Source organism: Lentinus tigrinus (assembly GCF_003813185.1).
Source record: "Lentinus tigrinus ALCF2SS1-7 unplaced genomic scaffold L226scaffold_4, whole genome shotgun sequence".
Lineage (NCBI taxonomy): Eukaryota > Fungi > Basidiomycota > Agaricomycetes > Polyporales > Polyporaceae > Lentinus > Lentinus tigrinus.
Genome location: NW_027137913.1, coordinates 1,694,901 through 1,755,803, shown reverse-complemented (window position 1 = coordinate 1,755,803; position 60,903 = coordinate 1,694,901). Strand labels below are relative to the sequence as shown.

Below are 60,903 nucleotides of genomic sequence, written 5' to 3'. Positions count from 1 at the left end.
CACGTCGGCGGGGACGGCACTCCGGGAGGTGGAGTTATTTCAAGATGGGAAAGGCCGTTCATTAGGTTCATTCTGTTCCGTTCTCGGCGCGTGGTGCATGTTGATAGCGTGTGTGTGAGCTGCAGGCTAAAAGCAGGGTGAACTCGGGGGGTCTTTTCAGGGGATAGACGCTCGAGTGACACAAATCACGTGCTGTGACCTGGTCGCGCTGCGTGACGTCGCGTCAGCGCCACGAGTCCGAGTCCTCGAGGCTGTCTTCTATTTTGCGATCGCCCTCACTCCGTCGCCTCCGCCAGAACTTTCAACGATCAACCATGTTTTAGACATGTCCTATTTGACTTGGGCAGCATGTCAATATCACTAGTCCTGCGTCCGGCGGTGATCTGTTGGAAATAACGGTGGGTGGGTACTGCCACATATTGGTGGATCAGTCTCTTACGATCCCCTTTCCACTACCAGGATCGAGGAGACGTCCGGGCATTGTGGGCGTCGCGTTTCACTTCGGAGTTCATGTGGGTTCCCCTTCCGTTCTACGCCTAGGAGATGGATGTGGGTACGCTATGGGCGCACTTGAAACCCGCCCACATTGCTTCTTCGTGCACATCTCTTGGGCGCGGACGATGTTAGACCATGGTCAGCGTGGGGGATCTATTGGCAATATGAACCCTCCGTTACGGCACCGATAGGTCGATAAGGCACCGTTCAAGCAGAAGTGGAGGCTTGGTCCGTCCTCGCTCGACCTTGCAGACCTCGCAGAGTTGATTCGCCGCCGAAATAGAGTATGGATATGGCGTCTACCTGCCTGATCACTCAATTCCGACCGGCTTTTTGACGACGTTAGTGGATCCTTAACCTTGTATTTCACAGCATGCTGACGTTTTCCGCGTGTTTCAGCGGCGAATTGCGGCTTGATGCTGTATTCTCCATGTGAATCTGACCTGACACTCTTCTACTAACAAGTGGACCAGTAGAGGGAGTACTTCCAGCGCCCAGCGCTCGGCGGAGATTCCCTTCAGGAACGGCGTTGTTTCGAGGATCATCATATAAAAACCCGATGTGGTCAACGTCCACTCGCACATCTTCCTCCACCACTCACTAGGCACCATGTCTCAAAGTATCCAGGTTGAATACCGACAGCTAGGCAAGTCAGGCCTCCGCGTTTCCGTCCCTATAGTGAGTCCATATCGTAATGGCATCTAAGGTCACATATCACTAACAGAGATCCTCGTGCGCAGCTCGGTGGCATGGCTTTCGGTGACACTCGTTGGAGCGTAAGGGTTTCTCGAACCCTCCAGTTGTAGATGTCCAGACTGATCGCTACGCTTAGCCTTGGGTTCTCCCAGAAGAGAGGGTATGAAATGCATATACGGGATCGGGCGTACGCTCACCTGCAGCGAGCAACAGGCGCTCCCAATCCTCAAGGCGGCGTGGGACGCTGGCATCAATACCATCGATACCGCCAACGTGTACTCCAACGGAGAGGCCGAGCGAATCATTCGGGTGTTCATGGAGAAGGCGAGTACGACGCATGCCACTTACCTTCATGTGCTGAACTACCCATGCACAGTACTCGATCCCGAGGGAGAAGCTGGTCATAGCGACCAAGGTGTTCTTCATCGTGGCCGAAGACCCCAACATCAACACCAGTCTCGCGCACTGGTCTCTCGCCCCCACTCGAGACTACGTCAACCAAGGCGGACTATCGCGCTCGGCGATCTTCAACCAGGTCGAAGCATCGCTGAAGCGACTGGGCACGTCGTACATTGACCTCTTGCAGGTCCACCTGTTCGACCCGGAAACGCCTATTGAAGAGACGATGAAGGCCCTCCACGACCTGGTTGAGGGCGGAAAAGTTCGCTACATTGGCGCGTCGAACATGCGGGCGTGGCAGTTCGCAGAGATGAATCGTGTCGCAGAGCTGAATGGCTGGACAAAGTTTGTGAGCGTACAGGTCGAGTACTCGCTGCTCTACCGGAATGAGGTGCGTCATTGTCACTGTCTTCGAGTCATATCTCTGCGGCGGCTGACGTTCAGCAGGAATTGGAGATGATCCCGTACTGCAACTACAGGGGGATTGGCGTCATTCCCTATGCGCCGCTCATGACCGGCCATCTCGCTCGTCCGATGGGTATAGTAACGGAACGCACGAAGAGCCTCGCGGGTAGTCCGTTCGAGAAGAAGCTGCGGGAGTCGGACAAGCAGATCATTCTCCGCGTAGAAGAGCTTGCGAACAAGAAGGGTTGGACGATGAGCCAAGTAGCGCTTGCGTGGATCACGGCCAAGATCGCAAGTCCTATCGTAGGGGTGAACAAGGTAAAGCTGGTGGAATACTGCGTCGCGTTCGGGAGCTGATCATTTCTTGTCCGGACGTCTCACAGATCGAGCGTCTCCAGGACAGCATCATTACTAGGAAGACTTTGACGGCAGACGAGCTCCAGTATCTGGAGGAACTGTGAGTCACAGACAGATTGTGATTTTCATGCGATGTGTCACTGACCTAGGTTTTCGTCCATAGCTACGAAGTACAGAAGCCTCGATTCTGACCGGGATCGATGTCACCTGCCAGGTGTTTATGTAGGCTATCCACAACTGTCAGACACTGTATAACACCGCACCTGATGTAAATGAGTACTTCCCTGAACCTGGAGTGTTGACCGTAATTGCGAGAGGACAAGAGGTTCTCGGAGCGCCCGCTATGGGTGGCATCGGCGGGCGCCAAGCAGTTTCTGCCGCCTTTGCTCCTCGTTCTCGACTCACAATGTTACTCTCCCTTCCTGCCGACGTCTCTCTTCAAGTGCTTGCCTATCTCTCTCTTAACGAGCTCTCTCAAACTAGACGGGCTGCTCGTGCAATAGACCAGTTCTTTCATGCCCACGAGGACAGTATCTACCACCAAGCCGCTATCTATCACCGGTTTGTTCGCCCCCAGACTGCTTTAGCGGACGTCGTACTCGCGGATGGCTGGCTTGAAGGGGTTAGAGATTGGAAGGAACTTTGTCGACGCCGGACTGTGCTAGAGAAGAACTGGGACGGTCATGGATATGTGCACGAAGGAGGATACCAACCTGGTGATGACACCGTGATCAACTTCGTCATTGACGAGCAGCAAAGGACCGCGATCAGTTTGTCGAGGAAGGGCGGTCTTGTTGTTCGGGCGTTGGAGGATAACCGTCTCTTATGGGCTCTCAGCAAGGTACGTTCCTTCGAAGGATATGCGACCTGAAGTCAGGATGTGCAAATATCGCTCATCTTCGCAATCAGGAGTATGTCGGAATGAATAGGTTCGACTTCTCCGAGGGCTTCCTGGTCTTCAAGGCCAAGCAATCTGGTCTGGAGATATGGAGACGCGTCGTCGACGTCAAGCCAGATGCTCCTGGAATCTTCAGTCGCGGACGCCTTGTGACAACCCCACTGCAACACCCTTCTCCCTCTGCTGTACGCGACTTTCAGCTCCAGGCTGCTGCTCTCGCCCCTGTCGACAAACAGACCACTCGTGGCCAGTTCCTCCCACATGCATACATCGATACCAGCGACGTAGGCGCTGTGCGTCTCTTCGGCATCAACTTTCCCCTTCTCGCCTACGCTCCCTTCACCAATTCCAGCAAGGTTACAGTCATCGATGCCGGCTCCGGCGAGTCTCTGTGGAACGTTGACCCCGGCGACGGACGTCTCTTGGGCATGCCACCTCGCTTCATCTTCCCGGATGCGACCGATCGGGTCCCCATGGACTTTGACATCTCCAAGGAACATATATGCCTATGTATGTACACTTTCCTGGTTTTGATCAGGCTCCCCAAGCACTTCACGTCCGACTTCCCTCATGCCGGGCCCAATGAGGCAGAGAATCCTCCGGACATGCTCGTGTTGGGCGAGATGGATAGTCCGGCGGCGCGACAGACGAATGCCTGTCTACTGACGCCCGTTGTAGAGGATAACGATGCTATGACGTGGTCCAGCACCGACGATTCGAGCCCTGTTGTAACTACACTTAGCGGACGTGGCGCGTTCGAAAGGTTCCAAGTCACACCTCCATCTGAGGCTGCGCAGAAGGCGAACATGCATGCGCTCGTCCCTCTGAATAGCCCGAGAATGCGCGCGGGTTTCGTTTCTGGTATGTCTCTCTTTGTTGCACGCCAACTAAACGAAGTGCGTCGCTCACCGTGGCCAAATCAGCTCGCTTCTCACCGGATGGAAGACATCTCGTGGCAGCCACCGCTTTTGGTCTGTTATACTTTGCTTGGGATTTCGCTCGTGTCGAGGGCGGCATGATGTTCTCAGACATCACAGAGCATCTCTTCCTCGAGGAGCCCGTCCGTGAAGTTTCATGGGATTCGCACCTGCGGCGACTCGCAGTCCGGACAGTGAGTGCTTCTTGCTCTACTTACTTCGCACTGGCTAACATCGGATCGCAGGCATGGGAGGACGTCTTCATCGTCACGCTCAATCCCAATTACCACGCCTTCCACGCTGACCAACCGGAAGCCGGTCCTGTCGAGAGTCCATGTGTCCTCCGCGGCGCGTCAGTCATGCGTCTCCGAGACTTCTCGAACCACGATCAGGTCGGCTGGGCCCGTGGACGCATCACGTTCAATGGCATGCATATGACGCGTACGGCCCTTTGGCTTGTTTGGGACGTGGGGTTGCTTGCGTACGCAGTGGCGAAGAGGGAGCATGCCGCGCAAGGGCAGGGTAGAAGGGAGCAGAATGCGAATGGTAAGCCTGATTGTCCCGGTGATGTGTTGCTTTGTGCTGACGATGAATCTGTAGGGACGGGAACGGGATCGATTTGTTTCCTCGACTTTACTTACGGATTGTAGATTAGATGTGCAAAGCGACACATTCGATACATAGGACACATTCGTTGAACAAGATTCGCGATTACGCCAACCTTCGATGCGATAACCAAGGTCAAGGTCTGTGTGAAGTGGGAAGACGCCTCGGCTATCGTGCCTAAACGATTTCGGTGGTCGCCACTCCCGGCTCTTCAATCGAGTTCATTGACAGCCTATGTGCCACTGAGAGCAATCGTCGAACAATCAGCATTCTCGGCTACATCAAAGGTTGAACTAACGAGTGTCTCTGGCTTTCAGATGACAACACTCTGCTCCTCTTCACATTCTGTTCCCTTTCAGAGTTCCGGAAGGGTATTGCTCAATGGCCTTCGTTCTCCGAGGCTCTATATATGCCAGGGTCGTCTCCGCCGTCAGTCCGCAACATCCTCATCCCCGACCGTTCTCTTCGTACGGACATGACCGATCCGCCATGCACACCTCGCTCATCTTCCCATACAGTCAGAGTCCTACGGTCCAAACCTTCCTACGCACGGTACACCTTCTCGCCAGTATGCTCTATGCGCGTCCGGTCGCGCATGAGCAAATAGCGATGTTGATGTGAGCTTACTTCAGTCGTCTTGTTACCAGCGGTTCTGATTGATCTTCGCGCTGATAGGTCGCTCAATGCCTTAGAGCCATGTTGGTGGAGCATCAGCGATACAAGAACCACTGGACACCAGTGCGTATGGTTCGTCATCCATGTAGTCACGCTTCGGAGTGGAATCGCTCATCTGATGTCTGAATACTTGCAGCGCTGTAGATCACGTCGGCGTTGCGGCGCTGCTTTACCACCTATAAGTCCAGGAGAAGCACCTGGCGCTCGAGAACAGAGATCGTACTCCTGAAGTCCTTCCTCGCTCATCAGGGATGGTCGAGAGCTGTGATCTTCTCGACCGCCTCACCTCGACCATCTTCATGATCATGTCAGCCTCCCAATACATCGACTCCATTTCTTTGTAAGTCAACCTTTGTCCTCTATCCATCCTATGCCTTTCACCAACACACGCCGTAGTCTCGCAGACGTCGACCACGCCGGGGCAAACTCACCGGCCACTTACCCCCTCTGCCCCTCCCAGTACAGGACGCACCCCAGCCAGTGCCAGTCGCTCCTACCACCAAGCCGCGGCGTAGGGCTCCACGTGCCTACAAACGGTTCACCAACCCAGGCCTGAAGCCGGCAGCTCCAGGCAAGGGCAGGCGACGACTGGGGAACCCCCCCCCCCCCCCCCCGGCACAGGCGAGATGGACCCGAAGGAGGATCTGTGGGTGTCTGCGGAGGGCAAGACTTCCACCTGCAGGTTCAAGCACCTGGCGCTCAAGAACAGAGGTCGTACTCCTGAAGTCCTTCCGCGCCGAGGTGGGCTTGACGTTCGCCCAAGTGCCGTACTCGGGGTAAGCTTCAGTTTTTTTTCTCTTACTGTCTACTCTCTCTGACCACCGTAGGCGTAGTCGGTTCCCTCAACAGAGCAACAGCGACGACGACCCTCCCCGCGATGACCAGCCTCCCCACGATGACCAGCCTCCCCACGACGACGATCCTCCCCGCGACGACGATCCTCCCCGCGACGACGACCCTCCGCCGCCGCCGCCTGAACACAGCTACCGCGTCGATGGTCCTCCGCCGCCGAGGGCGCCATCAACGCCGCGAGCGGGCCCCTCAAAACCCACCCGGTTGAAGAGGTCGCGGTCTTCAAAGGAGAATGAGGGAGGCTCCTCAGAGGATGCCGCGGGTTACGAGGATGGGGAGACTCGGAGACACTGTGAGTCGAAGAAAATCAGGAAGACTGCCAGTGCGTTGGAGTGCGAGGAGTGTGGTAAGGTGTTCGAGGATCTGACGCGCCTGAAGAGGCACGTCAACAGTGTTCACATGGGGATCCTTCAAGAGACGTGCCCGCACTGCGGCAAACCTATGTCACGGAAGGACGCTCTTACGCGTCACCTGACATTGGGCCGTTGCCCTGGGTCGAACCCCTCCCCCCGGCGCATGCGAGATGAACCCGACGGATGATCTGTGGGTATCTTTGGAGGGCAAGTCCTCTACCTGCAAGTTCAGCGCGGAGAAGTGTGGCCATTCAGACGCACCTGAGAAAATGTGGAACCACATAAAGGGTAAGCACTGGGCAGAGCTGACTGGTACTACCGACGCCGAGGAGAAGGCGAGATGTCTCTGGGGCGGCTCCGGACAGCGCTTGACGGCGGAGAGCCTGAAGAACCACGTCAAGACGGTTCATCTGGGCATCCGCATGCAGTGCCTGTACTGTGGCAATTGCGAGCGGAGATATTCTTACCTGGCCCACCACGGGTTGACGAGGAATTGACCCTCAAATCCTGGCAACATCGGTTCATCGCTCCCTGCGCACCTTCCGCGATGCCGCTCCCGTCCACACTCCCGACCATGTCCATGCCATTTCCGCTCCCGGTCCTGCTTATGCCCTTGCCATTCTCACCCCCGCCCATGTCCCATTCTACACCCACCAACGCCACCCCTGCCGATTCGCATCGCGTGTCGCGCATGTCAGTTGTACCACGTACCTGCCTGGCCTCTTTAGTAGCTCCTTCGCTTCTCCCCTACACAATGTCCTTCGCCGACGCTTCCTCTTTCACATTCCTCCCGGCACCCCTCTTCGCCCCCGACCTCCGGCAGAGTCTCCGCCGAACTCGCACACCGTCCACCCAGTTCGATGTGAATACGATTCAAGAGCACGCTCCACCAGAGGAGCTAGCACAGCGAATCCCCTTCTATGAACACGGCCTTCCCTACTGTCCGGACGGGTCGTATCTGCAACAGTACGATGTGCAGGACCTGTGGAGCTGCTCGTGCTCCAGGGTCTACTTTGACCCAGCAGAAGGGGGGTTCTACCATGTCGAGCCCAAGCGGGATGGGGACGGCGAGCACCTTGTCGTCAGGCCGTTGGCATTGGTACAGCCCATCGCGATCTGCAGGCCGGGCGACAAGCCAGTATACACTTCGGCAGCCGAGTTTTCGGTCACCAAGGACGAGCCTCTGCTCGTTCTCAGTAGCTGCCTTCACGGTATCTGCGCCATCCAGGTGAGTTTTCGTTCAACATATGTATCGCGCTACTCGTAATGACGTCGCGACGTAAGGCGCAAGAAGTTCCAAGGGAGCCTCCGGTCCTCGTGACCCTGTCTTGGGTCCCAACCCTCCCCGCGTCCCAATGAACGAAGAGGAAGCGGAATCCCGAGCAGCGCGTCGAGTCCGCCGTCGCTGACGCATCTCCTGCGGCCAAGCGCAGGAGGCGTACGAGAGCCGACACGACGATGACGGCATCCTCTACTTCTTGTATGTCGTCGTCCTCTTCGGCACCGTCTCCGTCGTCGTCCTTTCCCTCTCTGCCTTCGTCCGTTCCCTCCCAGGCTCCATCCTCCATTCCCTCCCCTCAGTCCTCCCTTGCTTCTCCTCCGTCCTCCATCCCCTCTCCCCCGCGGTCCATCCCCTCTCCCCCGTCGTCCCTTCCCGCTACTTCGTCGTCCGAGCCATCTCCATCATCGTCGACCCCATCCTCCTCCTCCACTGCCCCCTCGTCAGAGCCCGAGTCGTCCGCTCCCAGCCCTTCGTCGTCGGCCGCGCCCACCCTCGCATCGTCATACTCAGCCACTCCTCCCTTCGAGCCTTTCGATTGCGACTTTGACGGCTGCAAAGAACGGGTAGAGACAGTGGAGGAGTGGGTGAATCACATGGAGGAGGTCCACGGGCTCTCCGAGAAAGGCTGGGTCGCGCACACCGCGTGTCCCAGTGGGAACTTGTGCACGACCCACTACAAGACGTGGCGGCCCTTCGTGCAGCATCACATCTCGAAACACCGAGGCAAAAAGTTGCAGTACGATTGCCCTGAACCGGGGTGCAACATTCCCCAGAGCCGTAGGGACTCCTTGTTGCGACATGTTGAGCGATACCATCCAGAGAGAGCGCCCGAACTGAACGTACAGTTGGGCAAGAAGCATCGCAGGACGAAGGCGGAGCTTGCGGCTGCCGGGGAGGGGTCGCAGCCGAAGAAGAAGGGGAAGGCGCCGTCCGAGGAGGCGCCGAAGTCGAAGAAGTCGCGCTGAGGTTTTCGTACTTTGGTGAGTCCGAGCCCGGTCTTCTGCTCCGCGTTCTTCACACTTCTGACTCGCATCGTTCTGCAGGTCTATCCTGCATTCTGTATCTCTAGCACATCTCCTCTCGCGTTGCTGTTGTACGTCGATTCGCCGGTCGCAGCTGTACCTCCTGCGGCCAAGCGCAAGGAGCCTACTGCCGAGTTGGGGATCAGCTCAGCGGCCATCCTCTGCATCTCACCGGCGCCGTCTCTGTTGTGTTTCTCTCCCGCTCCGAGTCCTCGCCTGCACCCTCCGATCCCTGTCCTTCACCGTCTTCCGCAAACCACCTCAACCTCGTCGCCGTCATCGTCATGATCAGGATTCAGGTTGAAGCGCATCTCCAGACCAGTTATTTTGGTTTGCATCACATCGAGGCAGTCAGCCATCCTGCGATTCAGACTCCTGCCTTCAAGCCGTTCAACTGCGACTTCGACGGTTGCGACGAAGGGATAGAGGCGGTGAAGGAGTGGGAAACGCACATAAAGGAGATACACCGCCTTTCCGAGAAAGGCTGCGTCGCGCACACCGCCGCGGCGTGGGCGCTGCACCTCTCCAGGACATGGCTCCCCTTCGTGCGCAACCATGTCTCGAACCATAGAGGCGAGAAGTTGAAGTACGACTGCCCTGCCCCAGGCTGCGACTGTCCCCAGAGCCGCAGGGACGCCTTGTTTCGGCATGTTCGCCCACACTTTTCACAGCTCATGCATCATGGCTCAAGTGTACGAAGCGTATGGCAAGAAGTCTCCCAAGACGAAGGGAGGGCTTAAGGCATCCCTATCGTCCGCCATACCCTTCGACTTCGGTACAGTCTCTGACGGTGGTTGGTGTTTCACGGACGCGTTTGTCGCGCGACGTTTGACGGTGGAAACGGGCAGACGCATGACATCGAAGCCAATCATGGACAACAAAGATGTTCATCAATGGACTTATGGGTTTGTGAAGATATCTCATGCGGACGTCTGTCAATGTCCTTCTGGTCGTTCATTGCAGACATCGCGTACTTCGTGGAAGATTTGCTCAAAGGAACTAACCTGGTCACATATCCATGCGCATCTTCCCCGTTACCTTCTGCCCCCTCCCCCGGGTCTTCGTCCGCCGCTTCTCCCAGCCGTTCACCCAATTGTCGTCCGCCCGAGCTCGCAGGCTTGTCGTGCAAACCTCCCCTACATCGTCTTTCACAGCATCGTCTGACACGGTCTTCTTGGGCGTCCATACCTCAAGACATCGAATGTCCATCGGTCCCCTGCCAGTGTTTCAGGTTGAGAGTGGCTATGTTTGCTCCTCCCACCGCTGGGGCGTGTACATGAGATGGCCAACGATGTCGTCATGGCAGAGTGGCCACGGCATGCATGTCGTAGCCTCGGGACTCTCGGCGTTGAATTTCCCCATCGTAGGCCTCCAACTCCCGGTCACGCCGACTATCTCAAGGCTGGTTCGCATGTTCCTACACGCCTCTTTCCCAACTTGAAAAACCGGAGCACTTTTGTGCACGCCTCGCCCGGATCCCCGAGAACTCGGAACACTTTGGTGCTCATCTGTGTGGGATCGTGCACATGACGCTCCGGTCTGGTCATGGAGCGACTGGTTTGCTCAGCTCAGCTGAGGGTTTCAGGCGAGAGCGGAGATTCCGACGACTCTGCTCATGGACTCCGCTTCCGTCCGAGGCCACCATGTCATCTCCCACTCGATGGAAAGAGGGGTTACTTGGGGGAGGGGGGGGGGGGGGCGGTCCCTGTTCGTATCTTTCAGGATTTATGGCTCTTATTCTCATGGTAGTATATCAGAATTCGACGCATGTATTCGCTCGGACTCTAGAATGTATCGTATCAATTGTTAACTTGACATATGATACAGTTTGACATGCCGCATGCCTACTTAACACCGCGCTGCTGTGGAGAAGGGAGAAGGGAGTCCGCGAGGCCCGTGTGCTCGTGCACAGTCCGTGTTCCTCGCGGTCTTGGGCTCTCGCGTGCCATAGCTCGCATCAGCGGCCTTCTAGGCGGTGGACAGTGGCACATATTGAGTAGCGGCGGGAGCCTTCCGTTCCTGAGCCCGCCACCGCTTGGCTATTGCGGACCTGTGCTCGAAAGCGATTCGCAACCGGGAGAGCGTCAGATCGACGAAACTTTGCAGGATTAGGGTGCGTGGATGGCGGCGGTCCTCGGTCTGAGGCGGGGATTAGTAACCATGTGTTGTGCAGACTCAAGAGATTAGCTCCGCGCAGTCAGAGCATGAAGCAGCCTATGCATGATGGTTAGAAACATACCTATCTTGGACGCGAGACAAGGGGTGGAATGCACGATATTGAATATCGCGTACTGGCCAGGGCGGCGATGCGAACTCGGGCCCGCACACTGCCCCATTTCGAGGCTGTTCCAGAGAGCGAGACGGGTGTTCGAGTACGATGAGCAGTGTCCCGAGAAAGAGCGGTGAGCAGAGTTCATGTTATGATATTCGCCCGAATTACTTACATGCGTGCAACCACTGTCACAAGTACCGGCGCCGGGTGTTAGTTGGGGCACAAGTTACGGCGCCGACCCGGAGCGTGCCTGATGCATATTCCGTGCGGCGGGGCGGTGTGTGGCCGGGGAGAGGGCAAGGGCGGCCTGAGGATCAGCGGCGCTGCATACCCCGAGCGGAGCCGCGCCGCGGGGGGTGGCGGTGTGACCGAGGAGGAGGAGATCGTGACAGGTCGCGTCGAGTTTCCTAAAGAGGAAGGTTGTGGAAAGAATGGACGTTGATCCTTGTTCTGCAACTCTGTCTGACGTCCACCGACGCCCCGTCCCTCTCGCGATCCCCTATGTCACCCCCAACATTAAAATATGTCACTCCAATCAGTCCCCCCCTCTTCCCAGCTGCCCCCCTCGTCGCCTCTTGACCTCTGTCCACCGCCATCGACGACGACGACGCCCTCTTTTCCGCCCTCAAACGCGACGAACGCAGCCACGACGGCCATTCGTGCGGTGCCGAGCAATGACCTTCGCCGCTCTTCGCTCTCTCTATGCGCTGATAGGCGACGCTCTCGACGACATCGAACGCATCTACCATGACGCGTCCCTCGACTCCTCTTCCCCGACGCCCACAACGCCCTACACAGTCCTCACTTCTCCCTGCACCCCCTTTCGGCCACGCGCACCTCGTCCCGTAGACGATGAAGATACCGAGGACGACGAGTACGTACCCTACTCCGCCTCCCGCACCCCCAAGACTCCCCGCCGGACAGGCAACGGCGCGTCCCTCGACTCGGATGTCACCGTGAACGTGCTCGACTTCCCCTCCCTCGACATGCCCTACTACCCAACAGAAGGACACGACCAGTCTACAGACGCCTCGGAGTCTCTGGCCTCCCATCCGGATGTCATCGCCGCTACGAACCGGATTGTGGCGGCATGCGGCCAAATTAGCGCGACGGTCCATCGTCCCTTCCTCACTCTTTGCGATGCCGCTATGGGTGTAAGTCTCTCTCATTGTGTCTTATGTCGCTCCCCTGACCGGTGTGTAGTATCACCTCCCAGCCTGTCTACGTTTCCTCGAAGCATCGCATACTGTCGAGCTCTTGAGAGCGGCGGGTCCGAATGGCATGCATGTCAGCGAGCTAAGTAGGCACGTCAACGTCGATGAGGGGAAGCTCGGTAAGCCGCCCACGGTCTCTGGTTCATCCCCCGTTCTGACGCGTCTTCCTCAGCCCATATGCTCCGTCTTCTTGCCACGCATCATATTACCCGAGAGGTCCGGCCGAATGTCTTCGCCAACAACCGCATATCTGCCATCATGGACTCTGGGAAGTCACCGGAGGACCTGTGGCGTCCGTGAGTCTCACACCGCACGTCTCCCAACGTTAGGCTCACGCCATGACATGGTCTAGATCACAAGACAAGTATGAATCCACAAACGGAATTGCCGCTTTCATCAATCTCTGGTGAGTCTGGGCACATCCATCTGTCCCGAGTCGCGCTGATTCCCCATTGACAGTACCGACGAGCTGTTCAAGTCCGCAAGTTATCTCGCGGATTGCTACCTGCCCATGCCGTCATCCCGGAAGTCGACGGACGGTACGCATGCTATGCACGCACCCTTCAACGTCGCTTTCAACACGGATGTACCCTACTTCGAGTGGCTGGAGCAACCCGGAAACGAGGCGAGGCTGAAGAGGTTCGGTCCAGCGATGACCGGTACCGCTGCATGGGAAGTGCCGGGAGCTATCATCGGTGGTCAGTTAGAGTGTACTGCGGTCTGCGGTGGCGCGACTGACTGGTATTCCAGGCTTCCCTTGGCATGATCTCAGGGAGGGATCCGTGGTCGTTGACGTGGGAGGAGGGATAGGCTCCACCGCCATGCTGTTGGCTCACACGTTCCCCCATCTCAAGTTCGTCGTACAGGACCGACCGCAGGTGGCGGAGCAAGGGGTCGCAGTAAGCTTCATCGGCAACTTTCCGTGATACCCGACGCTCATTCATCTCGCAGGCTTGGCGTGGGCGTTGTCCTGAGATGCTCGACTCAGGAAGAGCAATGTTCCTCGGCCATGACTTCTTCCTCCCGCAACCTCCGCTCAATTTCCCCGGATCGAGAGAGCCTGCTATGCCCTCGGTTTACATTCTTAGAGTCGTGACGCATGATTGGCCGGACGCATTCGTGACTAAGTGAGTGCTTATCTGCTCCCCCTCGCATTCAGTATTTACCTCGATCGTAGGATCCTACTGAATCTTCGTCGAGCGGCGACGCCCGAGACCAAGCTCCTCATCGCGGACCACATCCTACCTCATGCATGCTATGACGAGAATGAGGACCCAGCCTCAGAAGAAGAGCCTCTTCCGGGCATGGTCCGCTCCTTGGCGCCCCAAGGTTCGCCGCTACTACCGAACCTGGGGAAGGCGAATGCGAATGCATACTGGTTAGACTTGACGGTACGCATAGGCCGCGTTTGGTTTCGACACGGTTACTCAGCTGTGCCGTGTGCAGATGCGAGTTACGTTCAACGCACAAGAGCGGACGTTGCGAGAGATGGCCGCACTGGTGCAGACTGCAGGATGGAAGATCGTGGACGTCGTTCACGGCGAGAGCTCGTCGTTCGGCCATATGACTGCGGTACCGATCGAGATCCCGGAAGCGTCATCGTCCTTCTCAAGTTCAGATACCGTGAAGAACGTGAAGGCTTCAGGTGCGTATACATGTGCAACTATTCGACCTCCGTACTAACGCCACTAGTAGGTCAACAACCTGCAGGACGTCATCGCTCTGGCTCAGTCTTGAGTGCACCTGAGAGTATCCGGATGGACCATACGTTCGGTTCGCAAACAGCTCTCCCAACAGAAGACGCCATGCGCAAACCGGTCCAGAAGAGCAGGCGACCACTCCTTCCCTGGTGGCGCAGCAAGTCCGCGCCAAGCGCCCACAATGGGAAAGGGGGCAAAGTCGTCACTCCAGAAAAGCAACTACCCCCGCTTCCGCCCCAGGCCTTGCAGGTGGATACTGGGAAATCACTGAAGGCTAGGCGTCCGAAACTCTCGCTCATCACTCCGCCTATGCCGGACCTCCGTCCTCCTGCCCAGGTGTTACATACGCGCTCCGACTCGAAGGTCCGCATACTATCTCCAGGAGCCAACAGGTCTCCGGCGTGCATGCAAGATACTGTGCAGTTCCCTCAGGTTCCCGCCGGGCCGTCATCGGACGATACGCTTCTGCAGAGCCCGCTCATCTCTGCCCATGGCGAGAGCTCAATGCTCCTGCCTGCGCTTGAGCCTACCTCGCCTCTAAAAGTGCGCGCGAGGCCTAGCCGTACGTCGCTCAAGAAGAAAGCCAGTCAGATGTTCGAATTCACCAAGGCGTCCATGGCGAACCTGCGCTCGCCGACCTCGCGCGACAACAGTGGGCTGGGGCACCTCGCTGCTGCTGCGGCATCGACTCCGCGTCTACCTAACTTGGGCGCGTCCACGATGTCCATCCCGAGCCTGCCGGGCGTCGAGGAGAGCCCGCCGTCGCGGATGCGCGCGGACTCGGAGGGCGGGCGGATGAGGGAGCTGAAGAAAATGCGGTCGAAGAGCCAGCTGGGCCTCGCGCATGTCACGGTCGAGGTGCGCGAGGGACGCGCTGGGCTGCGCGAGGGCTCGCGGGTGGAGAGTAGAGATGCTGAGAGTGCGGAGGGTGGTCGGTGAGTGGTCGCGACTCGCGGATCCGCGCGCGACGTCGGTGGATGCGCCCCTGCACGGGTCATGGCCGCGCGCGTACGTCGAATGGTGACCAGAGGATGGAGAGGGATGGATACGGACCTGCACTATATCATGGAAGGAGGACGAGGACGAGAATCAAGATGCGTCGGTCTTGGTGTACGTGTGGCTCGCTGCGCTCAGGACTCGGGCTCCGGACACTTTGCGTTTTTCTGTACTTATTGCTATGCGCGCTTTGCTTTCGCTTTCGCTTTTTCGCTCGCTGCCAGTGCCGATTGTACACTTGTGTTGTACCCTATGTAGACTATTTATTCTCATAGATGCGCTCTTCTGTTGGGTGGTTGGAACGCAAGACCTGCGCGACGCGAGCGCGAACTCCGTTGTAACGGGCTGGCCCCCCCGCGCGCGCGCGTCGCCGCCGTCTCCAGGGGCTCGAGGAGCCTTGGCGTGCATGCAGTGCATTGTTGGGCTCTCTGGGAGCGTGTTATGTCTTGTGTGAGGGCATGCGCCGTCGGCATCGGAAGGACGGAAAGATCGCGAGGCGAGATAGACTTGAGATCGGCTGGCGGCTGGCGGGATATTTCATTGATTTGTCATTTGACAAATGGGGTATCGGAGGCGCTCGTGGTGAGGACTTACCGCGCGGGGATCTCGGGCGGGGCGTTCGGTGTGCGTGCGAGAGTGGGATTGATTGTGTGTGTGGCTAGGTGGTTGTGGAGATGTACAGAGACTAGTAGGGAGCAGTTGAGGTAGTGAGGAAATGATGTGCGCGAAGTGCGAGGTGCGGGAGATGCGAGGTGCTATGCGAGAGATGTGAGGTGCGAGATACAAAAGATGATGTGGTATGTAACGACGACAGAGGAGGATGCGAGTAGAGAGATAGCAAGTTAAGAGATAATGTAGCGATATGACCTGAGATGGTGGATGAACTCGAGCGCATGGGAGATGATGGAGCGACGACAACAACAGGAAAGGATGCGAGAGGGACAACAACAGAGGTAGAAAACAAACAGCACGAGCGGACGTACAACAGCAACGCGAGAGGAGATGTGCTAAAAATACAGAATGCAGGATAGACCTACAGAACGATGCGAGTCAGAAGTGTGAAGAACGCGGAGCGGAAGACCGGGCTCGGACTCACAATCATAACAAAGCCTCAGCGTGGCTTCTTCCCCTTCTTAGACTTCGGCGCCGACTTGGATGCCGCCTTCCCTTTCTTCTTGGGTTGCGACCCCTCTCCTGCAGCCGCAAGCTCCGCCTTTGTCCTGCGATACTTCTTGCCCAACTGTACGTTCAGTTCGGGCGCTCTCTCTGGATGGTATCGCTTAACATGTCGCAACAAGGAGTCCCTACGGCTCTGGGGAATGTTGCACCCCGGTTCAGGGCAATCGTACTGCAACTTTTGGCCTCGGTGTTTCGAGAAGTGATGCCGCACGAAGAGCCCCCACGTTTTGTAGTGGGTCTTGCACTGCCCACTAGGACACGCGGTGTGCTCGACCCAGCCTTTCTCGGAGAGCCCGTGGACCTCCTCCATGTGCTTCACCCACTCCTTCGCCGTCTCTATCCCTTCGTTGCAGCCGGCGAAGTCGCAGTTGAAAGGCTTGAAGGGAGGAGTGGCTGAGTATGACGATGCGAGGGTGGGCGCGGCCGACGACGAAGGGCTGGGGCCAGACGACTCGGGCTCTGACGAGGGAGTGGACAAGGAGGAGGATGGGGTCGATGATGATGAAGATGAAGCGGACGAGGAAGTAGAGGGAACGGACGATGGGGGAGAGGGGATGGACCGCGGGGGAGAGGGGAAGGAGGACGGAGGAGAGGGAACGGAGGACGGAGGGGAGGGAACGGAGGACGGAGGGGAGGGAACGGAGGACGGAGGGGAGGGAACGGACGAAGGCAGAGAGGGAAACGACGACGACGGAGACGGTGCCGAAGAGGACGACGACATACAAGAAGTAGAGGATGCCGTCTGCTTGGTGTCGGCTCTCGTACGCCTCCTGCGCTTGGCCGAAGGAGGTAGGGCGGCAACGGTGGACTCGACGCGCTGCTCGGAGTCCCGCTTCCTCTTCGTTGACTGAGATGCGGGTACAGTTGGGACCCAAGGCAGGGTCACGAGGACCGGAGGCTCCCTTGGAACCTCTTGCGCCTAACGTCGCGACGTCATTACGAGTAGCGCGATACGCATGTTGAATGAAAACTCACCTGGATGGCGCAGATACCGTGAAGGCAGCTACTAAGAACGAGCAGGGGCTCGTCCTTGGTGACCGAGAACTCGGTCGCCGAAGTGTGTACCAGCTGATCGCCCAGCTGGCAGATGGCTATTGGCGGCACCAGTGCCAACGGCCCCACTGCAAGGTGCTCGCCGTCCCCATCCCGCTTGGGCTCGACATGGTAGAACCCCCCTTCTGCTGGGTCAAAGTAGACCCTGGAGCACGAGCAGCTCCACAGGTCCTGCACATCGTACTGTTGCAGATACGACCCGTCCGGACAGTAGGGAAGGCCGTGGTCATGGAAGGGAAGTCGGTGTGCTAGCTCCTCTGGTGGAACATGCTCTTGAATATCCGCATCGAACTGAGCGGAGGGTGTGCGAGATGGGCGGAGACTCTGCCGAAGGTCGACGGCGGAGAGGGGTGCCGGGAGGAAAGTGAAAGGAGATACGTCGGCGAGGGACATTATGTGAAGGAGGAGCGAAGGAGCTACAGATCGGGGACTTGAGAGCAATCTGGGTTGAAGGGTGAGGAGGGGTCAGGGCATTATATGTGCGGACACGGCGGGCAGGTGAATGTGGGTGGCCTGGGCGATGGATCTTGGGCGGCAAGAGGGTGAACAAACACGATTGTACGGTGCATGCCGCGCTGATTCGCGACGGCTGTGTTGGTGTTAGGGGGGTGGGGGGGTGGGAAGGCTGGCTGGCCCAGACAGAACTCTGCTATTTCATTTAACATAGCGCCGAACGATTGTAGTGCATGGCTGCGGTAGGCCTTCCAGACGTCCTTTGTCCCTTTTGAACTCCGCAATAGGTGGGCGGGCAGAGCAAAGCGTTGCACGCGACTCGGGCAGACCGGTCCATGGCCTCCGGTCGTGCAATCGCCTAGAGAGTCCCGGTAGGCCTCTGAGGGTAAGCCCTAGAATGGCATAATGCGATTATCGGCGGAAAGCAGGGGCGGGGCTTGACTGATGGGACGGCTTCGGTGGAAGACTCGATGGAGGTGAGCGCCTGTTCCGAAACCATAGCTTGCCCGGAAAAAGCGCGTAAGCGATGAATCGATGTCGGATTGTTGTCAAGGCCATTATTGGCTGGGTGAGGCGCAGCTGACTGTACCCCACCCTGAATCGGGGCACTCCCCCCAAGGTTTACACGTGTCGCCCAACAAGCGGGTCGGAGGGTGTCGAAAATAGAATGATTAGGGTACAGTTTGTGAGGGCTGAACCTCACGCTGAAACCAGGAGGAGCGTGAGTGCTCATCGGATGATTCCTTCCACCCGTTGTTCGACTCTCTTCCGCCGATCGATGTGTCCTTGAAGTGCGCCTTGCAATCCCGCGCCGCGAAAGTGGAGAACGGTGGCAGCGTAGTGTCTTGAGAGGCCAGTACACTCCAGTGTCTGCCTAGATGATGCTCCGTATGGGTCCTTGTGGATGAAACATAGTCAGTAATACTTACGCTCGGGTGCGACATGACCGTAAGCTCGATCAAGCTGGATTGACCCGCTTAGGTAATCAGGTGTACTTACTCGACGCTTTCCCACGCTTTGAGAAGTCAAGGATGAAAGACGTGAATACAATCGGAGTAGACACTACATGGATCTCAGGAAGGAATACAGAGTGGTAGCAACATATCAGAGGCATGCATAGGACGAGTACTAGTACGACAACAACAGGGGAGATCAGAGGCTTGCCGACTCAGTAGGGCCGGTCGACCGGCCACACGCCGTAGTGGCAAGCTTGGGTAGGCGGGAGGTTGTGTCCCGGAACTGAGGCGGCAGGGTCAGTTGCTGTCTGAAGCTGCATCTGACCAGCAGCGGCAGTCTGAGGGACGTAGTACGGAGCGAATCGTTGTTGAGGAGCGTGGTCGCCGCCCGTCGTGGTTGGACGGCGAACGGTTGAGGTCGTTCCAGAACGTCTGGGCGCTCTAGCGGAGGTGCCCTTCCTCGGACGACCCCTCTTGGCGGGCTGGTTGAACGAAGCTGGGGGAGGGGGCGGCGGCGGGATGTACCCACTATGTCAAGAATGCTGATGAGACGGATGGATCGCCGCCCCCGCCTGATGAAGCTGCACTTACCCGACGTTATGGTGGTAAAACGGCGCGGCGTGCGGGGGCATTGATGCGCTGACGGAGCAGACAGCAGCTTGGTCTTGTGGTCTGCCCCATGTGTCAGTATGAGCAGCGAAAGACTGAAAGAACGTATCGTACGGGACACACGACGAGGGGCACAAGGGCAAAGCCAGAGAGAACAGGGCTTCGCGAAGCTCCTTCTCGTACGCCGGGTCGTTATCTAGGAATATGAGTTGGTTCTCCTGTAAGAGGTAGTGTATCGCGCTGATGCCGAGATACTTGGCATCCTCGTCTTCTGTATCGCTGGGGTGGCCTAGGATGTCAACGCCGAACGGCACTTGCTTGCTACGAGATGAATACTGCGACACATACCTGACGGTTGCCTGCAGGTGTCTCACGGTCTCAGGTTGCGAATAAACCTCTGCGGTCGAGATAGGTTCCTGTGGCTGGGAAGACATGGTCGTGTAGGGCGGAACGAGAGCTCAGTAGTGCGGGGAAGTGTGGTAGTGCAGGGGAGTGTGGATGAGAGGACGTTTGGATGACGGAGTCATATATGCCGAAGTGGCTGCATTTAAATTGCAACCCGCACGCGGTGTCGTGTGAAACCAAACCATAGGGGCGCGACCAGGCTGCAAAGCGGTGGCGAGTCCCAAGAGACCTCGGCGCCAAACCGGACAATCGCATTGACGCTGACAATAAACAAACACCTTTGTCCGCGCAGGGAAAAAACCAAAGCGCATACGTACGTACGTAGATGTGGCTTCGACAACCTCGCCGTAGTGGTATGGAGGCTGGAGTCCCCAGCTCCTCAACTTGAATGTCGCGAAGGCGCCTGGCCGGGTCGAATCAGCGGCTCAGTCCACTGCGCTCGCGAGCTGCAGGATATGCAGTGCGTGCGCAACGCTCGAAACAGCGAAAGGCCTTTGGGGTCGCGCGCCGTTGCTCCGTCGGTTGTTCCCCTTCGAGCGACCTCGTGAGCGAAATGCATCACGCAAGCGATGTCAAGATGACATTATCTGATCTGTGCTTACAATTCTTGCATACACCATGCGCCCCACCGAACACAACGTACAAGTCCGGGGGGCGAGGAGGGCCTCGGAGGCTGGGCCTCGCGAATTGTCGAGCTTAGCCCGTACTGCGAACGGAAGCCAAATGAGGCTAGCATCAAATGGGGCGGTGGTCGGATTCCGACAGACGCCGGAGACACATGGTGATCCGATAGGTGGGGTTAGGTGGTTGTCTCGAGATTTCTGAGAAAGGTGCTGATATCGTAGCCAGAGATCCTCGTTACCATGGCGCTGAATACCGTATATGGCAGTGCACAACACCGCACAGTGGCAGCCAACCCGTATTGAGAGATTTGAGCGTCGACCTGCGTGCCGTAAGACATACTGAGCTGGGAGGCCAGAAAACACCCGCATCCTGCATATCTCTAGTGAAGCTCTCTCTAGAGACTGGGCAGAGACGATGACACGCTGCGGATGCGGCAGGAGAGTCGGGGGCCCGCTAGTGGCCCGCGCAGTCCGCGCGCGAGCCATTTGCGAGCAAGCCCGGGCGGGACTGTGCCGGGCTGCTCTGCAATCGTGCCGAACGATATATTTGACCATGATCTAGACCTCGAATGTGTTTGGCTCGCTTTGGGTGCCGGACTTGAGGCGGGGTGCTCGGAATGTTGATGAGGCGGCGCGTACTATTGCTCCCGAGTATCAATGCCCAAGAGAGTAAAGCACAGTTCGGGACCCAAACGGGTAGCACAATGGGGCAGCTCGAGTCATCCTTCATCCACGGGTCCTCCTGCAATTACGATTGTTCGTCTCTCGGTTTCGTGTGGTGTGAGAGGACCGGGAGGGATGAGGGGAGGGGAGGTGCGGCGGCACTCGCGAGCCCCTAACCAAGTAAGCGCGCACATGGAACAATAGCTTTCAAGCATGGCGGGTGGGTAAATTTCCAGTCCTGCCACGTCAGCACCTAACAAAGGATGTCTGCAAATATCTGCGTGAAATGGGGATCTAGGATGAGTGAAGGGACTCACAGAAGCTCTCGTCCGGCCGTGCCAGCGCATGATCATCATACGGGTCGTGACCTGGAGACAGATGTGATGCATCAGCGTCCCCGAGTCACTTGTGAGGCGACAGTGGCCGATGGCTTCTGTTGTGTCGGGACTATGGTCGTCCTGCGACTAGCAGCTCTAAGTATTGACTCGGACTCGGTACCGTTCCCTCCTCGAGACAGCAAGGGTGCACAGAAGCATTGATACCTCTTGGATGCACTGAAAATTGTGGCAGCATCCGCGAGGGAGAGCAGTCTTAGAGGTTGCAGTGGACCGCAGACCTTGCCAGGTGGCTGAACTTGAATATTGTCGCTACGAAGGTTTGACGAAGGCGATAGCGAGCCTCGTGTCTTTTCCGGATCATCCCGAGCGGGCGCCCGGCGTCGGGCCGCTCATTGAGCGTCTAAGAGCGCCTTGCACGCCGCCGCCACCTCCATCCACTCGACCTTGGCAATATCTGCAGCTTGTAAAGGCGACCTCTTCTCGGAATATGCGCTAGTAGACGCAGTATTTTATTGCGCGAGTACGGATACCATGTGGTGTGAAGTCAAGAAGTCGCAATTGCTTCCAGCTATGGATCCATGCCTCCGAAGGATATCCAATCCGAAACAATCCGTCTCGCGATATGTGAGTCTATGGTTGCGATCTTAAGAATTCGCGATGTCTTCAGCACCTTGGTGTTTTAGTAGGTTCTCATCGTGAACAGACCATCATGAGGAACTGGTTGTTCCGTGTCATGTTGCTGGGGCAGCCTCTGGCTAAGCCCGCCCATCCGTAGTCTTTATACTGTAGCAAGAAGACGGAAAAATACTACCAATAGTGGTATGAGCCTGAGTTACTTATTTTACGGTGGTCGCAGAGTATACATCGGCGGCCCGGGCCTACACTGGGGCCATGACGGCGACACCGACCACCGAACCCTTCAATATGCAGTTCCATTCGCCGCCGCTACTAATTCCTCTCGTGGAATCCATAATACTTCTTCCCAAGCCGACGGCACTCCGGACGACATGGAATATCTAGGAACCGTTAAGGTCAAAGAAGGTATTCTTCCATACGTTCATGTCCGAGTCGGCGTCCTGACACACAACCGCACAGGGTTCAGTCACCTGTCTCCTACATACCTCTCCGAAAGCACAACCGCATATGGCTTACGCTTTCTCCGAGCATTCGGAGATTATGAGAAGTCTCCCAGACTAGAAGGCCTCGGACGTACTCCGTAACGATCTGTGTTCCATCACAGCCATACCCCCGGGCTCTCGCTAGCCCAGCTACTGGATGCGCGTGGGTGTCGCTAGCGCTGCAGTTGTCATGGAGGGCGAGATTCAGGTGAGCTTCGCTTCATCGATCACCCATACTGAGAGCGAATATGGTCCTGCGTGCCTGCTTCGGACGCATAGCACGAGACGTGGCTCTGGCCACCACGCTGATCTCTCACAGATACTACTAGACCTTGGCCTACGTCAGAGAGGTTGTCTGGCAGCAAGCAAAATCACCCTACGGCCTATCTGACAGACAATCCCTGCGAGAAAGAACCAAGCACAGGTCATAGGCCTTTCCGGTTCAAGGTACACGCCCCGGAAATGAGCTAACGTGAGTACCGAGTGACGCGCATTCGGAACCTCGCTGTTGTCTAACCTCGACGTCTACCCCTGTGGCGCTGCAAGCTCAGCAGCCAGCACCCAGACGGACAGCTCACAGCCCGGCCGGGGAATCAAGAACGAGCGACGCGGACGGCTCGCGGACGCGTACCGGGGGTTTGGACACACGAGTCCACGCTGCGCACGCCCTGGCCACGAGAGCCTGACAGCCAGCACCCTCTATCAGACAGCTCGCAGCACACCTGCAGATCTCGCCACTTGGCCCGTGGTGCAGTATTGGGCCCGAACCCGAATGCCAAGGTTGTGCATGACGCGGGCGCCGCGCCTTCCGTCCACTGAGCCTGAGTGCACTTCTCGGATCGGCCGGAGTCGCACACGATATCCCCGCCGCGCCCCGCGCTGGCGATCCCGTGCTGGACCCCCACTGCTGCCGCGCAATGCTCCCGAGTTGCCCATGGTGGACCCTGCGTCCTTCCCTGGGGTTCGGGTCTTCGACGTCGGCGCCTCCGAAGCAATCACATTGACATGTTGGCGTCCCGCACAACCCACGCTGCCCCTGCTAGTCAAAAACTCAACTCTCCAGGGCTCCAATTACTCCCGCGTGTCATGCCGAGCGTGCGCTCACGGTGCCGAAGGCTTTATATATGTAAGCTCTCGCAGGACTGAATGTGGAGGCTGGCGCGGCGTGTGCACCGCTCGATGGGCATGGTGAATGATGAGTCTATATGTTTGATGTGTCTAAGGTACATGTACTCATACTAGGCACACAGAACACGATTGTATACACCGGTACTCGGTACTCGGGATGGTGGTAATTATTGCATGACGGCCATAGCGCGTCGCGGATGTAAGATACTTGAGGGTCTGTCTATATGTACAGTACAGCAGTCGATGCCGACGCCGACGCCGTCACGGTTGCGGTCGCCCATTGGCCGAGCGCGGCATCCGACCGACCAATCCGACGCACACGAACTCTCTCTCCCAACTCAATGTCCTGTCTGTTCTCGCGTCCGGAGTCGGTCCCGCGCGGCGTGCCTGCACTCCTTCTCCCGGCTTCTCTTCGTGACTTCTCTCTTGCTCTCCGGGCTGCCACCGTCCAACAAGACGTCCGGCGCACTCGCACGCAGCCCGCCATCCCACAGCAGCCAAGACGCATGGGTTCCCCCACCCACGCTCCAAGCTCAGCACGGAACACCGGAGAGCCTGATCGCCCCAGCTCAGCCTGAGCCCGCACGCTAGTACACCCATGGGAGGAGCCGCCAGCGCACGCGCGCGGCCCACTCCTCCCACTGCTCGCCGAAGACGCGGTGCAGCTCGCGGTCCTCGGTGACGACGCGCTTGTTCGTGCTCCGGAGCGCATACGTCACTTTTGTCACCCAGAACGCGGCGAAGAGCCACGCGAGGCACGCGCCGAGGTGCGCGACTGACTGTGGGCACCGATCCGCGACACTTGGGCTGGAGGTGGAGGTCGGCGGGACCTGGATGCTATCGGCGCTGGCGCTGGCTCCGGACGCGGGTGCACTTGCTATCGCGAAGAAGAACGGCGCAGCGGCGCGGGTGAGGGCACAGAGGGAAGGTGCGAGCCACGCCTCGTGTAGCCATGCGCTGGGCGCGAGCATGATGGTGGTAGATCCGAGGAGCGTGGCGTATACGCCCGTGTAACTGGGATGCCGGACATGTGCGTAGGGACCGTCGGTGATGAGTTTATGTGTCGGGTGGATGGTGAGCTCAAAGGTGAATAGGGAGCCCAGTGCGCGGAAGCAAGCGACGCGCAGCCAGCCGCCTGCTATTGCGAGTGCGGCGCCGAGAAGGAAGAGTAACGAGGGAGAGGCGAGGGTGGATGCGAGGCCTTCTGATGCTACGGGATGTGGTGATGTTGATGATGAGGGTGCGGAGGGGAGGAGTAGGGAGGCTAGAGGGGCAAGAGGGCGCGTGACAGGTGAGGGGAAGGCGAGATAGAGCGTAACGAACGCGTCTGCGAGCACGACAATCCAGGTCATCATCTGCAGAAAAGACAAGGCAAAGGACAATGTTGGTCAGCATCCGGCAAGCAAGGTTCAGAACTCAAGGTCCCGTAGCCACGTTGGCGCTCGGAACTCGGGCTTCGCGACTTCTGGTGGCAGCAGCACGGAGCACGCGCCGCGGTGCCGCTGAATGGAAGAGAGAAAGGAGGATGCGGAGAGAGGGTACGGTAGGCCGTGACAAAGACGGGGAAAGAGAAGGCTAACCTTGCTGCAGAAGGTGACATGCCGGATGGCGCGTTCGAAGAGCGTGCGGTTGTCTATCCGTGTCTTTGGGGAGGGTGGAGGATTTGGCGGGGACAGCGAGCGGTGCACGGCGTATCCTGTCGCGAGAAGCGAGAGGACCTTGAGCAGGGGTGGGATGACGTCCATTGCGGACCAGCTATCGTCGAACGTGCACATGGCGGTAAGTGGGAGGAAGAGGAAAGGTGGACAAGATGCCGGGCTCGTCGTGGCTTGGAACGGGACGGGGTCGGTGGAGGCTAAAGTTCGGACGGATGTAGATGCCGGTGTCGAGCACGGCAGGGGTAGAGGTAAGGTGTGGACTGGTCGAGGCGAAGGGGAAATGATGAGACGAGGGTGGAGGTATATATGCAGCGGGGGAAGCACGGGGAGAGACGCGTGCTTCTCGGCCGGAAGGAGTGGAAAGAGTCCGCGGGGGGAGCGTGGAGGGGCGTGGGCAAGTTGGCAGCGGCGAAGAGAGGAAGCGGCGAAGGAAGAGGCTGCGATATCAAATAGACATATATGAGCGTTCTGCGAGGGTCTACCCACGACGGTGACTACTCTGGCCTCTCCCGCACGCAGCGATTCGGAAGCGGGCAGGAGGCGCGAGCTCTGTGCCTGCCACCGCTCCCAGTGATGGACGTCGACGGCTAGGGCTGGCTGGGGGCGTGTGCATCCCAGCATCGTGCATGCGCTGTCGCGGTCGGCTAGCACCTGCCTATAGCTATGCGACTGTTCGCGCGTAGCTGCGCTGGCACATCCTCGGTCTCACTCCCAGCGAGACTCGACTCTGCAGGCAGACGCAGGCAGCGCCCACCGCGCCTTCCCACGCACTGCACATGCACCCAGATCCCACTCCGATCCACTACCAGCGCCACAATGCCCCCGCGATCGATCCTACCCGATCTGCGTATGTACTTACCCCGTGTTTGGCCACACATACCCTCTCTCCCGACTGCACCTCCAGCCGGCACCGCACAATTCCCTGCAGCGGGCAGCGAATGCAAGAGGCCAGCTGATTATCATCTGCGCCGCAGTGTCTCCGCACAGCGCCGGCACGCCCACCGGCCATCCTGTCTTCTGCTGATCTTCGCATCTTCCCGCCGCCATGCCTGCCAGACCTTTCTGACGTCGTCCGGTCAACTGCTCTCGGCTGCGCCTTCCAGCGAAGTCCCGGCCTCTGAGTCCTCAGCCCCAGCTTTCTCTTGCACCCCGCGAGGCTTCTCGTGTTCGCTGCCCCTCATGCCCCTCAGGAATGCTCTTGGCTTCCGCACGAAGCACACGGAACATGAACCAAGCCCACTCAGACCGGTCTCACAGTCCCTGCTTCTGATCGGCCCGCACCCAGCACCCAGCACTCACTGCCCATGCGTCTCGCTCTTAGGCGAGTGCGAGAAACACGAAGGCGCGACCGCACCCGCCTTCGCGGACTCTCAAACGAATCAGCGTTTCCCTTCTCGCCGTCCTTCCCGCTGGCCGTGCATTCTCGTGCACAGACCGCCTTGTCCAGGACGGTGGGAACCCCGGCGAATTTTTCGTCTCCTGCCGGCATGGGCGCGCAACGGCTCGTTCGCCAATCGACTGCACTGACACCTCAATGACACTCTTGGGAGCCCCGGAAACGGTCGCGGCTGCTGAGGTAGCTCGGATTGAAGCATTGTCATCAATGTCTTGGACGTTTTTTCCCAATCCGTTTGGTTGCTGGTTGCGGTGGCCGCGGATCGAACGCGTTCGCGAGACCGCCAAGAGGGAAGGTACTGCAGGCGTACATGGGCGCGGGCGCAGGCCTTTACGCGAAGTTATGCGTTAGGACCGGGTTAGGCTCTCGGGTGCTGTGCATGGACCCCGACACATGCGTCTACACACACACCCCGCCGGCGATCAGAATGGATGCACAGGTCTGCCGAGCGGGGCGTATGCCCGCGCAGTTTGGTCGCCGTGCTGACAGTGCTGGGAGATGATGTTCATGGGGCTTCTAGTGCGCCACGGCACTCCCTTCGCACCAACAGAACATGACGCGAAAGGAGCACCGTGCCCGCACAGCGCCAGAATGTCTATCGGCAAATAGCCCTATCACCGGTGAGGCATTGAAGGTGGGTCTAGCATGGGGGTGTGCCGTCAAGGGGAGGGGACGAGTCGGACCTGGATGCCCGCCCTCTCGTACTCTCGTACTCTTCCCTTGGGCAATGTCCGCCGGCATCTGGGTACCGTAGTTCGGCTCCTAGACCACGGCCTACGGCTTGCCGTACATCTTCGCCAACCCCGAGATGACCACGGCTGTCCCTGCTTCTCTTCTCTTCCTCTCGGACGGTGCTGCGCATAACGAGGACTCGGGCACGAGGCGGATCGAGTCATTTAGAGCACTGCGGTACACACCTTTCCTCGGTTCCTCGATCATTTGAGGATGCTGATATGGCATATTTAGTCTGTAGTCAGGAGTAAGCAATTATCATAATTGCCTGTACCCGCCTGCCGGAGACTTCAGCGTTTTGATTGTTGGCTCGTCGTCGTTGCCCCTGGCGCGTTGCATGATGTGAGCCTGCGGGACGTGATGCATGATGCATGGTCCGCGGTAGGCGCGAGCTGCGCCGGAGCGCGCGGGGCAGAGCCATCTCGAGTATGCGCTGCTACCGGATCCGCGCGGAACCTCCTGGCCTGCATAGAAGTGCGGTCAGCAGCGGGAGAAGACGAGCCCGGCCCATAGCTGACGGAGTAACCCACCAGCTCAGTACGACGGCTGTAGCGCTTCTTCTCCGTGTTCTAGACTGGGGCGGCTAGCTCTATCCCGTGGTCAGTCAGGATTCAGAATGCTATTATATGAATCTCGCGAGACCCAGATGCCAGTGGTAGATCGTGGACCAAGGACACCACGACATTTCCGATGGATGCTGAATGCTGCCGTTCATGACCGGAGTGACGCAGACCTTCAAGTGGCTCATCTCGGATGCCCAAGGCAAACGCGACACTGAACCGAGGACGAGAATTGGAGCAACGAGTGCGCCGTGTGTACGTCAACGCCCACGCCCAATTGTCGGCGAGAGGACGTTCTACCGCCTAGAGCGGAGATGGCTCATCTCAGCATGCGGAGTAGGCACTGCCGTTGCCTTGTCTGGCTGCCGTGCCCACCATCCCCCGCGAAGCAAAGCACTGGCATGCCGTGCCGTCGGCAATGTCGACTACGGACGTATGAGGACGTGTGCACAGAGGATGGAGGGTGACAACGTGGTTTGAAGGGGATGATTGCGGCCGCAGCCCCAACAGATCCACAGATGAGTGGCCCGAAGCGGTCTGTTACGACGACCCTGGGTGCCTGTCTGGCGCGCGTGGTGCTTAATTGCGTAGGACACTTACCCGCGTGGCACGTCCCAACACGCCCATGCACGACGCCGCTTTGAAACGCAGCGCAGGATTTGTCCAACACACGTCTGCGCTTCACCGTCGGAACTCAGGCTGTCGAGCACCAGGGCTGGATGGACGGCAACGACCTGCTTCTAGTCTGCTTGGAGATCTGAAGCTTGAAGCTACGGGCTTCGCTCCACATGCACGCGGCATTGAACGCACAGCAGCGCCGCTGAGGACGCACGGACTTGGCTAGGCTGGCACGCCGCATCTCGCCTGGGAGATAGCCTGGATCGCGCTGGCAGCGAAGATCGCAATGCACACCGCGTCGCGCAGCGCGAGGCAGCCTGAGCCCGGGATCGGAGTGCGCCCTCCTCAGGTGTCGGGGTCAGCGCGGGCAAGACGTGCGCTGTACGTACGTCAGTGCACGACGACGCGCGGGGGCGCTGTCATCGTCAAGACGGCAGACTCGATGCGCAACGCGGGGGGGGGGCGGTCGTCGCGTCGCGGACTGTTCTTGCCGGACGGAGCAGCGGGAGTGCCCAAGTCCGCGTCCCGAGTCGCCGCTGCGCGTCTCCGCGACGGGGTCGTGCACTTCCGTCCAGGAAGGAGATCGGCAGGCGGCCTTCGAGGGCTCGCGTAGCCGCCGTGTTCCCTTGATGCCTATGCTGAGGTGTGCGGGTATGGGCATGCGCCTGCCTGGGCGGGAGGTGACTCGGGCGCCCCCGTCTTGGCGCATTGGGATGACGCCAGGACGGGCAGTATGGTGGCAGGGAGGAATGGAAGGCCGACACTGCACGCGCTACCACAGGCAACGCGGCGGCCGTGAACGCGAACAGAGCCCGGCACCAGCTGAGCGTCGAGTCTTCCATGCGTCGAGCCCGGGCAACTTTACAGGCGGGGGATGACGGACACGGAGGGAGAGACGACGGACATCGAGACATTGCCCGTGACTTGTGCGTAGACCTGCGAGAAGGAAGGGATATTGAGCTCTGCGAGGGTCCAACGTGGGCGCATGTGTGCGCATGGACCCGAACTGCATGCAGGATCCTCAATCTGTGGTGACATGGATCTCAGGCATGCTGTATATTGCAGAACGCGTCGCGCAAGTGCAATTGAATGGCCCGCTACTCGCTCGCCTCGCCTATGCAGAGCAGCAGACGTGCGTTCCTCGTCCAAATTGCCGTGATCACGACGTCATGGGCTTCCGGCGTGCGAGCCCCCGCGCAGGAGGCGTGCCACAAAGCCGTCGCCCTCGACACCTGATGGCGCACGTCACCTGTTATCGTCCCGCCTCCTTGAAACTACGACCGAGCGGGGCCCATCACCTCGGCCTTGGCGTGGAGAGCACATCCTCCCAGTGTCCGCGGGCCTCCGCGCTATTAAGGGCAGAAGAAGCCCTTGCATCAATCAGGCTCCCATCGCTAGCCAATATGGCTGAGTCTAGCTGAGTGCTCGAGAATCTCGCGCTTCAAGTTCGCGGACACCGTGGCTGCGGTGGGACCGCAAAATACTCGGACACGGGAGAGCTGCACCGGCAGAAGCGCTCTCTGAGAATTGCGAGGCCGACGGACGCGAGAGAAGAATGGAAGGGCGAGGAGAAAGAGCTACGTACGTGAATGGGTGTGACTGGTGAGAGCACGCCCCGCGCCGGGTGCTGGGCATGGGTGCGGTCGCACGCTCAGTAAGCCAACCAATGCAGGGAGCCTTCTTCGCACATAGACCAGAGCCCAAGCGTATGGGGCACCTGTACATGCCAATAATGCAATCAGTCGCATTCACATCATCCTGAGAGTTCAGCGGAGGTAATAGGACAAAGACTCACTATTGTCATGTCCAAGCCGCTTTCACCCCGTATACGGAGTTATGACTATGATGTTCGGTCCCGTATTTTCGGACTGTGTTCAGAAATAAGCAATGACGACATCTTGAGGTCCCACACGGAGTGCATAGCGTGTGGGTGCAGTCGAACGGTTCGCGGATAGCGCGCTTCGTGCTGTTACACCCGTTCCCTGACGCTGCCGATTGAATGTCGTGCGACTCGGACTGAGAACGCACAGGTTGGCGGTCTGAGATCGCGGCGAGGAACGCCCGAGTTTAGGCATTGCGAGGTACCACTTCCGGGGGACTGTATTAGAGAAGAGAAGCGTGAGGAGGAAGGTTGGCCGCGAGAGCTCTGGCGGTGACGTGACGGACTGGAGCCCGGGTATCGACTACGCACCTGACATCAACTGTCGTTCCTTCGTTGTTGGTTGAGTGGCTTGAGTGGAAATGGGGATAACGGCGATAGAGGACGAAGGATGGAAGAGCGGGTACACCGGTGACACCTCGAACACTTCGCGACGACGCAGGGATGATCAACTATGCTTCGAGGCGCTGATGTTCTCCCGCGAGTGTGGTGTTGGAGCAGGCGGCCGATATCTTGACCGCACTAGCAGCGTGTTTGAACCGGGGAGAGACCATTTCGCGCATACACTGATACAGGCATGTACAGTGCTCTATACGGACATGCTCCGAGGTTACTCGTTTGTCGTCACGAAAGGATCCAAAAAAGAGCTCACCTTGATATGTGCCGTACTCGTGGCTAGGGCAGAGACCATGCACATGCTTTATGATGCATACGAATGCGTACTGGTCGGTATGAGCGCGTGGGATAGAACCAGCTAACTTTTCAGCTATGGAGAGTCGCCTTGAGCGGTCGCGGAGCGAGCTGGCCAACAGAACCACGTCAATGAGTGATACTAATCAAGACATAAACGACTACGTACGTATGCGCTCGCCGTTCGTTTACTAACCTCATGTATGCGTGCAGCGGAGTCGTTGGAAGACTTGGACATGGACTCGGTGGCGGATGATGATAGGCGCTCGTGCCGGAAATTCCCGGCCGATGATGGCGGGATTTTCCCAATATGGCACCAGGATCGCTGCCGCCTTCAAGTTTAACGTGGCGGTTGCGTCACTGCCACGGCATCGTTCATGTTCGTGGTTTGCACGCAGCGGGCCGCGCTCTCTGTGTCTATTGCCCTCAGAGCATCCGTACGTACGTTGTTGTTCGCTCAAAGCCTTGCCGCCTGCATGTTACCGTGGCTTAATCGTCCAACTTAGACTCGACAATCCGTCCGCCATGGTGTAGCCGATCCAGAGTCATATCGGCACAACGCTCAAGCATAAATCCATTGCACCAGATTGTTACAAGGTGAGAAACTCTATCCTATTGGATGATATGGGATTGTAGCGCACCTGAGCCCCCAGGCCGACTCCGACAGCTTCAGCACTCGCCGTTCCCGCAGGCCCGTCCAGTCTTCGCGCCCCAGCCCCTAAGTATTCGCTTGTCGGCCGTACGTTCTGGTGCGTGTTATCATCTCATAATCTCCGATATTGAGCCTGATCCAGTTATCTTGATGGGGTCTTGGGTACGCTGACTGAGGGATGTCCATCGGCTAGAGTACTGCGGGCAGGCTCGCAACGCCTCGTATTCCTCCACCCCCACCCCCTCCTTCCATTCGATTGTACCCTAGTGATGGTACGGTTTGAATGCGGGACTGCCCCATACCAATGCTGCGGTAGCGGCGGAATGAGCTTTACAGGCAAAGACAATATCCCGCCACTGTGACTCAACTGCCCAATCAAATGAGCGTCGTAAGTACAATATCTGATCCTCGGATGCAGTAGTAGTCAGGTAGTAGTAAGTTGCCTTTTACAGACCAACTGCGCCTCACATGCCGCCCCTCGACTTAAGCGAGCCAAAGCGCCCCGGATCCAGGTCGTTCTCAATGGGCATTATCCTTTGCAACCCTTTGCCACGTAGCGGCGGCTCCAAAGGAGTCTAGATGTGCATGCGACATGGGGCCTCATGGTAAGGGTCCTTCGCTTCCACCAGCCGTTGCCGCCGCCTCGCCATCCACCCCCATCCCCCACCCCGCTCACGCACGGAACGCAGGGTACATCCCCGGTGACCCCGAAGCGTCTTCGGGGACCCCATTCTGCTGCATTTACAGCCTACTCTATCCAAATCGTTCCGTTGTGCGCAATCCGTCCACCCTGCTCGTATATCGGCACTGCATGCGGGGTCGGAGTCGTTGATGCCAGTGGCGGACCGCATGCTGAGATCATCCAAGAGGATCTACGGCAGGAGCGGCAGCACACACGACTTGCTGCGCCCTTCATTGTCCACCTGCTTTGCAAATATTTGGGAACCACATGAGGCGAGCCATAATTGGCTCCGGCGTCTAGATATGTCCCCGGAGCCAGGAATTTGCTTCCGCGACGATCAACTTTGAATCTGAATTTCAACCTCTCGATCTCGATCTTATGGTAAGTCCCACTTGGGACTTGCCCCCTTCGTTCGTTCGCTCCGAACAGTCCTCTCAACATTTGTCTGAAGTCTAGGGCCCGAGTGGCATGCAAGCGGGGACACTGAGATGGCGTGCGGCTATAGTGTAGGGATAGAAGCCGGATGGATGACAGGCTCGATGACCAGCCATGCACTATGCGACGAGTCCGCCAGGCTTCGGCTAAGGGTAAGTGTCTCCTCCCAGTTTAGAGTCTAGGTGTCGCCTCGTGTGAGCGCGACAGCACGGAAGGCTGCATCCGCAGCCCTGTGCCCAGCATCAGTCGGCGCAAGGAATATCGCAGCCACCGCCATGCCGTCCAGCCCCCCCAATTCCAAAGCGCATCAAGCCAGATTGAGAAGGTGCGAACAATGGTTTGCGGAAAGCGGCTGATGTTTTCCTCTTTCCAAGGCTCGAGGCGGTAGAAATTTCTGGCAACCAATCACACATCGCCGCCCCATACGCACGCCCGGAAAGTAAGGCGATCTGGTCGAGCATCCCCTCCGTATAAGTTCTGCCCATGAAGCTTGCCGATGATCCCACTCGTTCCCAACATTTCTCTCCCCACCATGTCTGAGATCGACTCTCTCACCCACATCGGCGTTGCTGCGCTCCTCTACCACTTGTCAGTCGAGGAGAAGCACCTTGCGCTGGAAAACACGGAGGTTGACCTCTTGAAGTCCGCCCTTGGCGAGGTGGGCTTGACGTACGCCCGAGTGCGGTACTCAAGGTAAGCTTCAGTTCTTTTCTCTTACTGTATGCTCTCCCTGACAGCCGTAGGCCGAGTCTGTGCCCTCAACAGCATGAGGACGACCCCGTCGTTTACGACCCTCTGCCGCCGCCGCCGCCGCCTGAACAGGGCAACAGCGACGACGAGCCTCCCCGCGACGACCCCACTCCCCGCGATGACCCCACTCCCCGCGACGACCCCACTCCCCGCGACGACCCCACTCCTCGCGACGACGACCCTCCGCCGCCGCCGCCGCCTGAACACAGCTACCGCGTCGATGGTCCGAGGGCGCCATCAACGCCGCAAGCGAGCCCCTCAAAGCCCACCCGGTTGAAGAGGTCGCGGTCTTCAAAAGAGAATGAGGGAGGCTCCTCAGAGGATGCCGTGGATGACGAGGATGGGAAGACTCGAAGAAGTGGTGAGTCGCCGAAGAAAATCAGGAAGGCTGGTGCATTGGAGTGCGAGGAGTGTCGCATGGTGTTCCAGGATCGGACGCGCCTGAATAGGCACGTCGACGGTGTCCACAAGGGCATCCTTCGAGTGACGTGCCCGAAGTGCGGGAAGACTTTGTCACGAAAGTCCGCTCTCGAGCGCCACCTCGCAGAAAACCGTTGTTCCAGTGATACTAGCCGTCCTCGTCGCCGTCGTCCTTGTGTCCGTAGGTAGCATTGCACTATCTACCATGTACCTTATCCCTGCTTCAGTTTTTTGTATACCAGTCATTGTATCACCTGCGCAACTTCGAACATTGAGGTCATCATCAGTGGGAGACGCGCGGATCGGGCGCACTGAACGGGAATGACCGAATAAGCGACTGGGAGCGCTGCCGCCTGCGTCGCGTTGTGCCGACTCCCGACGTTCTGCCACTGCTGCAGTGTTTGTATGCCCGCCCTTGTTTTGAATCCTCTGCTCATTAATGCGTCGTGCACACTTCAAACGACAGGTCGTGTAATACTCTTCATCTCGACTTCACATCTAAACGCTACTGAATCGGTTTACATTCTACCTGGAACTTGAACAGCGACCGCTGCAGAATTCCATCTACGCCATCGCTCAAAAAATAGGGTCTCTTGCGCCTATGACTAGGCTAGGCGCAGTCAGCTTACTCGACGTGCTTCTTCGGGACGACCTCGCTATTGGCCCGCTAACGTTTTCTCCAGGTTCAAGTCGGTGGCCCTCCTTCCTCAACCACGCCCTCTTCCAGATGACAGCCGTATTTTGTTCTCGCCATAATCGAGTGCAGCCTGGTCTGTGGTAGACCTTTTGATGACACGCTAGTTGAGCTCATCGGGCATGATGGCTTTGGTGAATGACTACAGTGAGTACTGCCAGCGCGCGCCCGTGGCGGCTCCTCCCACGCCGACGCGCGCATATTCTCCTCACCTTTCTCTTCACCCCTGGCGCATCTAGAGAACATCTAAAGATGGGATACTGCGCTGATTCTGTATGCTGCGGCAGGGGGAGGGACTTACAGGATGAATAAATAACCCGCCTCCATTGTCCAGTCAGATCATCCTGGTACGTCGATTCTCTGATGGGGGTTCGGTAGTGGCAACTTGCCTTTTACAGCACACCCAGGACGTTATGCTGCGGGTCAAGGGGACCGAACGACGCCCAACTGCCAATACCCCCTCATTACAGGGTGTTGATGGCCCAGGGCTTTGCGGCTTGTCGCGTCGCCGTCAAAGGGCTTTATTTATTATCAAACATATATGCAATCATGCGCTTGAAGGTGGCCAACTGGAGGCTTCACTGTTCAATCGGCCTTCGCTCGCAGCCCTTCCAAGTCGAGTCGCTCAAGGGCAGGACTCCTTGGCCGACATCCCCAAAGCGTTCGTGGGCTGAGAGTTTACTGTCCACGGCAATGCGTACAATCAGAGAATTCGTTGTGGCTCGTGAGCACCCCTCCCTTCTGGCTGCCAAGCTGAACAATAAGCAATCCCCTCCGAGGCGTCCGGACCCCATTCCGACGGCGTTGTTTGATGCAGTTTGCATTAACCAGGCGAGGCTGCGCCCGCCGCGTAGCTGATACGCGAGATTCCATCCTGTGACCGTCCTGGGCCGAGCCCCGCCTGATGGGAGTACTCCTTTGGGGTTTATGCCGTGTCGGGTACAGGGCCAAAACGGGGTGCCACCAGCAGATGTTAGATCTGTGCCATGATAGAGATTGTTCTCGCGCACAGAGAGTTAAAATATTTTTGGATTATGGTGGAGGGCTCGCCGACGGTTCAAATTCGCGCCCTTCTCTCGTGTTCACCAAGTCCCCCCGCTTTGTCCTTCGTGCTGTTCATCCATCACACACCCTCTTCAACAAACTCTAGCTATGTTCCGCACGACCCATTCGCAGCAAAGCAGCAGCCGTGCCCCAGCCTCGTCTCCGTTGTGAGTCCCGATATGCCTTCCGCACTCATCCTCCATCTCATTGGCCCACAAGGCGGACGTTGTCCGTCAACCTCCTCGAGCCCCGGCCCTCCCCTCCTCGTGCATCGCCGCCGCCTACTCTGGGCAAGCGTCGCCAGGAAGAGGAGCCTAGCAGCCCCCGCCCGTCCAAGATCAGGTGGCCGTCGCCGCTCTTCGTTGCTGGCCCCCTCCCCCCCCAAGAAGAAGAAGAATCTGATAAAGAGCCTTCTGACGACGAGATGTACGATATGGTGTGTTATGCCAGGGGAGACCCTCGGGACGATGACTCCGGTGATGAGAGCTCAGAGGAGCTCGGTGAAGCGGACGCGGGCTCTGGATGGGACCCAGAAGAAGGCGACGGCGAGTCTGATGGCCAACGGGAGGATGAAGAGATCGACGAGGAGGGAGGATACTGGCAGGGAGGTGGCGACTCAGACTCTGAACAGTCCGAGAGCGATGGTGAGCCAGAAGATGGTACGTCGTCACACTCCGTTGAGCCGTATTTCCTGAATGCCGAGCTGGAGTAAGCAGAATTCCCCAACGAGACACACGTCGCATGCCCGTGGGACGGATGCGGTCAGGTGGTGGAGCGTGCTCTCTGTAAGGACCACCTGGATGCTGCTCACCAGGGATGGTCGAGAGCGGTGAAAGGACGTGGCCACTGTCGCTGCGCGGGCTGCGACAATAACAAAGGTAAAGGGTTTAGGGTCGAGATCTTTGCACGACATGTGAGGGAGACGCACTACGACCTCCGGTATTTCCCTTGTGATACGCCTGTATGTAATACTGTATGTACAACTAAGCGTGCATTAGATACGCATAAGCGTAGGGTACACAGGTAGCAGCGTTAATCTCCGAGCATGTGCTACTTGTACTGTATTAGTGACTATATTGTAACCCCTCCGAACTCGTCTGTTATTTACCGCTGCGTTGACGGCTGTACTCGTGCAGTGAAGTCTAGCTAATGGTGACACATTGCTCCAATAAGAGGAAAAGCCGAGCTCAATTGAACGACAATCAGGCCGGGCGGAATGCAAGGGCAAAGGGGCCACACTTGCCAAGCAGTGCCGCCATTGACATGAGCCGCCCGAAAGTCAAAGCGTCAGAGTCTAACATCCTTTGTCCGGTGGCCCTTGTCTCCCGCCCCATTGACGGCGGCGTACATAAGGCCCCAAGCGCGACGATGCAAGCCCATTCCTTTCCCTTACTGTCGCCCTCCGCTGTGCGTTGCTGCCGCGACCGTCCCGATACCCTGAACCGAGCCCCATCATCATCATGTCGACACCTTTGTTCAAGTTCACGCCCCCGCGCACGGTTACTCCTGGCGAGTACCTCGTGTGCAGCCACGAACACTACCATAAAACCGGTTTGAACGAGCAGTGGCATCGCGATCACGATTTGCCGGAGGACGAGTCGGATGAAGAGATGTCCTTGGACAGGTGAGTGGCACGCCCCCTTCAACGCGCGTGAGCCACTCCCCCTAACAGCGCCGCGTTCGTACTACTACTACAGCGACTCAGAATCGGACACAGAGTCATACGCTTCGAGTCGAGAATCGCGTTCGCCGTCTCCCTTCTCGAGCGCAGGGTCTTACCACACCGCAATGTCTACTCCTCCGCCCGAATACGACTCTTCTCGCGAAAGCTCTGTGGCGCCTCCGACGACGTCACACGCCACCGCGTCCGGCCATAGGAAGTCCTACAGGAGGATTGTGGCCGCAGAGTCCAAGGTGGCCGTCGCCCAGCGCATGGTCGCGCGGAAGAGGGCGCGTCTGGAGAAGACTGCGAACGCGCCCGCCCCGGCGGGCTCTATCGTCTGCCAGTGGGGCGGGTGCGGAGAGCACGTCGCGGACGGGAAGCAGCTCTGGAATCACATAGAAAGCGTCCATAAGCCGCTGGGCGGCGCGGATGATTTGAAGGCAGCGTCGCGCAGCGCGAAGTCGGAAGAGGTCGAGGAGGATATGGAGGTCGAGGAGGCGGAACACCATGCCCACCCTGATGGCTCTACCCATGATGATGGTGAGGACGAGCTCGACGACGACTCGTCCGACGATGATTGGGCCGAGTCGTCTTCGCGGTGGGGTACAGCGAAGAAGTCCCAGTCGAGCTGCATGGACCGCTACCAGATCAGGATACGGTGCCAGTGGAAGCGCTGCACGACGACGATCCAGTTCGCGGGCTTGCGGCGGCACGTCGAGTCGAAGCATTCTGGTCTCCGTAACACGTCGTGCCCGAAGGGCTGTGGGTACGTGACCAACAGGCCCGACATGATGCCGCGGCACAGTGTCAAGTGCCACTACCGGGGGCCGAAGAAGGCGGTTGTTGTGGATGAATGATATATACCCTTGCGTCGTAGGCAGAGTTGTACATACAGTCTTCGTGTTCGTCGTATATACCATAGCATATAGAGGTGCGCTGGCGCGCTATTTGTTGATTCCATCATCATGCTAATCAGCATGTCGGGCGACTCACCTAGGGTGGTACTTGCGGCCAAGTACCCAAGAAAGAAAGAAGTTGGCAAATGGTGGTTCGTGGTCAGGTCGGTTGGCAGAGCACGGGCGCGACCGTCGGTCGGTCCATGTTTGGTCTGATTGCCGCTTTGAGTCAAAATTAACCTCTGCCGAGGGTGGTTGCCATACTACGCTCGCCGAATGAAGGTGGTTTTCAGAGCAAATCCGATACTCTTCACCATCGTGTCCAAAGTAGCACTTGAAAACAGGGTAGGTCAGAGGCGCGTCAGGGCATTGCAGTTGCTAAAACTCGAGCAGGATGATTCGCATAGGCGTATGTACATAACCTACAACACATCGCAGGAGGCACGAGGAGGGAGACGAGTATATACGCGCAAGAAGACACGTTGACACCGCACATGAACTATAACGGGGACTATGTACACTTGAATTGAGTAGGAAAAGTATGGATACAGTAGCTGGCGAATATCATACGTACTCCGTCGAAAGAGCGAGTCCAGGAGTAAGTTCATAGAACATGTTTGTTTGCCGAAGCGCAGAAGGAATCAATCCTTCAACGAGAGGAAGCTCGGTTTCTTTTCTAGATGGGTCGGGAGTGATTTCGGCGTGAACGTCGAGCGTGCAGGGCTGTCCGGAGGCGGGATGCGTCCGGCGTTGTAGGGAGGGCTAGGTGACAGTGGGCGGGAGAAGGTAGAAATTCTCTGCTGCGTGGGGGTGGCGGGGAAGGGGTCCTCGGTGATAGGGTGGAGAGACTTCCCTCCGTCGCCCTTCATGGACGGCGCTCTGCTCGGTACCGTGATGGAGAGATTCCTCTGCGTCAAACGCATGAGATAAGTGTATGTGAAGCAAGGAGAGTGTACCTACCATACTCGGTGACGGCGGACTAACGAGGACTGGGGATGATCGGGTGAACCGGCGAATGCGGACAAAATGGGAGGTAACTAGCGCCGTGAGGAGGATGAGCATGCACGAGAGGAGCGTCAAGGCGGCAATCGGGAAGGCGTCGAGTTGCCATTTGTCTGTGAGGACTGCAAGGGACGTGGGACAGGATTCGCCAGACGGCGAGGTCGCAGCTGCCATAGAAGTGGTAGACGCAGCTGTTTCGCTCCATGAGCAGGATGCCGGGGGCAACGACATAGATGAACCTCACCACCCAGAAGCACCGGTCTTGTTGCGATGATGTCTTCTTGACCGACCGTAGATGAGGGTATGAGCAGACTCAACTCCGCGTCGATCCTGCATAGCCACGTCGTAAGGTCAGTGACAATTCGTATCAAGCTGTGCAGAAATGCGAGCCACGTACATATCCGCAGCGAGATCGCGTGGCATTGCCTGCATCGTCAGCTTCCGGAAGGAGCTCTCTTCAAGCTCCTTTTTAAAATCGACTCGTGCAGCCGAGGGATCTGCCGAGAGGGGCAGGGCCCGAGTGACTGCACACGCAGCAGTGATCAAGAGCACAGCGCGCTGAGTGGGAGGGAAAGAGGAGAGCATCGTAAGAAGGTTTGAGTTCGGCTCGATTGTGATGGGTGCCGATGAGCATTCGAGATGCGTCGTCGAAAGGTTTTATGCCCATGGATTTCCCGAGGACGCTGAGTGTACGGGTGACATGGAGCTAGGCGGTTTGAGAATTCTAGCAAGAGCACAATAGGATCACTGAAAGTAGGCTCCAAGGCGTTGCGACTCAGGACTACTGAGCACCGCATGAAGTGCCTTCTGGCGCTGTAGGAGCCGATTACGTCGGCATAGCAAGCTCCCGAGGATAGGGATACTTGTGATCTAGAAGGGTCGTGGCTGGACGCAGTCCATCCGTCCGAGTACATCTCTCTACGAATGGATTAATTATAAGAGTCTGTCAAACAGCAGCGCGAAGAGCTCACCACAGCCCACACCCCATGTTCGTTCTTTGACGCCGGTGGAACACGCCGTAAGGAAGGCACCTACTTCGTCAAGCCGAGTTCCCTTCGCCATGCGCTGTGATACTGAGATTGCGCAATATGTGTGAGTTTCCGTGATTCTGCCGTACAAAAGAACAAGAGGGCTGAAGAGGCCAGATGCTTTCGATAGAGCACAATGAGCCGCGCACCGAAGGGCCGTATAGCTAGTCGCTTCGCCAGCGGCGCCGGATATGCGCGGGGAGAGCGGGGCGCATGCTGTAGATCTGGATGGACTGCGTCCTGGTGCGGTTTGGGCCACCGGGGCGGCGCGAGGACGAGACCTCGAGGTGAGCATTTCTGGATTGCCGTCAATCTATAAGTAACCTATATCCAGGATGGCAGAGTCGCCCAGTCTTCATAGTCTCATCCGTCCATGTGTGATTGTCAGGGTGCACAGATATCCAGAGGCCGAAATACTTGAGCGCGAGCGGCGAGATATCGAACCGACAACTGCGGCTGCTGAGGTTTGCGTGCCGACGATGGGGAGCTTGATGCTGTAGAGGCAGTCGTGCTGCGGTAATTGAGCACAGAGAGAAGTTGAAGGGGCTCTAGCCATGCTGCGAGCGTGTGTCTGACACGTCGGTGGATGAGGGGAGGAGTCAGACTCAGAGGCCTCCGGGGCTGGACGGACTGGGGCGTCTAGGAGCTCACGTGGACAGTCGCGTAGGGCGCGGGCGGCACGCCCCGCTTGCCCCTTGCTTTCTCGCACTCCGCTCGCGCCGTCCCTGCTTTTCCTCCACCGCTCTCTGCTAGGCTTGCGCATCTTGTCGAGGCAGCCATGTCTCGCGCGGGCTCTGACACCGGGTACTATCCCAATGCTTACCACGAGGCTATCCAGAAACAGTCAGTAGTCGTCCCACCTACTGTTCCGTCCCCTACCACGAACTTACAGGAACGCCAGGCTCCCCACGTACGTCTGCTTCGTCCTGACTCTCAGACTGATCCTGCTTACGCTCGAGAATAGATAACCCCTCCTGCCGCGCACATCCCTACTGATGAGGAGTTCTACGTACTCGATCCACACTCTGGTCGGCATCGACCCAACGTTGATCTCCTCAAGCGACACTTCTTCCACGAAGGCAGACTATCTCAGGAACAGGCTCTCTTCATTCTTGAGCAGACTACGGACTTGATTACGCGGGAGCCAAACCTGCTCCAGGTCCCTAGTCCTGTTACAGGTGCGTGTTCTCGCCAACTTTTCCCTACCCCCAAATTCGAACCGACGCGCCTTATCTATCTGCCTAGTCTGTGGAGATATACATGGCCAATACGTGCGTACTCGTTTTGCCTAAGATTCTGCTCCTCGCGTGACCCCTCGCAGTATGATCTCATGAAGGTGTTTGAAGTCGGCGGTTCCTTCGAAGAAAACAACTACTTGTTCCTCGGAGACTACGTCGATCGTGGTTGCTTTGGTATCGAGGTGAGCGCACAGTCCTGTCAACCCTTGCCTATCTACCTCCGGATCCCAATGTCTCGCGGCGACGCGTGATCATACACCTGTAAACACCTTCTCGCATCTCGTTTTATCTATACCCTGCACATTCATGCGGTACTTACCATGGGATGTCCAACAGTGTTTGCTGTATCTCTATGCCCTCAAGCTATGCTACCCTAATCGTCTGTTCCTGCTCCGTGGAAACCACGAATGCAGGCATCTAACAGAATACTTTACGTTCAAGCGAGAATGTCGGTGATCGCAATTCATATCACTGTGAAAGTCCTGGCTAATACTGCGTTATATCCTAGGTTTGCATAAATACTCTCCCGAGGTGTACGACGCGTGTATCAAGTCCTTCCAAGCGCTCCCTATCACCGCGTTGGTCGATAAGAAGTTCTTCTGTGTACATGGTGGCATCTCTCCAGAGCTGGATACGCTCAGGGACATTGAGCATGTGAGCATCTCTGCGCACTTGCTTGAATATTATTGACGCGCCACGATCAAGGTGGATCGCTTCCAGGAGCCTGCCTCGAAAGGCCTGCTCTGCGACCTCCTGTGGGCAGATCCAATCCCAAACTTTGGTCATGAAGTCAGCGACTCCACTGTTGTACTTACAGCTCGCTGACATCGTCTGTACTCCCGCAGCACGATCCCACTTACGAGCGGCCGCATGGTTTGCCACCCGGTGTTCCATTCGTAGACAACCATACTCGCGGGTGCTCTTACTACTTCACGTACTACTTTCTGCCCGACTACGCCTACTGGATATGTACTGACAGCTGTTGCCCCTGGCCAGGTACGAGGCTGCGTGCAAGTTCCTGGAGCGCAATCAGCTACTAGGCATCTTCCGTGGACATGAAGCCCAGGACGCGGGATATACGATGCACCGGAAGACTCCGACGAAGAAGTTCCCTTCCGTAATCACGATATTCAGCGCACCCAACTATCTGGATGTCTACCACAACCGCGGTGCGGTCATCAAGTACAAGAATAAGAACATCACTATCAGGTACGCAGCATCGGTGTCTCTCAAAGCTTTCTGAGCCGACTCTGAGACGTTATGCACGTTCTGCAGGCAGTACAATGCTACCTCACATCCCTACTGGCTACCAAACTTCATGGACGCGTTCACGTGGTCGCTACCCTTCGTCGGCGCGAAAATCACCGAGATGCTGCTCGCGATCCTGTCCGTTTGTTCCGACCAGGAGCTCGAGTCGGTGTCCTCGGAAGAGGAGGACGCAGAGCGCGCACGCGCACTGAACGACTCGGACTCGGAGGAGGGCGACGAGACGCGCACCGTCGCCGACCTCTCGCTCACCCCGAACGAGATCGCCTCGCGCAGGCAGGAGATCAAGAACAAGATCCTGGCCGTCGGGAGGATGCAGCGCGTCTTCCAGCTCTTGCGGTGCGTCCCCACCCCATGTCCTGCTACTCACACTCGAGCATTCCTGAACTTGTCCGCGATTACAGAGAAGAAGCGGAGAACGCGACCGAGCTCGCGCCGGCGCCCGGCGCGGCCACCGCGGGCCCGCCGACGTCGTGGCCGGGCGGGTTCCACCCGCCAGGCGCGCCGGACGCGCTGGGCGTGCACGGGCAGCAGGTGCGGCGGTCGATCCGGACGTTCAGCGACGCGCGCGCGTCGGACCTCGCGAACGAGCGCATGCCGCAGTTCGACTACACCGCGCAGCCGGCGCTGCCGCTCGTGCCTGTGCCGTCGATGCGCATCCCCGGGCTCGCGCTCGCGGCGGGCGGGGAGGGCGAGGCAGCCGATGGCGCGGACAGCAGGCGGAACATGGAGGAGCTGATCAAGAAGGCGTTGGAGGAGGAGGGGCTGGGCGATGGCGGGATGGTGGAGAGGTTGGCGGATCGGATCGCGAGGGGGCGGAGGGGCGCGAGGCCGAGGGGGCTGAAGCGGTTCGAGACTGCGCCGTAGGTGCTGAGAGGATGGGAGGGAGGCGTGGATGAGGTTGGGATGAGCCTTGGGACGAGCGAGATCTGAGACCTGAAGCTTGGTTTGTATGTAGGATACCCGGCGGTTTGTTGTGTTATAACCCCGTGCTATTGTACGCGCACAGTGCTATTCGGACGTTTGTTACCTTTATCTTGTATGATGTCGGCGGCCATGTTTCACGAAGGACTAGGTAAGGTAGACCGGAGACTTCGGTTGTGAAGTGATCGCACGATCCGGTAGATATCGAAACAACAAGTTAGACGTCACAGTGTACGTATACATCAGAACAAACTTCTATCGTCGCTTCCTCGTCGTGCTCTTCCGCTTCACAACACACTACCGCAGTCCGAGATCCAGAACACATAGCAAAGGATATGGGAGGGGGGTGATAGGCTAGGCGTTGGCGTACTTCTCGGTCCACTCGCGGGAAACGCGCTGTGCGTCCTTCTCATTCTCCTTGTAGTGCTTCGCGACGTCGGTAGCGAGAGGGTCGTCTGGGTTGGGCGCGCTGAGGAGGGCTTGGATAGAGAGGAGCACGGTGCGGATTTGGAGGGCGGGAGACCATTTGTCTGGAATGGATGGCATGAGTTCATGGCACGATCACGAGGAGCGGGAATTGTGGAGCTTTGCGGATGGGACGCCATGGAGATGTGCGCAGGAATGGGCGGTACGGGTGGCGACGGGTGCTGCCAGACAAAGACGTAGGACGTACCTTTGAGGATGTCTAGACATATACGGCCGAGCTTGTCTGCGCGAATGAGGGTGAGAGGATGCGGTATTGTGAGTGAAGAGAGAGGCGCACCGATGTTGGGGTGGTAGATCTTAGTGAGGAAACGGACCTTTGGTGGGCTCATGGGGTACTCTTCTGGCAGGAAGAGCTCCAGTCGGAAGACGCCATCTAGGTTGCCAGCACAAGCACGGATGTAGACAAGGGAGATCAGTAGGCGAAAGTAGGTGTACGGATGGAAGCGCACTCTGAAATGGACTCCCATCAGGACCCTGTATCGTGACATCAAAGTAGCGCAGGTTGTCCTCATGGGGTGCAGCAGTGATCCCTGGTGCAGGATCTGCGACGAGACGTTCGGTCTCCTATGGTGTTCGAGGTTGACAAGGGGGTACAGAGGGAAGATAGCAGGCTTAGCGAGGCTGGTCGTGTGGACTCGCGAGGACGGCGTACCTTGATGATTCGCTACGATACGAGCACGCACAGAGGTTTCGGTAAGTAAAGGCAGACTGCAGGGTGCATTGCTAAGCAAGGTACCTTGGGAAGAGACATCGCGGCGGAGGCGGTGGCGGTAGTCGTTGGAAGAGAACGAGCCCGCTCTGCTCGCCTGCCGGGAAGCCCCCCTCCACAAAAGGCAACTCTGCTCGCGGTCCGGCCATTGCCGGAACGCGTCACCTGCGACGCGTCCACCACGCGTCGCGGAGTCCTTTGCATTGAACCACCAACACCCCCAGGCTCCGGCGGAGTTCCACCCGTACTTGTCCCTGTGTGCGCTTTGAGAGTCGAGGGAACATCAGATCATCGCCGCCGCCATGCCGGAAGACGCCATGCAAGTACGCCTTTCTTTGGTTTCCTCGGACGCTCATAAGCACTTGGACACGACCCTGACTGTGCGGGTAACAGGCTTCTGACGACCAGAAGTTGGACCAATGGGTCCGCCTCATCACCCCCGATGGATATGACTACCTGGTCAGGAAGAAAGTCGCGCTCTGCAGCGGCACTCTAAGAGACATGTTGGGTTCCGAAAGTATGCTTCTTCTCCGCTTGATATTTGGATGAAGATTGAGCTAACTATGCTTTGAGCCAGGTAGCTTCTCGGAAGCGATATCAAACACTGTTCCTGTGAGCGAGCGGTAAGCATCGGACGTCCGATTCCACGGTCCGACCTACGTACGACTCCAAGTCGTACCCCGCATACGAGTACCTTGTGGTCCTGACCCTGACTCTCCTTGTTCGTGCCTCAGGGCCGTCATCGTGGAGAAGCTGTGCGAATACTTGATCTACAAGTCCGTGTACGAGAACGCGAAGAAGAACGAGGAGATTCCAGATTTCCAGGAACGAGTATACCCCGAGATCTCTTTGGAGTTGTAAGTGGCGGAGCTCTGTTCCCCGTAACCGATCCATCTCACTCGCCTCTACCGCAGACTTGTCGCCGCCGACTACTATGACGGTATGCTGCGGCGCCACTGCAGTCTGGGAGTGTGATAGCTGATGTACTCTGAAACAGCATGACGTTCGGTGGACAAGCCATGCTGCTCGCCCGCAGGAGACCACGAGAACAGCGTCAGGGCCTTACGTATGAGGACGTCAAGTACGGATACTGCCTGCACTACGGTCATCGTACGTACTGCGTCCAAGTTTAACTACCTATTGAACGATTGAAATCGTTCGGACACGACTATGGCGTGAGTTACTAAATACAGCACGGTACGCAACTACGAGCCGACGTCTTTTCATGTAAATAGTTGTGGCGTATCGTGGAGGTTGTTCCGACAAGGCAAACCGAGTATGCATGATTGCCCCTTCCAGAGGTAGACCAAATAGTAAGGATCCGGAACTTGTCGACGTATTGCACCTCTGGAATGTTGTCAGCACTTCCATTCACGAACATACGGCATAGGCGACTAACCCTTCTGGTACGACCCCGCGCGTTTCTCTCCCACTTCCCTTCCTGTTCCGGGTATAGAGGGATCTCGCCGGTAGGCATCCCTCGTCGAACCCTTCAATTGGCATAACCTGGAGGGCCGAAGAGCCCACCCGTGATGACGAATCGGGAACCGTAACGTCGAACGAAGTCTCCGATCTTCATGGCAGCATATGTAAGGCGACCGAAATCGGGCCTTGTACGGCCGGCCGTCCCCCTGTAGGTCCGTCCAATTTTCTGCCTACAGACTACGGGAGACAGGGGTCGAGCGGGGTCTTGCTGCCACTTTGGCGGATGCGTCGGAGGTGCCATAGCCGCCTCCTCTCCCTCCTCGGACAGTCCTGTAACAGCAATGACAACCGGTCGCGGAACTAGTCGCGTCTTACCTGACCCGAGCCCTTAGCTGAAGCCTCAGTCAACCTTGTGTACCGAAGTCCACATGCATACTGCGACGACAGGCTCTATCCTTGTTGAACGAGTCGCCGTGTATCTAGCACAAGCTTCCAGACCTTCAAAATCAGCGGGGATTGAGTTGTTGTGGACATAGCTTGAGCTCAAGCTCGAGCACCAAGCCTCGCGAGACGGTCCCAACTCCTCGGCCTCAGCGGTCGAGGGCCGGGGCTCGCTCGCTCGTCATAATCCGAATAAATCCGAATCGTTTATCTTGTTGCGTCGATCACGTGTCACTCGTTGTCTCGCAAGCGCGTCGCGTCGCGACGCGCCGCGCAGGTATAAAAGGCCTGCAAAAATTCGGCGGAAGCTCATGGCCGTCCGACCCAGACTGTCCATCTGGCGGAGGCGTCCTGCTGCAAGAGGGTCATCCAAGGCCAGACCCCAACGATCAAGCAAGAAAGGAAACGAAATGGTGTGTCATTTCCATTTGAATCGTCCACCTCAAGGTGTGTCTGTCTCCTCAAACTATGGCGCTGGAATCTACGGTCCTCGTTCTGGGAGACCTAGGCGACAGGGCACTGTACATCCCACTGGTTCTGATGCATTAACTGCTGCTCTCTACGCCTCTGCTGCCTCAGGCTGCTCCGTGCACTTGTTTGTCCACGTCTACGCCTACTAGTAGCGGTCCATGTTACAAGCGGCTGTGCTCACCTCCTAGTACCCCAGCCACGTGCTCTCCTACCCAACGGGCGAACCCTGCCAGCGCGCATGCGCGTTTGGAGCGATCGCGACAACCTGCGGGGTGAGCTCGACGAGGCCCTAGGCTAGTAGGTAGCAAGCGAGTACCGCGATGGGAAGACAGCGGGTCATCGCCGACCGCCGACGGGTGCTGGGCTCCAGAGGGTCCATGCGCGTCAACGTGAACGACGTACCCGTGTCGGTATGACTCCAGAGTGCGACCTTGCGAGTGATATCTCCTGCATTCCATGTCAACTGACCGTGCTCGGACGCATGAGGACGTGGAACCATACCGGCCAACAGTTCAGGGATAACTCGACGCATAAGGCCTGAGTTCTCATGACGGAGACCCATCGGACGACGTGAACCAAGCTAAAGACGGCGGTGATTTCCTTGGAGGTGCCGGTGAGGACCCGCGCTGGAGTGGGTGAAGCCAGTCGCAAGGAGCGAGCATCAGGCAGAACGGTGCGCCGGGCCCATGGCCGTCGTGGTAAATTATTTTAACAGTGGGGGGTGAAGAACACGAGGCTCCCAGTAGTAGGGTCGTCGAACACGGTCGCCCTGTGTACAACAGGTGATGTACTTGACTTGAAGATGAAGAACGAAGCACGTACCTCTTGCCGATCGATGTACAGCTCCGGTACCATCACCAACTTATCCATCACAGCCCCCCCCCCCTTCTTTATTCGGTATTGCTGGCTTAATCTAAAGCCGGACATGTTCGACATTGGCGATGGTCTTGCATGGCAAGTGTCTAGATGGCGAGAAAGGTCGCGAGGGCTGCTGAGCCAGACGGTGAGAGAAGGATATGTCGATGTTGCAACTGTGAGATAAAGTCGTGGAGATTGAGAAGAGCCGTGCACCTGAAAATATCAAGGCGAGCAGTCTAGTAGAACGAGCAGAGAACATGAGGGAGACCTGCGAAGTTCTGGCTGGCGATGAGCGTGCAATCATAATTAGACGCCCGATGTCGCCGCATGTTCGGTCCGGCGCTTGCACGCGTACGCACGTCCATCCACACCCACCATGAAGACAGGGCGTGTGTTCTGCTCTTCATTTATTCTGACTTATTCTGAACTCTTTTGTCAATAGATATGACTTATATCGCGCGGTAGGCCCGGGGAACTCCTCTCCGTGATATACAACGAATTTTTGAAGGACGAATATACTATACCACGTGGTTTGTGCTGTACATGTACCGCACTACTTTGCTTCGCTAACGGGACGATTAGTAGAGGAACCGGAGGAGAACTTTAGGCAACACTTGCGTCTCTATATCTACACCCACCATTCCCAGAAGATTGGCATCATCTCTGAGCTGTTTGAGGTCGTACAAGAGCCGCATCGAGGCCATGTTCATCAAAGGATTTCACTGTGTCTCTGTAAGCCTCCCTTCATACCCTTCACTTTTCTTCGTTCTTATTCAACTCATGATACACAGCTAGTCGCAGTGTAAATTTTATACTAGGTCTCGCCAAGTATTCCCGGAGCACACCTACACTACTCCCGTCGATCAACTATTTCTACCTCGCTCTCCGCATCCCCAAAGCCCTCCGAACCTCAGTTTATGTTGATTCAATAACATTATCAAATGACATGAACTACACCTCTGTAAGTCGCATACAACCATGGAGTCACTTCACACAATGCGCGCACTGAGGGCGTCAGGCAGGCGTGCGGCGAGGCGCCGACGTTGTGCGTTGCCGTTCCGGGGTCTCGGAGCGCCCTCAAACTTATTCTTGCGCTCAAGTTCGCGTTTCCACTCAATATCTCACAGCATGTCGCGCAGGTCGGCTCTTCGACTCTCCACAACACTAGACGCCCGTTGTCCTATCAGTATCGTACGGAGCACTACCACAACGTCTTCCTCGACGTCCTGGTGAATTGACAATCTCCACGTTGCCTGCCATCACGACATCATCCTTTGGGACAGCTGGTCTGCCTTGGTTTGGATGGGTGTTGTGATAGCGTGTGTTTTCTCTCGGACGGCATTCCGGTTTATCACCTTCCACTCCTCCTCGACTCTACCCCCGGACCTGGACGTGGGATGACGGCTCAGCTTGGAGTCGAGGGCGGCAGGCAGCGGACGCACCAACGCGCATGTCGGCGGCTGTAGCGGGGCCCCGGGGGTAGCGGGTATGTTGACTGCAGACAGCGCGGTTCGGCTCCTTGGTTCCAGTGACGGTCTCTCTTGCTCCTGTCTTTCTCGGATATGTGCAACACTTTTTCATAGTCACACCATGGTGGAGTGGGCCACGGCTGAGAGCAAGGCTGGGAGCGGGCTTGGATTCCGTATAAGACGGCGACTGCTACTACTCAAATGACACGACCTCCGCACACCCAACGGCCTCTTTCTTCCACATCAGTATCAGTCATGGTTCACCGTCGTGATATTGCAGTTGCAGCTCGAAACCTCCTCGGTTACCACGTGAAGACGGCCATCTTGTTCACTCGCTCTGATATCAAAACCATCTTGCTCCCGGTAGTGAGTCACCTTTGCTGTTACTGTATGATCCCAATGTGGGTTCTCGCTAACCCGGCACTGATCCTAGACCACGTTCGCTTGCGCCGTCGCCCCCCTCCATTCTGCTCATCGTCTCCTCTTGGTGATGCTATGGGTCTGGTCGCACCAGCTCATGTGCAATGTTTCGAACCAAGCCAACAGTCGGAACGAAGACTTGGTCAACAAACCATGGCGCCCACTTCCCTCCGGACGTATATCTGAGCGTCAAGCACGGGCTTTGCGATGGGTGGTCGTCGGAGCCTGTCTCCTATTCTCAAGGAGTCTCGGAAGAGGCGTAGTCCTCATGACATGGGGACTGCTCGTTACCACCTTCTTGTATGACGAGGTCGGCCTTTCCGGCCACCACATCGGCAAGAACCTGTGTGCTATCGGTGGGTATACAACCATAGAGATGGGAGCCACAATGCTCATCGGTACGTCGAGAGTATTCACCAAGGTATCGTCTTCTGATATGTCTATATGGATTACAGGGGAAGCTTCTGAGCTGGATGCCGTAGCCATGGCCGCCGTCTACCTGAGTGGCGCGATCATCTTTACCACTGTTCACGCACAAGACTTCGCGGATGTGGAAGGAGACATCGCTTTGGGCAGAAATACGCTCCCAATCTACGCTCCCGACCTCGCACGCACTTTCACCCTCGTTATCCTTACTACATGGTCCCTCGTTCTCAGCGCCTTCTGGAACATTGGACCGATATGTCGTACCCTGTTCGTCGTGCTGGGTGGGTTGGTAGGTGCGCGCTACTATCTACTTCGGAATCCGAAGGCAGATCGTCTATCATACGTTTTCTACAATGTGAGTGGTTGGTCACCCATACCTCGGTGCTTGTGTTCACAATGGATCTCTATGTCAGATTTGGCTGACCGTCGCTCATCTCCTTCCCTTGAATGCGCGTGCGGAGATATTATCGTTCTGAGGGCACTCCGTACGCCAGAATCGTCTTGTGTATACAGCTATTCGTATGTACAAGTTGTGATATTCGAAGATGTGGGTGTCATAGCGTTACTTAGTGGTTAATTCAACCCGTTGGGGCAGTGTCAAGCTGACGAGAAAGGTTGCGAGGGCTATTTGAGCCAGACGGTGAGAGGAGGATGAAGGAGCTAGTATGTCGATGTTGCAAAAGACTGTAGGATCCAGACATGAAGAGTGCGAAGATCCAGGCACTGGCAAACATCAAGGCGACCAGTCTACGCCGTTCGCAAAGTACAGTCAGAACGTCGAGCGGAGAAGGTGAGGTGGTTAACTGTGGATATACTACAGTTCGCCATATTCGGAGTTCCCGGAATATAATCGCATGCAGATGGTCATGACCGAATTCATTGCCAGTCGGAACAGAGCGCGATGGGTTGATTTATCGCGTCTCATGTGATCCATGGAATATACCAGGCTCAGAACGGTCATATTAAGCCATAAGTCACACTACTGAGCGTGTTGAGCGTGCTATCCGATTACAGCGTGTACACCGGATACATCAATGTCTAAGTAGGTCCGGAACCTCGAGATTGGCCAAGGTCCCCACACCGTCGAAAACTCGTGATATCGAACTCGTGGCCATGACGGGTAATTACCCTGTTGTGCATCAAATTAGTTATCACAGGAAGCCGGATGCGCGCCATGCTGCCACCCATTGCCTGCTATCCTCCGCTCCTAGCTCGGGAACACGCACAAGTACTTCCGATGCCCGGATGGCCTCCTCCGTAGACACTTCTACCATGGGCTTCATTGCACGGAAGAAGTCGAGCAACCGCAACGCGGGGTGCTGGCGCAACATGTCAAGCTCGTTGGCCCCACCAGCAGAGCTATACTTCTCGAGCTTGGAGAGCCACTCGGGATATGGCACGATGTTCACGTTCAGTTCCTCCGCAATTGGAACTACGAGCTTCCTCATTGAGACCGGACGAGGATGGACGAGGTGGAGGATACGTTGAGAAGATCTCAACATATCCACCATGGCGCAGGCGGCGGGGTAGCTCGGGACGAAAGCGACATCCTGCAATAATGTTTGGATCAATAAGCATTATTCACTCGCCCGGGAAGGACGGGGCAGGACGTACCATTTCCATATCAGGGAGACATCCGGTGATGGACCTACACTCGCCGTGAGTGAGATCCGAAGGTGCGATGGTCCGTCCGGGCGTGCACGAGGGGAGTCGGGTAGGTGAGAGAATGAGAGAGAGTGAGGATGGGAGATAGATGGGAGATAGATGGGGGACCGGAGGAGGCAGGCTTGTACGTCGAGTAGGACTTGATAGACCGCGTTGACGGTCACTCTAGGGCTTGCAATGACAGATACGATGGGTTAGCGTCGATAACGAGTGAAAGCGAAGGTCTGCGAGAGGAATACGAAAGAGTCGAAGTCGAAGTCGAGGTCGATGGCAAAGACTAAGTCGCGCGGTCGAAGGGGGCTCTAAACTTGTTGTATTTGAGATGCTAGCTAGAAGATATATACAGGAGAGCAGCAGAGAGTGACGTGTGCGTTCCGTCGGAAGGTTGCTAAGGACGAGGAGGTGTGGAAAGAGCTGGAAGGAGGAAAAACATAAGTACGACTCGAGCGCTAATCGCCTAACATACGCGAGGCGCGATCACGAGGGCGCGTAAAGTGGAAAGGGGAACTGGGTCGAGTTGTGTGCCAATACTAGGATACGTAGACACTAAACTAAAGCTACAGTACGAGTCCTGAAGGTGTAGAGAAGGTGCGAAAATTTGTTAGAAGTCGAAAGGGATGGGGGAGGAGGCAGAACGCGGGACCGCGTTGAGTGCGGTCAGACGCAGTGGAGCGCCGGTCTCGAGCTGATCCGTAGCGTCGTTGGGTTGCGCTGCGGCGTCGATTGGGTCGTCGGAGATGACGCGGACAGCTTTCCGAGGTCGTTGGGGCTCTTGGCTGACGTCGCGGGCGACGTGTCGCGCACTGACTCGCTGACGGCTTGTTCTCGACAGTTCGTATGTCTCCGGGCTCGTTCCGAGCGACGACGCATGCGCAGGACATCGTGAGCGATGCGCAGGAGGAGTGAGGACGTCGGCGGGTGTGGTCGTGGTCGTAGGACGTGTCGGAGGCGGTGGTACGCGTGCAGCGGCGTGCACTACCCATCACCGGTATGACGGGCGGACTTGACGAGCGCAGGGAACCATTCCTTCTCGTTCCAGTAACCATTCTTACACCCGCAAACCTGTCCAAGGCGGACGATGGTCACAGGGAGACCATCCTTCTCGGCAAGTTCCAGAAGAATACGCTCTCCGACCCACTTGGACTCTGAGTAGCCAGTGCCAACAGCGGAGGTTGGGTCGATCGGAACCTCAGGGATCGGGGACGAAAGCTTGCAATCTGTGGTACGGTTCAACGGCGGTCGACGTCAATACACACAGAATGAGGAGCTCACCGCTAAGGATGCCGATAGAGCTCACAAACTGGAGCTTCGGGGCCTCGCCGTAGGGTGACTGGACGGCAAGTTCTATGAGGTTACGAAGCCCGAGCAAGTCGGCTTCAAAAGAGGCCAAGGTCAACTTGAAGTCGACCCTCCAAGCTGATGGTTCATTTGAATGTCAGTATATCAACGCCACCGAGAGTATATTCACGGCCGTACCGTTGTGCAAGATATGCGTTATGGATCGTCTGATCTGATGAGAACGGTGGTTATCGAGCTTGGGAGACGACATAATGCTTAGTGAAACATACCTCATCTAAGATCTCAGGAGGGATACCGAACCCTGGCGTGCTGAGGTCGGCCTCAATCATCCTCAACTTCGAAGAGGTAAGGAGAGACACCTGGAGGCCTCTCTCACGGAAGCGAGCGGTCTGCCGTTCCAGGGCTGATGAGTCCTTGCGGTTGAAGGCGTAAACAGTGGCTACACCGTCGTCCAGCAGAAGATGCTCCAAGACATCCGAGCCGAATCCTCCTGTCGTTCCAGTGACAAGGACAACCATCTTACTTGCATCGCGTCGGAGTAGCCCATGTGAGCGCTTCGGAATGCTTGAGACGTACTGGTGGGCAAGGCGGACGAGATCCGCGGACGATGTCTTCGAGCCAGCGGTATCGGTATCGTGAGAACCTTGCAGCGCATGCATGATGACGCGTGCGAGTTCATCGATGGTCGGGGCTTGGAACACGACGTCCATCGGGAAGGTCTGCACGACTCTAGGGGAAGACTGACGAAGGGCTCGGAAGATCGTGTTACGGATCCAAGTTACTTGAAGACTGGATGGAACATCAGCATAGCACTTACTCTGTTCATGAAGACACCTACCTGTCGCAACCATGCTGGAAGATATTTCCGTCGTCTGAGAGCTGTCGGCGAAGGACGCGCTCTACCACAACGCGGACGAACCCGCGGGTAGTGTCCAGGGTCCAGACGGATGGTGCAGGGATGTCGCCTTGCGCACTAGACTCGACCTCGGCATACAGTGCCTCGATCTCCTGAGAGTAGAGTGTCTGAATGGCGATCCGTCGGGGATAGCCCTTCATGTTGTACGCAAAGGGTTTCTCCGGAGAGGCTACGAGTATCATCTACATGTTGTGGATGCCATGAGAATTGATGCATTATGATTTCAGGCTCACGTATGTATACTCACCTCCTTGAAGATACGGGAGTGTTGCGGCGCAAATTCGTTGGCGCGTTCAATGCTCGGCCTGAAGATACTTGAGTAAACCAGCACGCTAGCTGAGGTAGACTAAGCCTTACCAGATCTGGTTCCTGTACGCCTCTATAGAATTACGATCGTGCGGATCAACATGAGATCCCACTTGAGGATCTATGAGCACGCCGTTCTGGAACTTCCCGTTCCCGAATACCACCGAAGAGCGGACGAGGGAATCGTTGTTAATGATGTGCTCTATAAAAATGTCAGACAGCGTCGCACATACGATTGGATGGTCTCAATACCGAGAGGCAATGGGTTGGTCTGACGGCGAATAGTCAGTAGAAGGGACTTCGAAAGGTCATGTGCATATTCCTACCTTTTCCCCATTGGATAGGATGATCTGGTCGTCCTTCCTACCGTAGACTTTCCAGAGACCCGGTTTGTTGGGATGCGGTTCGAGGAGATCGTTCGTCGCATACGCATCCACGTCCCCGACCTTGGTATTGACAACGGCGAGTGGATGGTCCGGAGACGACTGCGAGTCGGAGCTCACCACATCAGCCATGACTACAGCCCGCTTGAGATACGACTTACCAGGACTATGAGCTCATACGTGCCGTCTCCCATGTCCTTCTGAACTGTTTGAATCCAAGGGGTGATAGAGAAGTATGGCCAATTCATTCCGGGGTTCGCTACATGAGACTGTTAGCGAGTCGACTCCGAACGCTTGTACGGCTCGACTCTACCTGGGAATGCGTTCGCTATGGATCCTACTTCGGTTCTGCGATTGTGTCAGTACGATCAAAGATGGCGCCAAGCCGTCGAGATAGACTGGACACATACGCTCCATAGGTGGTATATAGAGTGACTCCTTTTGAGGTTAACGAGTCTCCAATTTCCTGCTTCATCGGCGCACCTCCGAAGACCTGGAGAAGGTTAAATCAAATGGATAGAGGCATGCCGCATTGCGAAACTCACTATTCCCTTCATTCGCATCATGCAGTCGACTTTGCGAGGATCGGAAGCCCATTGCTGAGAGGTAATGTCAGAACGTCATGTAGGGGAAATACGTAGATCCTACCTCAACGAACATAGGTACAGTCATCAGGTATTCTACTTCTGTCGCCACGGACCCTTCGAACACATTCTCGGGGGTAGGCGGAATAGGGGGAGACGTTGGTGGCGGGACCGCGATGACCCACCCTACAGCGGCCTACACAGAGGAGCCGGTCTTCAGCACGAACGCTATCTTGAGCAAAGATCAACGTACAGCATGCCCGCACATGGATACACCAAAGGCGTGTGTCATAGGGACGCTGTGACACCCGACTGTAGCTCCGGTCGTGTCTACTTCACCGTACCCTTTTAGGAATGTAGTTAGCGAGAACAGAGGAATTGGTATGTGTGACTTACAAGGTACTGTTCCCCAACTGAGGAGAGACTTGTGAGTCCACGTAATAGTCTTCGGGTGGTTGGTCGAACCTGTACAAACTCATCAAGTGATATGTCGAGACACAATCAACAATTCGTGCGCACCGGATGAATGCAGGATTATAGCAGGGCCGAGTAAGTCGTATTTCTTTCGGACATCCTGAGGATCGCGTATAGTTGAGGCGGAGAGCATTTCATCAAAGGCAAGCAAGGGGTGCGCGTCTGCGCTAGCATAGCTTCGAATTGCTTCCTCCACTAGCGACCGCGTAGAATCGTCTCTTAAGACGAGGACATGCCTGCAGTGTGTCTTCTGGAGCATGTCGGCGATCGCAGCAGGAGAATTGCGGAGTGATACAGGAAATGCCGTATGTCCGGCAAGTAGGATGCCAAGAATCGTTAGAAAATAGGTGATGGCGTCTACGGGGTGAATTGACGTCGGACAATCGACGTACGATGAATTACCGTGTGGCACTCACCTATGTTTGCAGCGATGGCGATGATCTCCGCGTGGTGAGCGGAGCCTGTGCCAGTGATAGAAAGTATGTGCTGTGCTACTCCGCGAGCTCGCTCAACTACCTCGGAGTAGGTGATGCTGCGAATTCGCTGGCCATCATAGTAGCGGAAGAGGTCGAAATTCGGGTTCTCTTTGGCATGCCACTCGTAGAGCTCAGGAAGAGTGATTCCGCCGGCTTGTATGATCTGTCGAGGGGAATTGAAGCGGGTAAGAGACATAATGGCGCAAAGCAAGGAGTGGGAAGTTCCTTGCACACTACCTAGGACAGGTCAGATACTTTTGGCGTGTCTGATTCTTTGGAACGTGGTGCCGCGGGAGAGATTTCGGATGAGAGTCAAATGGGAGTTTACGTTAACTTTCAGTTTAGCCTCAGGGGCCGCAGGCGCCGGAGTCCAAACAGGGACAAACGAACTGTGCATTGGCCGCTCCGGGGTCTCGGAGTACCCTCAAACGTACTACTGCGCTCAATTTCGCGTTTCCACTGCGTAGCCCTCCGACTCTCCACAACATCTTGTAGGTCTGACGGTAGGTACCACCGGTGCTCACAAACTCATGCAAGTTCGGCGTCACCACTGTATCTCAGGCTATCGGATCGCTCATGCAGCATCCAGGGTCCTTGCTCTCACTGTCAACCGCTCGCCACGCGGACACCGCCGCCCAGGAAGCAGGAGGCCAAAGGCAGAACTCCTGGACACCGTCAAGAAGACGCTGCGTACCTTGGTGAGTCCCTACTGCCGCAAGATATCGGGCTCGCCTCTGTCGCTGTATCCACTATCCAGGGCCCGCCGGTACACGCATGGATCATGGGGCCATCTTTCGCTACCAATATTGAAGAATACCTTGAGCTTGGAGCTTCTAACCGTAGGTGTGTCTCCACCGCACTAGTTTTATGTGGTTTGGGTGTCGAGGTCAGCGGGCACACAGCGAGCCCTCGCGATTGGTGCTCATCGAGTCAGCGCCTTGCATAGGATATTCATGCGCAATTTAGACAGGAAATTCCTTGCTTCCAGCGAGGTTGGGTGGACATCACCTCCGTCTGAGCCCGCCCCCGCCTGGACGGCGGCTCGCCGGTACATGGTAGCAGCGACCCTCTGACTTCGATTTAGGTTTGAAGCCAGCGATATCCACCGATCATCGGATGCGTTTGAAACCGGGGATGTCACTTGATCAGCACCAGCTCACGAAGGGATTGTAAAAATTTTGTTGTGGGCGTCGGTGTATATCATCGTTACAGCCAATATTCCAACTTGCACCTGTTCTGATTAGCATTCATATTCATCATACTTTGACCCCGATAGGAATTCGGCTTGTGTTGTATTCCTTGTCGCTCCGATAGCAATGGTGGCCGTGCTTACGGCACTCTACATCTCGAGTCTGAGATTCGGCAAGCCTAACCACTAATCCTACTGAACTCATATGTCGTTTGCAGAGGTTACCTCACTTCCAGTACCTAAAAGAAGGCCTACAGCACAGTAACACTGCGCCATAAGTTTCGCGGGAAGCCTCGTATCTCTCGGACAGAATGTGAGTACCTATATGCACAAGGTCGTTATATATTGACCAATGACAGTTTAGTAAGTACGGTACAATGTCCGGCGTCCATACAATGGCATTCAGCGCGCCTGAAAGACTCCAACATCACCCGCACCAGCTGCTGTTCCGGGCAGATAGGTTAGTCCACAGCCTAGAGGTTCCAAGTTTTAGCGAAGCGCGGATGCGCGACGTGTTTGAGAACGAGTACGCTACGTCACAAACTCCTTCTGTGCGTCCTAGAGAAGGCCCTCAGCTTAGACGGAAGGACTACAAAATGAGGGACGACATATCGCACGACGTAAGCTTCATCTCCCAGCAACGTCTGTTCTCCAAGTTCGACCATGGTGCACTGTCGTGATATTGCTGTCGCAGTTCGAACCTTCGTCGGTCACCACGCTAAGACAGCCGTCTTGTTCACCCACTCCGATATAAAAACAATTTTGTTCCCGGTGGTGAGTCATCTTCCCCGTTCTGATCTCAAAACGAATTCCCGGCAACTCACCTGATCCTAGACTACGTTCGCGTGCGCCGTCGCTCCCCTCCATGCTGCTCGCCGTCTTCTCTTTGGGATGGTATGGGTTTGGTCGCACCAGCTCATGTGCAATGTTTCGAACCAAGCCAACAGTCGGAACGAAGACATGGTCAATAAACCATGGCGTCCACTTCCCTCCGGACGTATATCTGAACGTCAAGCACGGGCTTTACGATGGATCGTTGTCGGGGTCTGCTTGCTACTCTCAGGAACCCTCGGAAGGGGTGTAGTCCTCATGACCCTGGGATTGTTCGTTACGACGTTCTTGTATGACGAGGTCGGTCTTTCCGGCCACCATGTCAGTAAGAACCTATGCGCTATCGGTGGGTATACAACCATAGAGATGGGAGCTACCAAACTCATCGGTGCGTCGAGAATTCTTCACCTTTCAACTATGCTCTTCTGATACCTTCTCGGTGGATCACAGGCGAAGCTCCTGAGCTGGATGCCGTAGCTATGGCCGCCGTGTACCTCAGCGGCGCAATCATTTTCACCACAATCCATGCCCAAGACTTCGCGGATGTCGAAGGGGACGTCGCTTTGGGCAGGGTTACGCTCCCAATTTACGCTCCCGACCTCGCACGCACCTTCACTGTCGTCATCCTTATCGCGTGGTCGCTCGGCCTCAGTGCTTTCTGGAACATTGGTCCTATATGTCGCGCCCTGTTCGTCGTTCTGGGTGGGACAGTGGGGGCGCGGTACTATTTGCTTCGGGACCCGAAAGCGGACCGTCGATCATACGTCCTCTACAACGTGAGTGGTCGGTCACGCATAGCTCGGTGGTTGTGTTAACCATAACGGATCTGTATGTCAGGTTTGGCTGACCGTTGCTCATCTCCTTCCCTTGAATGCGCGTGCGGAGATATTGTCCTTCTGATTAGATTTCATGCCTCGATACACCTATACCGTATTACGTAGATCAATCTCCTCGCGCGAGCCCTCGCCACCGAAGACGCCCCGGGGGTGGTGCTGGAGCCATACGAGATAGTACGCACATAACAGTTGTAATTTTGATAATATGGATGCCATGTCGTGTCTAGCGGACAATGTAACCTGACTCCGACAAGAAAACTCTAGCACTTTCCCCACGTACGACCTAGGATAGCATAGCGAGTGAGCCCATAACATTAACTTTAGTTGCTTCACTACGCAACCGGACCCTATATTGTCGCAAATGTACAGTGCACCCGGGCCTGGCCGGATTCGATCATTTTCTGACCTGACTAACCGGCCGGATGTCCCAGTTTACCGATACGCAGCGCGCCACCGATGCGTAGCTCAATCTGTCTGTGGATCAATCCAATGAAGAATAATGGTCAATTTGTGAGTGATAGCTAGAGAGGATCACTCACCCGGCCGGCTAGAGGTATTCGCTGGGAGTGTTGTCCGGCCGGTAACACACAGATAGGCACGTTAACCGAACGGCCGGTCTTCCGGTTACCTCACCCGATGTCATTTCTGTAGACGCATGCTCAGCGGTATATTGGAGCGGCTTGACTGGCTAGGTAGGCATCACTGCCCGGCCGACATTTCAGGATGGTCAGTGGGTCTTGCCGGCCGATCGATCCGCATAGGGGACGCCACTCGACGGCCGTGTTCGGAGAATAGGTGGGATGGCCAACCGGCCGTGTCGGGGGAATAGATGAGATGACCGACCGGCCGTGTTGGGAGAATAGGTGGGATGACCGACCGGCCGTGGTGTCAGGATAGATAGGACACCCATCCGGCCGTATAGCGAGATAATCGGTACAATAGGGCGGCCGTGATAGGAAGATGGATGGGACCACCGCACGGCCTTTCTCCAGTCGCGTTTGCATCTCGCATTGTACAATCCCATGTGTAAAACGTAGCACCACGAAGCGAACAATCTGTATAAGAGCGTGCAAATGTCCTTCGGGTGTAATCAAGATAGGTACATACAGACACATCTACCCCTACTGCATGTCATTCTCGAAGATCAAATACGGAGGGCTCTACAAGGGAATCAATGTCAATGTAGCATGCATACTCACAATGGCACGTACAACACGATCAGGCGGAGTCTTCCACCAGGTGGGACAGGGACCTTCGGGAGGACCCTCGTTGTTCCAGGTCCACCACAACGGATATCCATGTTCCCCGGCGAGTGTGCCAAAGTATGCCCGGGGAAGCGCCAGCTCCC

The 60,903-nt window shown here is 56.9% G+C and overlaps 22 protein-coding genes across 22 annotated transcripts in view; 15 read left to right on the top strand and 7 right to left on the bottom strand.

Annotated features, from left to right (window-relative positions):
• The first annotated feature begins 948 nt into the window (after positions 1-948).
• On the top strand, positions 949-2,672 carry L226DRAFT_531285 (Aldo/keto reductase). The gene is made up of 8 exons (XM_067680048.1): positions 949-1,173; positions 1,236-1,271; positions 1,328-1,351; positions 1,405-1,515; positions 1,568-1,981; positions 2,038-2,313; positions 2,379-2,452; positions 2,516-2,672. Exons 1-8 carry the CDS (start codon positions 1,105-1,107, stop codon positions 2,541-2,543), a joined length of 1,032 nt encoding a protein of 343 aa, XP_067540079.1. The 5' UTR covers positions 949-1,104; the 3' UTR covers positions 2,544-2,672.
• Positions 2,673-2,740: 68 nt separating this feature from the next.
• On the top strand, positions 2,741-4,856 carry L226DRAFT_502116 (uncharacterized protein). The gene is made up of 5 exons (XM_067677866.1): positions 2,741-3,193; positions 3,262-4,111; positions 4,174-4,361; positions 4,413-4,713; positions 4,768-4,856. Exons 1-5 carry the CDS (start codon positions 2,759-2,761, stop codon positions 4,815-4,817), a joined length of 1,824 nt encoding a protein of 607 aa, XP_067540078.1. The 5' UTR covers positions 2,741-2,758; the 3' UTR covers positions 4,818-4,856.
• A 1,218-nt stretch (positions 4,857-6,074) lies between these two features.
• L226DRAFT_609931 (uncharacterized protein) lies at positions 6,075-6,840 on the top strand (the record flags this gene model as incomplete). The annotated part of the gene is made up of 2 exons (XM_067686103.1): positions 6,075-6,224; positions 6,298-6,840. The coding sequence occupies 2 exons, from the start codon at positions 6,075-6,077 to the stop codon at positions 6,838-6,840; spliced, it is 693 nt and encodes a 230-aa protein (XP_067540077.1).
• Positions 6,841-7,827: 987 nt separating this feature from the next.
• On the top strand, positions 7,828-9,060 carry L226DRAFT_531283 (uncharacterized protein). Its single transcript, XM_067680047.1, has 3 exons — positions 7,828-7,881; positions 7,938-8,915; positions 8,979-9,060. The coding sequence occupies exon 2, from the start codon at positions 8,136-8,138 to the stop codon at positions 8,898-8,900; it is 765 nt and encodes a 254-aa protein (XP_067540076.1). The 5' UTR covers positions 7,828-7,881; positions 7,938-8,135; the 3' UTR covers positions 8,901-8,915; positions 8,979-9,060.
• A 252-nt stretch (positions 9,061-9,312) lies between these two features.
• Positions 9,313-10,293, top strand: L226DRAFT_251421 (uncharacterized protein). The gene is made up of 2 exons (XM_067673272.1): positions 9,313-9,750; positions 9,806-10,293. Exons 1-2 carry the CDS (start codon positions 9,661-9,663, stop codon positions 10,235-10,237), a joined length of 522 nt encoding a protein of 173 aa, XP_067540075.1. The 5' UTR covers positions 9,313-9,660; the 3' UTR covers positions 10,238-10,293.
• A 1,434-nt stretch (positions 10,294-11,727) lies between these two features.
• Positions 11,728-15,421, top strand: L226DRAFT_480398 (uncharacterized protein). The gene is made up of 10 exons (XM_067676882.1): positions 11,728-12,383; positions 12,433-12,562; positions 12,616-12,739; positions 12,796-12,849; positions 12,903-13,141; positions 13,194-13,342; positions 13,395-13,570; positions 13,621-13,834; positions 13,890-14,088; positions 14,139-15,421. Exons 1-10 carry the CDS (start codon positions 11,904-11,906, stop codon positions 15,080-15,082), a joined length of 2,709 nt encoding a protein of 902 aa, XP_067540074.1. The 5' UTR covers positions 11,728-11,903; the 3' UTR covers positions 15,083-15,421.
• Positions 15,422-16,250: 829 nt separating this feature from the next.
• On the bottom strand, positions 16,251-17,805 carry L226DRAFT_558039 (uncharacterized protein; the record flags this gene model as incomplete). Its single annotated transcript, XM_067683218.1, has 3 exons — positions 17,294-17,805; positions 17,042-17,237; positions 16,251-16,711 (listed from the first exon to the last, which is right to left on the bottom strand). The coding sequence occupies exons 1-3, from the start codon at positions 17,762-17,764 to the stop codon at positions 16,251-16,253; spliced, it is 1,128 nt and encodes a 375-aa protein (XP_067540073.1). The 5' UTR covers positions 17,765-17,805.
• Positions 17,806-18,978: 1,173 nt separating this feature from the next.
• L226DRAFT_609927 (uncharacterized protein) lies at positions 18,979-19,888 on the bottom strand. The gene is made up of 4 exons (XM_067686102.1): positions 19,738-19,888; positions 19,504-19,668; positions 19,372-19,452; positions 18,979-19,308 (listed from the first exon to the last, which is right to left on the bottom strand). Exons 1-4 carry the CDS (start codon positions 19,821-19,823, stop codon positions 18,993-18,995), a joined length of 648 nt encoding a protein of 215 aa, XP_067540072.1. The 5' UTR covers positions 19,824-19,888; the 3' UTR covers positions 18,979-18,992.
• Positions 19,889-24,008: 4,120 nt separating this feature from the next.
• L226DRAFT_251385 (uncharacterized protein) lies at positions 24,009-26,381 on the bottom strand. The gene is made up of 3 exons (XM_067673271.1): positions 26,182-26,381; positions 25,245-25,759; positions 24,009-25,019 (listed from the first exon to the last, which is right to left on the bottom strand). The coding sequence occupies exons 1-3, from the start codon at positions 26,198-26,200 to the stop codon at positions 24,252-24,254; spliced, it is 1,302 nt and encodes a 433-aa protein (XP_067540071.1). The 5' UTR covers positions 26,201-26,381; the 3' UTR covers positions 24,009-24,251.
• Positions 26,382-27,926: 1,545 nt separating this feature from the next.
• On the top strand, positions 27,927-28,597 carry L226DRAFT_251361 (uncharacterized protein). Its single transcript, XM_067673270.1, has one exon. The coding sequence runs from the start codon at positions 28,152-28,154 to the stop codon at positions 28,488-28,490; it is 339 nt and encodes a 112-aa protein (XP_067540070.1). The 5' UTR covers positions 27,927-28,151; the 3' UTR covers positions 28,491-28,597.
• A 356-nt stretch (positions 28,598-28,953) lies between these two features.
• L226DRAFT_251332 (uncharacterized protein) lies at positions 28,954-30,558 on the bottom strand. Its single transcript, XM_067673269.1, has 3 exons — positions 30,424-30,558; positions 30,214-30,345; positions 28,954-29,564 (listed from the first exon to the last, which is right to left on the bottom strand). Exons 2-3 carry the CDS (start codon positions 30,261-30,263, stop codon positions 29,054-29,056), a joined length of 561 nt encoding a protein of 186 aa, XP_067540069.1. The 5' UTR covers positions 30,264-30,345; positions 30,424-30,558; the 3' UTR covers positions 28,954-29,053.
• Positions 30,559-33,470: 2,912 nt separating this feature from the next.
• On the top strand, positions 33,471-34,892 carry L226DRAFT_609925 (uncharacterized protein; the record flags this gene model as incomplete). The annotated part of the gene is made up of 3 exons (XM_067686101.1): positions 33,471-33,659; positions 33,710-34,213; positions 34,820-34,892. Exons 1-3 carry the CDS (start codon positions 33,499-33,501, stop codon positions 34,890-34,892), a joined length of 738 nt encoding a protein of 245 aa, XP_067540068.1. The 5' UTR covers positions 33,471-33,498.
• A 921-nt stretch (positions 34,893-35,813) lies between these two features.
• Positions 35,814-37,015, top strand: L226DRAFT_251312 (uncharacterized protein). Its single transcript, XM_067673268.1, has 3 exons — positions 35,814-36,041; positions 36,094-36,533; positions 36,591-37,015. Exons 1-3 carry the CDS (start codon positions 35,983-35,985, stop codon positions 36,899-36,901), a joined length of 810 nt encoding a protein of 269 aa, XP_067540067.1. The 5' UTR covers positions 35,814-35,982; the 3' UTR covers positions 36,902-37,015.
• A 202-nt stretch (positions 37,016-37,217) lies between these two features.
• Positions 37,218-38,477, top strand: L226DRAFT_558034 (uncharacterized protein). The gene is made up of 2 exons (XM_067683217.1): positions 37,218-37,498; positions 37,572-38,477. Exons 1-2 carry the CDS (start codon positions 37,335-37,337, stop codon positions 38,392-38,394), a joined length of 987 nt encoding a protein of 328 aa, XP_067540066.1. The 5' UTR covers positions 37,218-37,334; the 3' UTR covers positions 38,395-38,477.
• A 519-nt stretch (positions 38,478-38,996) lies between these two features.
• Positions 38,997-39,855, bottom strand: L226DRAFT_251264 (uncharacterized protein). Its single transcript, XM_067673267.1, has 3 exons — positions 39,833-39,855; positions 39,394-39,765; positions 38,997-39,341 (listed from the first exon to the last, which is right to left on the bottom strand). Exons 2-3 carry the CDS (start codon positions 39,664-39,666, stop codon positions 39,075-39,077), a joined length of 540 nt encoding a protein of 179 aa, XP_067540065.1. The 5' UTR covers positions 39,667-39,765; positions 39,833-39,855; the 3' UTR covers positions 38,997-39,074.
• Positions 39,856-41,165: 1,310 nt separating this feature from the next.
• On the top strand, positions 41,166-44,048 carry L226DRAFT_502109 (Metallo-dependent phosphatase). Its single transcript, XM_067677865.1, has 11 exons — positions 41,166-41,373; positions 41,428-41,641; positions 41,709-41,734; positions 41,785-41,883; positions 42,038-42,149; positions 42,210-42,355; positions 42,407-42,490; positions 42,547-42,635; positions 42,698-42,910; positions 42,977-43,306; positions 43,372-44,048. Exons 1-11 carry the CDS (start codon positions 41,242-41,244, stop codon positions 43,832-43,834), a joined length of 1,908 nt encoding a protein of 635 aa, XP_067540064.1. The 5' UTR covers positions 41,166-41,241; the 3' UTR covers positions 43,835-44,048.
• Positions 44,049-44,232: 184 nt separating this feature from the next.
• L226DRAFT_531276 (ubiquitin-conjugating enzyme) lies at positions 44,233-45,166 on the bottom strand. Its single transcript, XM_067680046.1, has 6 exons — positions 45,114-45,166; positions 45,030-45,041; positions 44,827-44,941; positions 44,655-44,750; positions 44,565-44,600; positions 44,233-44,421 (listed from the first exon to the last, which is right to left on the bottom strand). Exons 1-6 carry the CDS (start codon positions 45,126-45,128, stop codon positions 44,246-44,248), a joined length of 450 nt encoding a protein of 149 aa, XP_067540063.1. The 5' UTR covers positions 45,129-45,166; the 3' UTR covers positions 44,233-44,245.
• A 117-nt stretch (positions 45,167-45,283) lies between these two features.
• Positions 45,284-46,391, top strand: L226DRAFT_480385 (POZ domain-containing protein). Its single transcript, XM_067676881.1, has 6 exons — positions 45,284-45,409; positions 45,480-45,603; positions 45,664-45,709; positions 45,821-45,943; positions 46,001-46,026; positions 46,084-46,391. The coding sequence occupies exons 1-6, from the start codon at positions 45,389-45,391 to the stop codon at positions 46,086-46,088; spliced, it is 345 nt and encodes a 114-aa protein (XP_067540062.1). The 5' UTR covers positions 45,284-45,388; the 3' UTR covers positions 46,089-46,391.
• Positions 46,392-50,005: 3,614 nt separating this feature from the next.
• On the top strand, positions 50,006-51,072 carry L226DRAFT_455370 (uncharacterized protein; the record flags this gene model as incomplete). Its single annotated transcript, XM_067675232.1, has 4 exons — positions 50,006-50,116; positions 50,184-50,568; positions 50,626-50,951; positions 51,010-51,072. The coding sequence occupies 4 exons, from the start codon at positions 50,006-50,008 to the stop codon at positions 51,070-51,072; spliced, it is 885 nt and encodes a 294-aa protein (XP_067540061.1).
• A 633-nt stretch (positions 51,073-51,705) lies between these two features.
• L226DRAFT_502097 (acetyl-CoA synthetase-like protein) lies at positions 51,706-56,895 on the bottom strand (the record flags this gene model as incomplete). The annotated part of the gene is made up of 20 exons (XM_067677863.1): positions 51,706-52,146; positions 52,211-52,244; positions 53,265-53,478; positions 53,534-53,677; positions 53,738-53,771; positions 53,830-54,349; positions 54,399-54,658; positions 54,724-54,781; positions 54,834-54,984; positions 55,035-55,053; positions 55,109-55,267; positions 55,327-55,424; positions 55,479-55,513; positions 55,576-55,658; positions 55,711-55,764; positions 55,814-55,945; positions 56,003-56,094; positions 56,146-56,214; positions 56,269-56,580; positions 56,640-56,895. 20 exons carry the CDS (start codon positions 56,893-56,895, stop codon positions 51,748-51,750), a joined length of 3,123 nt encoding a protein of 1,040 aa, XP_067540060.1. The 3' UTR covers positions 51,706-51,747.
• A 1,656-nt stretch (positions 56,896-58,551) lies between these two features.
• L226DRAFT_502096 (uncharacterized protein) lies at positions 58,552-59,619 on the top strand (the record flags this gene model as incomplete). Its single annotated transcript, XM_067677862.1, has 4 exons — positions 58,552-58,662; positions 58,723-59,107; positions 59,170-59,495; positions 59,557-59,619. The coding sequence occupies 4 exons, from the start codon at positions 58,552-58,554 to the stop codon at positions 59,617-59,619; spliced, it is 885 nt and encodes a 294-aa protein (XP_067540059.1).
• Positions 59,620-60,853: 1,234 nt separating this feature from the next.
• Positions 60,854-60,903, top strand: part of L226DRAFT_558027 (uncharacterized protein) — a gene marked incomplete at both ends in the record, with an annotated part of 1,206 nt that continues 1,156 nt past the window's right edge. Inside the window, one exon of the mRNA XM_067683216.1 lies at positions 60,854-60,903. This exon is cut by the window's right edge and continues 187 nt beyond it. Coding sequence (XP_067540058.1) covers positions 60,854-60,903 — 50 coding nt within the window.

Bases quoted from the DNA above. Each gene is read 5' to 3' on its own strand.
- L226DRAFT_531285 (XM_067680048.1), top strand. From the start codon at position 1,105: ATGTCTCAAAGTATCCAGGTTGAATACCGACAGCTAGGCAAGTCAGGC. The intron at 1,174-1,235 runs GTGAGTCCATAT...CCTCGTGCGCAG, and splicing joins TCCGCGTTTCCGTCCCTATA to CTCGGTGGCATGGCTTTCGG. The intron at 2,314-2,378 runs GTAAAGCTGGTG...GACGTCTCACAG, and splicing joins CTATCGTAGGGGTGAACAAG to ATCGAGCGTCTCCAGGACAG.
- L226DRAFT_502116 (XM_067677866.1), top strand. From the start codon at position 2,759: ATGTTACTCTCCCTTCCTGCCGACGTCTCTCTTCAAGTGCTTGCCTAT. The intron at 3,194-3,261 runs GTACGTTCCTTC...CTTCGCAATCAG, and splicing joins TCTTATGGGCTCTCAGCAAG to GAGTATGTCGGAATGAATAG. The intron at 4,112-4,173 runs GTATGTCTCTCT...TGGCCAAATCAG, and splicing joins GCGCGCGGGTTTCGTTTCTG to CTCGCTTCTCACCGGATGGA.
- L226DRAFT_531283 (XM_067680047.1), top strand. From the start codon at position 8,136: ATGTCGTCGTCCTCTTCGGCACCGTCTCCGTCGTCGTCCTTTCCCTCT.
- L226DRAFT_251421 (XM_067673272.1), top strand. From the start codon at position 9,661: ATGGCAAGAAGTCTCCCAAGACGAAGGGAGGGCTTAAGGCATCCCTAT. The intron at 9,751-9,805 runs GTTGGTGTTTCA...GGAAACGGGCAG, and splicing joins CGGTACAGTCTCTGACGGTG to ACGCATGACATCGAAGCCAA.
- L226DRAFT_480398 (XM_067676882.1), top strand. From the start codon at position 11,904: ATGACCTTCGCCGCTCTTCGCTCTCTCTATGCGCTGATAGGCGACGCT. The intron at 12,384-12,432 runs GTAAGTCTCTCT...ACCGGTGTGTAG, and splicing joins TTTGCGATGCCGCTATGGGT to TATCACCTCCCAGCCTGTCT. The intron at 14,089-14,138 runs GTGCGTATACAT...CGCCACTAGTAG, and splicing joins GAAGAACGTGAAGGCTTCAG to GTCAACAACCTGCAGGACGT.
- L226DRAFT_609927 (XM_067686102.1), bottom strand. From the start codon at position 19,823: ATGTCTTCCCAGCCACAGGAACCTATCTCGACCGCAGAGGTTTATTCG. The intron at 19,669-19,737 runs GTATGTGTCGCA...AGGCCACCCCAG, and splicing joins CACCTGCAGGCAACCGTCAG to CGATACAGAAGACGAGGATG. The intron at 19,309-19,371 runs GTAAGTGCAGCT...TTCTTGACATAG, and splicing joins TTTTACCACCATAACGTCGG to TGGGTACATCCCGCCGCCGC.
- L226DRAFT_251385 (XM_067673271.1), bottom strand. The intron at 25,020-25,244 runs GTTAGCCTTCTC...TCTTTTCTGCAG, and splicing joins ATGTCACCTTCTGCAGCAAG to ATGATGACCTGGATTGTCGT.
- L226DRAFT_251361 (XM_067673270.1), top strand. From the start codon at position 28,152: ATGCTGCCGTTCATGACCGGAGTGACGCAGACCTTCAAGTGGCTCATC.
- L226DRAFT_251332 (XM_067673269.1), bottom strand. From the start codon at position 30,263: ATGCCCAGCACCCGGCGCGGGGCGTGCTCTCACCAGTCACACCCATTC. The intron at 29,565-30,213 runs GTACGTAGCTCT...TCCTTCTCGCAG, and splicing joins CACCAGTCACACCCATTCAC to GTCTACGCACAAGTCACGGG.
- L226DRAFT_251312 (XM_067673268.1), top strand. From the start codon at position 35,983: ATGTTCCGCACGACCCATTCGCAGCAAAGCAGCAGCCGTGCCCCAGCC. The intron at 36,042-36,093 runs GTGAGTCCCGAT...TTGGCCCACAAG, and splicing joins GCCCCAGCCTCGTCTCCGTT to GCGGACGTTGTCCGTCAACC. The intron at 36,534-36,590 runs GTACGTCGTCAC...TGGAGTAAGCAG, and splicing joins CGATGGTGAGCCAGAAGATG to AATTCCCCAACGAGACACAC.
- L226DRAFT_558034 (XM_067683217.1), top strand. From the start codon at position 37,335: ATGTCGACACCTTTGTTCAAGTTCACGCCCCCGCGCACGGTTACTCCT. The intron at 37,499-37,571 runs GTGAGTGGCACG...CTACTACTACAG, and splicing joins GAAGAGATGTCCTTGGACAG to CGACTCAGAATCGGACACAG.
- L226DRAFT_251264 (XM_067673267.1), bottom strand. From the start codon at position 39,666: ATGTCGTTGCCCCCGGCATCCTGCTCATGGAGCGAAACAGCTGCGTCT. The intron at 39,342-39,393 runs GTAGGTACACTC...CGTTTGACGCAG, and splicing joins GTCCGCCGTCACCGAGTATG to AGGAATCTCTCCATCACGGT.
- L226DRAFT_502109 (XM_067677865.1), top strand. From the start codon at position 41,242: ATGTCTCGCGCGGGCTCTGACACCGGGTACTATCCCAATGCTTACCAC. The intron at 41,642-41,708 runs GTGCGTGTTCTC...CTATCTGCCTAG, and splicing joins GGTCCCTAGTCCTGTTACAG to TCTGTGGAGATATACATGGC. The intron at 42,356-42,406 runs GTGAGCATCTCT...GCCACGATCAAG, and splicing joins CGCTCAGGGACATTGAGCAT to GTGGATCGCTTCCAGGAGCC.
- L226DRAFT_531276 (XM_067680046.1), bottom strand. The intron at 44,751-44,826 runs GTGCGCTTCCAT...CTGGCAACCTAG, and splicing joins TGATGGGAGTCCATTTCAGA to ATGGCGTCTTCCGACTGGAG. The intron at 44,601-44,654 runs GTGCGCCTCTCT...TCATTCGCGCAG, and splicing joins GATCTACCACCCCAACATCG to ACAAGCTCGGCCGTATATGT.
- L226DRAFT_480385 (XM_067676881.1), top strand. From the start codon at position 45,389: ATGCCGGAAGACGCCATGCAA. The intron at 45,410-45,479 runs GTACGCCTTTCT...TGCGGGTAACAG, and splicing joins TGCCGGAAGACGCCATGCAA to GCTTCTGACGACCAGAAGTT. The intron at 45,710-45,820 runs GTAAGCATCGGA...TTCGTGCCTCAG, and splicing joins ACTGTTCCTGTGAGCGAGCG to GGCCGTCATCGTGGAGAAGC.